At 48.0% G+C, this 71,138-nt stretch overlaps 3 protein-coding genes across 3 annotated transcripts; 1 reads left to right on the top strand and 2 right to left on the bottom strand.

Annotated features, from left to right (window-relative positions):
• The first annotated feature begins 29,321 nt into the window (after window positions 1-29,321).
• HOPX (HOP homeobox) lies at window positions 29,322-31,834 on the top strand. The gene is made up of 2 exons (XM_056848863.1): window positions 29,322-29,486; window positions 31,756-31,834. Exons 1-2 carry the CDS (start codon window positions 29,343-29,345, stop codon window positions 31,831-31,833), a joined length of 222 nt encoding a protein of 73 aa, XP_056704841.1. The 5' UTR covers window positions 29,322-29,342; the 3' UTR covers window position 31,834.
• Window positions 31,835-35,213: 3,379 nt separating this feature from the next.
• LOC130476753 (actin-like protein 7A) lies at window positions 35,214-36,437 on the bottom strand. Its single transcript, XM_056848735.1, has one exon. The coding sequence runs from the start codon at window positions 36,435-36,437 to the stop codon at window positions 35,214-35,216; it is 1,224 nt and encodes a 407-aa protein (XP_056704713.1).
• A 1,804-nt stretch (window positions 36,438-38,241) lies between these two features.
• On the bottom strand, window positions 38,242-68,503 carry SPMAP2L (sperm microtubule associated protein 2 like; the record flags this gene model as incomplete). The annotated part of the gene is made up of 8 exons (XM_056848736.1): window positions 38,242-38,356; window positions 42,218-42,393; window positions 43,607-43,738; window positions 47,047-47,167; window positions 55,205-55,342; window positions 63,747-63,875; window positions 64,285-64,341; window positions 68,481-68,503. Coding segments are annotated over 8 exons (891 nt in total), but the record flags the coding sequence as incomplete, so codon positions are not given.
• Window positions 68,504-71,138: the final 2,635 nt, after the last annotated feature.

Genomic DNA, 71,138 nt, shown 5'->3' with positions numbered 1-71,138 from the left:
GCATATAAAAAAACCCAACTCGTCCTCTTCTTCTTCAAAGAAAAAACAGACACCAATCTTACATCAGAAATTGCAGCATTCAAAAACCAGTGGGTGACTATTTCAGTCATCTAGGGCGTTCGGTTGTTCAGCTACACCTCTGTAACTTCCTAGTGAATCCTATCTCGATGTAGAATCTAATCACGGATGAACGTTAATGCTATTTTACCTATCTAACGACAGTGGGGAGAGGCTCTTCCCCCACCTTAAGTGATTAGATCTTGTTTTAAACCCGTCTCTCTTTGTAACATCTCCCTCTTCCCTGCCGCCGCCTCCCTGTTGTTATTATAAATGCCTCAGCCTAAGGGATGCACTCTCCACGCGTCTGATGAAGTGAGCTCTGGCTGACGAAAGCATCTGCTGGAATGCATTTTGTTACTCTTTAAGGAGCTGATGGACTCCTGCCTTACTCAGAGTGAAGCTGATGGGGGATTTTCCAATTTGGGGCAATAAGAGGTGCCAGTGTGAATCATCTGAATAGGGTACTGAGTACAGCGAATGAGCACACTGAAGGAAACCCCAGCCACTTAAAGAGACCCAGAGTGGTGTAGTGGTTAAGAGTGGTGATTTGGAGTGGTGGACTCTGATCTGGAGAACCGGGTTTGATTCCCCACTCCTCCGCATGAGCGGCAGAGGCTAATCTGGTGAACTGGGGTTGTTTCCCCACTCCTACACATGAAGCCAGCTGGGTGACCTTGGGCTAGTCACAGCTCTCTCTGCCCCACCTTCCTCATAGGGTGTCTGTTGAGGGAAGGGAAGGTGATTGTAAGCCATCAGGACACCTTTTACTTGATCAAAATGCAGTGAAGAAAAAATATCAACTGATGTATGCCATGGAAGGGACTGTTTCCAGGGTCAGATGTTGGCAAGAAGAAGAAGAAGAAGAAGAAGAAGAAGAAGAAGAAGAAGAAGAAGAAGAAGAAGAAGAAGAAGAAGAAGAAGAAGAAGAAGAAGAAGCGCTGTGGCTCAGTGGAGAGGGGCTGTGGCTCAGTTTGTAGAGCATCTGCCTGGCATGCAGAAGGTCCCAGGTTCAATCCCCGGCATCTCCAGTGAAAGGGACTAGGCAGGTAGGTGATGTGAAAGACCTCTGCCTGAGACCCTGGAGAGCCCCTGCCAGTATGAGTAGACAATACTGACTTTGATGGACCAAGGGTCTGGTTCAGTATAAGGCAGCTTCATGCATTCAAGAAGAAGAAGAGGAGGAGGAGGAGGTTATATGCCGATTTTCTCTATCTTTCAAGGAGAATCAAACTGGCTTACAATCGCCTTCCCTTCCTCTCCCCACAACAGACACCCTGTGAGGTAGGTGGGCCTGAGAGCGCACTAAGAGAGCTGTGACTAACCCAAGGTCACCCAGCTGGCTTCATGTGTAGGAGTGGGGGAACCAACCCGGTTCACCAGATTAAAGTCCTCCGCTCACTTGGAAGAGCAGGGAATCAAACCCGGTTCACCAGATTAGAGTCCACTGCTCTTAACCACTGCACCACGCTGGCAGAGCAATGAAAAGGGCAGGGGTAGCCATTGGGGAGGGCTGGCTCATGATGCCCTTTCAGAGGCTTTGCAGCCCACAGGCTGGGAAACCCTGTCATAGTGTCTGCCAGTTTCTCCAGAAGAACTGATGTAATGGTTAAGAGCAGCGGTTAAGAGCATGGCTAAGAGTGGCGGACTCTAATCTGGGGAACTGGGTTCGATTCCCCACTCCTCCACATGAAGCCTACTGGGTGACCTTGGGCTAGTCACTAGGGTTGCCAGCTCCGAGTTGGGAAATACCTGGAGATTTTGGGGCTGAAGCCTGAGGAGGGCGGGGTTTGGAAAGGGGAGGGACTTCAATGTCATAGAGTTCAATTGCCAAAGTGGCCATTTTCTCCAGGGGAACTGATCTCTGACGCCTGGAGATCAGTTGTGATAGTGGGAGATCTCCAGCCACCACCTGGATGTTGGCAACCCCTCTAGTCACAGTTCTCTCCGAACTCTCAGCCCCACATGGTGCCTGCTGTGGGGAAAGGAAGGCAATTGTAAGCCACTTTGAGACCCCTTAAAGGTAGAGAAAAGCAGGGTATAAAAACCAACTCCTCTTGTCTGGAGGTCAGTTGTAATTCTGGGAGAACTCCAGACCCCCCAGCTGGAGATTGATAACCCTATCATCACAGGAGATAAACTCTTTAAAAGGGGATTTGTAGGTCATACTGGGTGTTGGGGTGCTGTATGTCAATGAGGCCGTTGAGCCAGTCAGCTAGAAAAAGAGGAATAAACAACTCCTCCACAGAACGGGCTGTGGGTGGAAACATCCGAAATGATTTCATCCCTGGTATGTACTCTTGCACTCCTGATCAGGACTGATCTTGAAACCAGGGAGGCAACCCAAGAAGAAAATGTCGTAACGATGGGTGGTTGCAGCTACCCTCTTTGTTGACTGATCAACGGCAAGCTCATTTGGGTCACGAGAGAGCCAGCGTGGTGTATTGGTTAAGAGCGGTGGTTTGGAGCAGTGGACTCTAATCTGGAGATCCGGGTTTGATTCCCCACCCCTCCACATGAGCGGCGGAGGCTAATCTGGCGAACCAGGTTGGTTTCCCCACTCCTCCGCATGAAGGCAGCTGGGTGACCTTGGGCTAGTCACAGCTCTCTTAGAGCTCTCTCAGCCTCACCTACCTTACAGGGTGTCTGTTGTGGGGAGGGGAAGGGAAGGCGACTGTAAGCCAGTTTGAGCCTTCCTTAAGTGGTAGATAGAGTTGCCAACCTCCAGGTACTAGCTGGAGATCTGCTATTACAACTGATCTCCAACCGATAGAGATCAGTTCACCAGGAGACAATGGCCGCTTTGGCAATTGGACTCTATGGCATTGAAGTCACTCCCCTCCCTAAAGCCCGCCCTCCTCAGGCTCCACCTCAAAAACCTCCTGCCGGTGGTGAAGAGGGACCTGGCAACCCTAGTGGTAGAGAAAGTTGGCATATAAAAACCAACTCTTCTTCTTCGTGAGAAAGAAACAACATGTCTAAAGGCCGTTCATGACTGTTCTTTGGAACTAGGGTTGCCAGCTTTGGGTTGGGAAATACCTAGAGAATTGGGGGGGGTGGAGCCTGAGGAGGGTAGGGCTTGGAAAAGGGAGGGACTTCAGTGGGGTAGAATGCTCTAGGGTCCACCTTCCAAAGGGGCAATTTTCTCCAGGTGAACTGATCTCTGTCACCTGTGTCGCGAGAATTTTTAGTATTGAACATTAGTTCATGTTCAATGTATATAATTAATTTATATTAATGAGTTTGGGTTGGAAATGACCACCTGCATACCACACAAAAACCTGACTTTCAGAAAACAGCCCTTTTAGCTGACATCAGTTCTAATTAGGCTCTTGACCCTAAAGGGCACAGGAGCTAGTCACCCAAAGCACATTGCGTGCTCCAAATCAAGGCCGTTCAAGCAGGCGACAAATTGTCTGCCCACTCTAGGAGGAGATTGTTTTGGAACATTGATGGACAAGCACAATCAGATATCAAAACTGACATTGAAAGAATTATTATGGAACAAGATATTTCTAAACAATTAAGTCATGATTTGCAGAAAACCCATTTCCTAAGAATGTGACAGGGAGGGGTCATATGTGACCCCCTCTCCTCTCTATAAAGGAACAACCCAAAACCCCAGTTCTTTGTCCTTCCACGGAGAGACCACAGACCCTTTGAATGGTTGCCATCTCTGTCTCTCTCTCTGGAAGTGACCCAGGGGCCTCTGTATCTGTTGTCTGTCAATATGTTTACGTTTGTTAAGTACTGTCATATATGTTAAATATTGCTTTCTCCTTTGCTTCATATTCTTCTTGTAAGTTCAATAAAACTGAATGGTTTACTGCTCATATGGCTTGAATGATGTTTAAGAATGACTGTGTAAGAATGTTTCTCTGTATGCAAGGTCCTTTTATATCCAAATCTCTCTGGGTTGCTTTTTGGTAAGTGAAGCAGGCAGAGAGGGCCATGCACAACGAACTAGAAGGTGGGGGACACAACAGGTTCGCCCCACAACCTGGAGATCAGTTGTAATCCCAGGAGATCTCCAGCTACCACTTGGAGTAGGGTTGCCAGGTCCCTCTTCGCCACCGGCGGGAGGTTTTTGGGGTGGAGCTTGAGGAGGGCAGGGTTTGGGGAAGGGAGGGACTTCAATGCCATAGAGTCCAATTCCCAAAGCAGCCATTTTCTCCAGGTGAACTGATCTCTATTGGCTGGAGATCAGTTGTAATAGCAGGAGATCTCCAGTTAGTACCTGGAGGTTAATGGGAAATGACAGCACGAAGGGCTCCTATAAAAGAACACACTGTCCAATACTTTTTTCAATTGATACAAAAACTTATATTCTTAAATTCATCAGATAAACATAATACACCATATTAATTACTATATTGACATACAAACATCCACAAGGAGCATAATGATCCAATGCAATAAACTTAACCAAAGCCAAATCAGCTATTCCCTAATGAACATAACCAAAGCCAAACCGGCTATTCCCTAAAATTACAACGAAAAGAAGATGCACAATTTTACGAGCCAGATCAATTATCTGATAATATTCCATATAATTGTATCTGAAAGCCTTGTGTGCATGGAATAGATTATAATACTCATTTATGTTTATTTGTGTATATATAGAATTCAGCTATTGTCTAACCCATGATAATATGGGGCATGGATTGTCTTCCATGAGAAGAGTATCAGCTGATGAAGGATGATAACGAAACGTGCCGCTGGATCGACCCCACGTTCTGGTGTTCATTCTACTCTTTCAGTTCCACCTTGCTCGAGACCGCCCCCCCTTTTCCCCATCCTTTTTGGGTCTGCTTGGGGGTGCAGCCGTACTTCCATCGAGAACTGTTTCTAGTATGTTTGTGGACACTCTTTATTCAGTCTAACACTTTTGGTGCAGCTGTGTGCCTGTCAGTCAGAGGGGAGCTGGCTAGGCTCGCAAATTTGTGCATTTATTCGAGTTAAGATTGGAGCCGATCAGGCTTGTAAAACTGTGCATCTTCTTTTTATTGTAATTTTAGGGACTAGCCGGTTTGGCTTTGGTTAAGTTTATTGCATTGGATCATTATGTTCCTTGTGGGTGTTTGTATGTCAAAATAGTAATTAATATGGTGTATTATGTTTATTTGATGAATTTAAGAATATAAGTTTTTGCATCAATTGAAAAAAGTATGGGACAGTGTGTTCTTTTATAGGAGCCCTTCGTGCTGTCATTTTCCATTAGCCAATTCTATTACAGCATAGGTTTTTGTTTGCAGTACCTGGAGGTTGGCGACCCTAACTTGGAGGCACGCAGTTCCTAAGAATGCTTTCATGCACAAATTTTACCACTTTCTAAAATACTGGGGCCTCTTTAGTTTGGGGCGGGGGGGAGATAAATAATGTGGAAATATGACAAGGGTTAATAACATTATACACAGGGTGGAGAAAGTGGACAGACAGAACAACTTCTGCAATCAAATAACTCAATCAAATGAACAGGGTTAGAACATAAGAACACAAGAAAAGCCCTGCTGAATCAGACCGAGGCCCATCAAGTCTAGCAATCTGTTCACACAGGGGCCAACCAGGTGCCTCTAGGAAGCCCCCAAACAAGACGACTGCAGCAGCATTATCCTGCCTGTGTTCCACAGCACCCAATATAATAGGCATGCTCCTCTGATCCTGGAGAGAACATGTATGCATCATGACTAGTATTCATTTTTACTAGTAGCCATATTGAATACCCCTCTCCTCCATGAACATGTCCACTCCCCTCTGTCGCCTGGGTTCTGGGCATGACTTTTGGTCCGATCCATTCGGGATCTTCTTAGCTTCCAATGTCGCGATCCCCACAGCAAGCGATAAAATGTGGAGAGAGTTAAGAATAGTTAAAAATAGCCGTGGCTCTTTCAGGATATTTTTGCAGCAATGCCCTGATGTTCCTGCTGAGATATACTGCTCCAATTGTTCTGCAGCGAGTTCATCCAGCATCCTGCCGGAAAGCTGTTGTTTGCCTGCTGCTGCCCACTTTCATTTGTCTGTCGTACATTGTTACAAAACTTTCAGGTATTTCAGAGCATTATGGGATGACATGTTGGAAACTAGGGCAGAAGAAGAAGAAGAGTTGGTTTTTACATGCCAACTTTTTCTACCACTTAAGGAAGAATCAAACCAGCTTACAATCCCCTTCCCTTCCCCTCCCCACAACAGGCACCCCCTTAGGTAGGTGGGGCTGAGAGACCTCTAAGAGAACTGTGACTAGCCCAAGGTCGCCCAGATGGCTTCATGTGAAGGAGTGAGGAAACCGACCCGGTTCACCAGATTAGAGTCCGCCGCTCATGTGGAGGAGTGGGGAATCGAACCCGGTTCTCCAGATCAGAGTCCACCGCTCCAAACCACCGCTCTTAACCACTACACCACGCTGCTCCCACCAGCACTGACCTACCTGCACTGATATGGACAGCAATGTTCTTTCGTAAGGTACTTCCCTCAGCCCTCCTGTAGCTCCCTCAGACAGGTCTGGCAGAGGGAGGAGACCATGTTCCAGTCGCCTGGCACTGCTCCTAGACAGGACTTATGGGATTGGAATGTGGCTCCGGAGGGGCACCTCCCGTTCCTGATTCAAACATGGAAGCACATGTCCTGAGTTGCATGCCAGTGTGAGATAGGTAGGCTGGCACATTCCTGTTCTTTCTATATGGGCAAACACATTCATGGAGGATGGCTCTTAGCAACAGCTATTAGCCCTGTTGGCTAAATGGAACCTCCATTTATAGAGGCAGTATACACCCTAAACACCAGATGTCAGTAGGGTTGCCAACCTCCAGGTAGTGGAAGAGATCCAAACAGCACTCACAAGATAGTATAAAGAGGAAATAAATTTATGAAAGTGCAGGTAAGTGCAAAAAGTGAACATATATACATACAAAAATCAAAAAGATACACATCCACAATTTTTCGTGTGATTAGCAAAAATAGTCCAGCAAGGAATGCAATGCAGCGAAGGAAATAAATGTCCATTGAATCACATAACACCATATATTGTCTACAAAATACTTTCCTGTGCTTCTAAGTAGCTGGACGAAAGATGTCCGAGGCAAGGACCACAGCGAAGAGGTGCCAAGAAGAGATGCCAGGACGTGTCGTCTAGATCATGCACACGTTTCGCACATGGCTTCATCAGCTACATGTATCAAAGAAGTTCATAACAATCAGACCAATTTCAAAACGGGACCAAAAAGGATTTCTGTAAGGTCTCCAAAGCATATATGATTTATGGATGCGAAGAGGCCAGTCAAGATGATTTTCAGAGACCTGAGTGCACAACCGGGTCAGCTGCGACATACCTATAAAATGCGTGGCTTGGAAGGAAATACAGTACATTGTGGATAGTTGGGAGGGGGAAACTGAACCCCCATTAGGGTCACCAACCTCCAGGTAGTAGCTGGAGATCCCCTGCTATTACAACTGAACTCCAGCCGATAGAGTTTAGTTCCCCTGGAGAAAATGGCTGCTTTGGTCATTGGACTCTATGGCATTGAAGTCCCTCCCCTTCCCAAACCCTGCCCTCCTCAGGCTCCGCCCCAAAAATCTCCTGCCGGTTGCGAAGAGGGACCTGGCAACCCTAGATGTCAGGGACCCAATAACAACATTACCTTCACCTGTGAGAATGATCCAGAGAGCCAGCATGGTATAGTGGTTAAGAGTGGTGGTTTGGAGTGGTGGACTCTAATCTGGAGAACCGGGTTTGATTCCCCATTCCTCAACATGAAGCCAGCAGGGTGATCTTGGGCTAGTCCAGGGCTTCTTAAAGGTTTTCCACTCACGACTCCTTTTTGCCCGAGAAATTTTTACACTACCCCAGGTATATAGGTATATAAACTAGGTATACAAATCAACTGATATTTACTGATAATAAATGAATAAAAATTATTTTAATGCAATTCTTTGGTATACATGTTACCATTTATTAAAGATGAAAGCAAGTTTGCATACTAATTTGCCTACTGTCGCCAACTTTTTTGCGACCCCCACATTGAGTTACGTGACCCCATACGGGGTCGCGACCCACAGTTTAAGAAGCTTTGGGCTAGTCACAGCTCTCTTAGAGCTCTCTCAGCCCCACCTACCTCACAGGGTGTCTGTTGTGGGGAGGGGAAGGGAAGGTGATTGTAAGCCAGTTGGATTCTTCCTTAAGTGGTAGAGAAAGTTGGCATATAAAAACCAACCCTTCTTCTTCTAACTGCTAGGCTAGAAGACAGACCCCTAGTCTGATACAGCAAGGCATTTCTTACAGGGTTGCCAACCTCCAGGTGCGGCCTGGAGTTCTCCCAAAATTATAACAAATCTTCAGACTATAAAGATCGCTTCCCTGGGAACAGATAGCTGCTTGGGGGGTGGGGGGACTCTATGTCATTGTACCCCACTGAGGTTCCTCCCCTCCCAAACCCTGCCCTTCCCAGGCTCCACCCTCAAAATCTCCACGAACTTCACAGCCAGAGTTGGCAACCCTAGTTTGTAAGTGAGCCCAGAGAATGCATGCCTTCCCTAGGGAAACTGGTGCATGCACCACCTCCGTGTTTTAGTGTGAATATTCCCTTGTGACTGTGTATAAAGATTCAAAACAGATAAAAGGAAGTGTTTCTTTACACAACGCAAATGGTGGAACTCCCTGCCCCAGGATGGGGTGATGGCTGCCAACTTGGAGGGCTTGAAGAGGGGAGTGGACATGTTCATGGAGGAGAGGGCTATTCATGGCTACTAGTCAAAATGGATACTAGTCATGATGCATACCTATTATCTCCAGGATCAGAGGAGCAGGCCTATTATATTAGGAGCTGTGGAACACAGGCAGGACAATTCTGCTGCAGTTGTCTGGTTTGTGGGCTTCCTAGAGGCCCCTGGTTGGCCACTGTGTGAACGGACTGCTAGACTTGATGGGCCTTGGTCTGATCCAGCATGGCCTTCCTTATGTTCTTATGAGCATGCCTATGGTATTAGGTGCTGTGGAACACAGGCAGGGTAATGCTGCTGCAGTCGTCTTGTTTGGGGGCTTTCTAGAGGCACCTGATGGGTTACCGAACTTGTATTCCTAGCGATGTATTAAGAGTTTGAAAATGTTATAAAAAATACTGTTCGCACTTTCTATGTATTCCCACCGATGTATTAAGAGTTTGAAAACATTATAAAAAAATACCGTTCGCACTTTGTTTGGCCCCTTTAGCTGTGAAGACATCTTCCAACCATTATAAGCCGTGGTATCCAAAAACCCTGGGGGTTACCGCACTTTGTATTCCCAGCGATGTATTAAGAGTTTGAAAACGTTATAAAAAACATGCTTTAAATGCTATAAAAAAATGCTTTAAAAGGGTTTTTGGATACCACGGCTTATAAATGGTTGGAAGACGTCTTCACAGCTAAAGGGGCCAAACAAAGTGCGAACAGTATTTTTTATAACGTTTTCAAACTCTTAATACATCGCTGGGAATGCATAGAAAGTGCAAACAGTATTTTTTATAACATTTTCAAATTCTTAATACATCGCTGGAAATACAAAGTGCGGTAACCCCCCTGGTTGTCCACTGTGTGGACACTGCTGGACTTGATGGACCTTGGTCTGATCCAGGATGGCTTTTCTTATGTTCTTATGTTCTTCTCCATCTTGGCACCATGAGGGCAGGACGTGCCTCCCGCATCTCTCTCCATCTCAGCTAGTTAGACTAGATTAGAAACCTATTTCTACCCTATCCTGTCTAGAAATGGCATTCCTTACAATAAAGGAAACATATTAGTTTTACAAAGATACAAAGGCTGCGTGTGTAACTTAACTTGGTCTTATAACAGCACGCGAACTAAATGGTACGCCGCTGTGCGTGCCCTTGAGCACTCTGCTGATAGGGTGAAATCCCAACAAAAATAGCAGCTCCATTGGGGCTTGTGGACAACCTGGGGGTCCCACGGCCAGTCTGTTTTAGAGTCTTCTGAGAAAGGGGCTGAAAGAAAGGAAAGATCCTTCTAGAAGCGTTCCTAAAAACAAAGCCGTGGCCAGATTCCGTTTTTGCTTTCGCTACCAAGAAAGAACAAGCCGCCTCCAGGTCCCGTTAAATATTAGCACATGGAAATGCGATTAGAAACACTGCCCAGCGGTGACACAATGCTTTGGAGAGAGACAGGGCTGCGCGCGAAGAAGAGTACCGTAACAAAAAACAGACGTGAGTCCGGGCCTGGCTCTTAAATCAGTCTCCAGCTCCCTCTCGCCCCCAGCTCAGCTCTCGATCTGGAAGGGTTTGTGGAGAATGGAAACAGAAGAGTTTTGCGTTTCCCCGACATTGACTGCACGCTTTTCGCGTTGCTGCTCAAATGCCCTGGATCCGTTGGGCTGCTGCCGGTAGGATAAAATACCAGCTCCGTCGGCCCCAGCTCAGCTGACAGAGCAAATCCAAGCTAGTCCTTGAAGGAGATTTTCCTGCATGTGGCTTCTCACAGCCCTTCGACTCTGTGTACGAATTCCAGCTCTGTAATGAATGCATTGTTACGGAACCCCAATGCTGGACTGGGGAAGTCAGTTCTTTTCCCGGACAGCCAAACCGCTCCCCGTCTTGAGAGCAGCTTTATCAAACACTTCTCTAAAGCTTTTTAAGGTTTTTTCTGCACAGTTTGTTTCCCCTGGATCTGCTGTTCTCTGTCTGCACAGTATTTGCAGCCGATTTCTCAAAACACTGTAAGAGGATGCGTGTAAGGGGAGGGCGGCAAATCAGCCCTGCTCTGTTCCATCCTACCGAGAACTGAAACTGACCCACGCCCGCTGTGAAACTGACCAAATAAGCAGCCGCAGAGGTCATTGGTGATTATTTCAGCGTTCTCTCAACCGTTCGATCGAAACTGACCCACACTCGCTGTGAAACTGACCAAATAAGCAGCTGCAAAGGGCATTTGTGATTACTTCAGCATTCTCTCAACTGTTGGATCTAAACTGACCCACAGTCGCTGTGAAACTGACCAGCAGCCTCAGCATTATTCCCTTGCTAGTGCACTCGATAATGGCTTTGAGGGGAGGGATTGGAAGAGGGGGACTCTGTGCATCAGGAGTAATTGAGACACTAGATCACCTACTGTTATTCTGTGATCTATAGGCTATACCCAGGGCCACCTGGATTGCACCCATTTTATCAAGACGTCATCTTCCTGCTGACTCTTGGGTGGTCCCATTTCTGTTGGGTGATGTTGACCCAGAAATGACCCAATGTGTCACAAAATATCTGGTAACAGTAGTTTCCTTAAAGGCACAACAAGGTTAAACTACTGTTAACTAGCAATGTTATTATTATTGTAGTTACTGTTATGCTTGTAAAGTAACTCGATTTTTTTATTTTAATGTCTTTCAAGCATTTTAAGAATTTAAAGTCACTTCTGTTGTACATTTGTAATTATTTATAATGTTAAAAGTATTTTATCCCATGCTCATTGTGTTCAAGACCTCTGGTCAGATGAGCTTAACATAAAAGGAAAGGAAGAGGGGGACAGACACGTGGGAGGGAAAAGTGAGTATGGATGTGAGGAGAAAACCCCCGAAGTGACAATTAATCACAGGACCGGCTTTCATTTTGGGACTGAGGCAGACTTTAACCTTGGGGTAAAACAGCATCCGGAAAACACAGGGAAAATGCGAGGAGGGAGCGAGGCAACTTCTGACATTTGGAAAATACATGCATTGTTAAAACGAAGCCCCAAAGTAGTCGGGGGCAACCACGACGGGAGCAACCCGTGCATAAAAGGCCTAAGAAACAGATCCTACAAATTGCTTGTGCTGCTAACTCCTCTTCATTTGCAAGAACCTATTCACATAAAAGCACAGCCACTTCTGAGATATTTATTGGTGTGCCAAAAGCGGTGTCTGCGCACGGCTGTGATCATAAAAGCCTAATCTTGAAAGGGATTAGAGAGTATTCAAGGCTTACCTCAATCCATCCTTAACAAAGACGCAGCCACATGCGCGAATAGTGGCAGGAATCAATGTTTAAGTACATGGTGACGGCAGCAAGAGTGATACGTGTGGCTGAGTAGACCCTGATTTATAGCACCACAAGGACTCGATTCGCCAGCACTGCAGGGACCGTTCCACTGTGGCCATTTTCTCCAGAGGAACTGATCTCTATTGGCTGGAGATCAGTTGTAAGGGCAGGAGATGCCCAGCTAGTACCTGGAAGTTGGCAACCCTAGGCTCTCTCCCGGTATATCCCAGCCCTTCCTCCAGATGGGCCCTGGGGTTCTTCCAGAATGACAACCAATCTTCAGATTAATCGTTTCCTCTGGAGGAAATGGCAGCTTTGGAGGGGGGATTCCATTACATCATATTCCTGCTGAGCTCCCTCCCCACCCCAAACTGCCCTCTCCTTAGGCACCGCCCCCAAATTTCCAGGAATTTGCCAACCTGGAGTTGGCAACTGTAACGGACCTCTCTAGGGTTGTCAACCTCCAGGTGATCAAAAGAATAATTCACCAGTGCTGTATGTAGGCTATGCACCAAAAATAAACAAGCACTAGACTAAACCTAGTGAGCCCCGTGGCGCAGAGTGTTAAGCTGCAGTACTGCAGTCAAAAGCTCTGCTCACGACCTGAGTTCGATCCTGACGGAAGTCAATTTCAGGTAGCCGGCTCCAGGTCGACTCAGCCTTCCATCCTTCTGAGGTCGGTGAAATGAGTACCCAGCTTGCTGGGGGTAAAGGGAAGATGACTGGGGAAGGCACTGGCAAACCGCCCCGCAAACATAGTCTGCCTAGTAAACGTCAGGATGTGATGTCACCCCATGGGTCAGGAATGACCCGGTGCTTGCACAGGGGACCTTTACTTTTACCTTTAGACTAAACCTCTCAACATGTATTGTATATCTTCAATTACAGCGTGCAAACACAACATACAACCTATAAACATACTCTGCACATAAGAAAACCTACTCTTACAACAATACAAAACAAAAGAAATAAGTCCATACAGATCCTCTGTTTCAATAAACTTGAACAACTAGCATTTTATCAGGGTTGCAAAGGTAACTCATCAATTCTTTTGCTGACAACAAAATAGCAGTCCAACTCCCCGTGCCTCACCTGGAGATATACCCCCTATGGCATTTCCCCCCCCCCCGAGATTCCTGCCCTCCCCAGCCTCCATCTCCAAATTTCCTGGAGTTTCCCAACCAAGGCTGTTACCGCACTTTGTATTCCCAGCGATGTATTAAGAGTTTGAAAACGTTATAAAAAATACTGTTCGCACTTTGTTTGGCCCCTTCAGCTGTGAAGACGTCTTACACCCATTTATAAGCCGTGGTATCCAAAAACCCTTTTAAACCAATGTTTTTTATAATATTTTCAAACTCTTAATACATCGCTGGGAATACAAAGTGCGGTAACCCCCCCCCCCCAAGATCTGGCAATCCAACCCCCCATCCCCCGCCAGTACCCAGGGGGGACCTGGCAACCCTATCTCCAGGCCTCCCCTGGAGATGGACCACCTATGGCATTGTCCCCCCGCCCCGAGATTCTTACCCTCCCCAGCCCCCAGCCCCCAGCCCCAAATCTCCAGGGGTTTCCCAACCTAGATCTAGCAATCCTACCCCCCCATCTCCAGGCCTCACCTGGAGGTTACAACCAAAAAACAAACCAAAGGTGCTGTAATACAAGTAGTTAGGAAATAAACAGCACACAAGCTCAATATATCACAATACTCTTATAATTGTTTTACAAATTTCTTAATACAGTGTAAATTCTCACATAAGTATGCTTTATAAATATGTACACAAACAAACAATTTCTCAGGCTTTGATGATGCCAATAATGATGATGCCACGGTCTCCTTTTCTTTATTGGCATCATCAAAGCCTGAGAAATGGTTTGTTTGCATTCTTAATACACTGCATTAAGAAATTTATAAAAACAATTATAAGAGTATTGGGATATATTGAGCTTGTGTGCTGTTTATTTCCTAACTCACCTGGAGGTTGGCAACCCCGCACAGCCCCCCCCTCCCAGGCTTGGGTGCACGCCCAAAGCAGGTGCGTTTTTCTCCGCTCGCCACGTGAGCACCATGGGCAACCCCCCTTCCTAATGTGCTTTTTTTTCCAGGGTGTGGGCAGTGACCGCAGGATCTGTTTTTTTTTCTTTTTTCTGGCAGGGGTCAAGTTGCATCAGCCCCCCACCCCATGGCGTGTGTGGCAAGCCTGCCCGCCACCCCTGCAGGGAAACCAACCCCAGCTGGCACAGTGGGCGAGCGGCAGCGGGAGGCTGGCAAAGGGTCTGTCCCATCCTTTTTCCAGCAGCAAAAAGTCTCCAGAGCTGGCAGCCGTCTCCCCTCCCCTTCCCCGCCCCATCACTCCGCAGTCTTCCTGCCAGAGAAGCCAAGGAGCTGCTCCTCTTCTCCCTGGCTCCTGCCTCCTTCCCAGGGGCAGAGCCAAAGGGCTGGCGACCCAGGGAGGCCCTCCCTCCCTCCCTCCGGCCCTCCGCAGCAGGCTGGCTGCCAAACCGGCCCTGCCAGCCGGGAGAGTGGCAGAGCAGCCCCGCCAGCCGCTGCCCTGGGTTGCAGCCCGCCTGTGCTGCAGGTTTTTCAGGTCGCAGGCGCACCTGCCCAGCGCACCCTGGCTCAGATCAGCACACACACACACACCCCGCACAGGGACACAGGCATATAAGGGTGTCGCCGGAGGGAACCGCCTTCAGAAGCGCATAGGAGCCCAGAAGAGCCCCTCGCTTGTTGCCCAGGTAAGTGCAATATTGAACTGACTGCATTGATGCTTTCTGCATTGGGGAGGGGCCGTGGCTCAGGGGTAGAGCATCTGCTTGGCAGGCAGAAGGTCCCAGGTTCAATCCCCAGCATCTCCAGTTAGAGGGACCAGGCAAGTAGGTGATGTGAAAGACCCCTGCCTGAGACCCTGGAGAGCCGCTGCCGGTCTGAGTAGACAAAACTGACTTTGATGGACGGAGGGTTTGAGTCAGTAGAAGCCAGCTTCATGTGTTCATGTGTGTTCACCTCTGATGCCCAGAGAGAAGTTAATGGTCCTTCGGGGATGCGCCTTCTCTCATGGGGAGCCAGAGCCAGGAGCAGCAGCATCTTTTCGGGTGTTTCCAAATGTACAGTGACAGGGAGTTCCCCCACCCCTTAATTTCCGTTGCTTTTTGTTAGCTATCTGTAGCATTACGATATAAGCAGATGTTGTTTTACAGGGGGAAAACAGTGCAGTGTACTGGTTAGAGAGTTGGGCAAAAGTCTGAGAGACCCAGGTTCGAATCCCCACTCTGCTGTGGACGCTTGTTGGGAAAGAGTTGCAGTGTCTCAGTGTAACCTACCTCACAGGGTTGCTGTAAGGATCAAATGGAGAGGGGGATGTTGTGTAAGCTGTTTGGAGTTCCCATCGGGGAGAAAAGCAGAGGGTAAATAGAGGCAGGCTCCTGCCCCAAAGGGCAAGGGGAGGGGCCGTGGCTCAGTAGTAGAGCATCTGCTTGGCATGCAAAAGGTCCCAGGTTCAATCCCCGGCATCTCCAGTTAAAGGGACTAGGCAAGGAGGTGATGTGAAAGACCCCTGCCTGAGACCCTGGAGAGCCACTGCCAGTCTGAGTAGACAATACTGACTTCGATGGACCGAGGGTCTGATTCAGTAGAAGGCAGCTTCATGTGTTCATGTGAGTGCGCAGTCTACATTTTCTCAGTGAAGGAAACAACACACACACAGAGAGAGAGAGAGAAGAGGAAAATTTCTGTAGCTTTTTTTTTTGCAAAAGATACCAGTCTGAACATGCTATGCTGATGACAGAAGTTTCTCTACAACATTGGTAATTGACGTGCAAGTGGTATTTAATGCGACTCCTGACAGTTTATGAGAGTTCAGATTTAGTGGCTTCTGAAACTGTCCCCAGATGCCAACAATGCTAAAACACTAACATTTCCCGTTTTGAGATGCGATTCAAAATGCAAGCGCAGATATCTCGTTCAAAATTTTACATTTAACATTCAAATGATAAAGCGAGTGAGAGCCAGGGTGGTTAGGATCTCAGAGCCCCAGGTTCAAACCCTCACAGTGCCGTGGCAGTTCTCTGGGGCCGTTTATGCAGGGTCGATTTTGATGCTCTCTCAGAGCTCCTTTTTTAAATCCAACCTTTAAAATGACTATTCACGGTCCCATGCAAGAGGAGAAAGTCAAACAAATTCCACCCCCCCACTCACCTGCTCCTTCGTTCCTTCGTTTGAATAGCCATTAGCAATTGTCGTTTGCATAGCTAAGCCGTGACTGTGATTCTGCATGCTTCCTTGAGTGGATGCTTCGAGGCGGGGGCGGAGCAAATACAAAAGGTATTTTGTAGGGGCTCTTAAGGGGCTCTTAAGAAATGCAGAGCAGGCAGTGACATCTGGAATGAGGGTTCAGCGTGAAATGAAAAAAAAATGCCCGGCACTTCAGCCTGGAACGCGCTGCTAATTACCAAGCATAAACGGCCTGGGAGAATTTGAGTCATTCTCTTTTTGCCTTACCTACCTGACGGGGTGGTTGTTGTGAGGAGAAAATGGGAGAGGTGTGAACGGTGTCATAAAGCTGCTTTGGGTCCCCTTTGGAGAGAAAGACGAGATATAAATAGCTCGACGGTAACGTCTTCCTGTGGTCAAAGCATTGGGCATAAATGTTTACAGACATTCAAGCTGGTGAACGATGCACAGGCCCAGGGCCGGTGCTACCATTAGGTGAACTAGGCGGTCGCCTAGGGTGCAGACCTCAGAGGGGCGCAGATTTGGCCCGAGGGGCACCGTTTTAAACAGATTCGTTTCTTGGAGGGGGGGAAATGCAACTGAAAATTTATATTTCTTACTTTAGGTACCACAACAGTGCTATGGAACATAATTAATTATAACGTCTTATAAAAAGTGTTGTGCTTTTATTTTTTTTCTACAAGACATCTGGGTTAGCAATGGGGGGGGGGCCCACAAGTAGTCAGCCTTGCCTAGGGCGCAAAAAAGACTGGCGCCGGCCCTGCTCACGAGGTGCTCGTCATGTGTATTGAAAGAGAGCGCACGGAACGGCAGCTTTTGGAAGGGCTGAGTTCATTGATGGCTTGCCAAATCTTGGCACTGCAGCCCCGACGTAAAACGGACAACCCCCAGAGAGCACCCTTTGCGGACGTTGCGTGGCATCCAGAGTGAAGCTAGGGAAGGAGAAGTGAGCGGCTGTGTTTCTCGGGGGTCCTGATTCTCCCTTTCCCCACGGCTCGTGCCAGCCAACAGTTTTGCTGGGGTGTCTGTGGAAGGAGCAGAAAGCAAACAGAAGCTAAGAATAGCGACTCCTCCAGCGGCAGGGCAGCCTAGTCCTGCGATGACTGAACGGTGGCGGACTCCAGAAGCATGCATTATTCAAGCGCCTGCTTGTCAAAGGATGATGGAGAGCAAAAATAGAAGGCAAACACAATGGGAAAGGTTTCTCTTCCCAGTGACATAAGAACTGGCCTATTGTTTCCACAATGCAGCCAGCTGCTGAATACCTGCCCTTCAAAGGAACCATCGGATGGGTGGCGTTTGTATGATGCTTTTGGAGTAGCCACACCAAGGGGAGCAGCAAATGAAATCTGGGGAGACTGGCCGTCCACCAGGGATCAGGGTGGCCCTGCATGGGTAGCTGTGAGGGTCTAACCTGAGAGATCGGAGATTGCGCCTAGCGCTGCCAAACACAGAAGAAGAAGAAGAAGAAGAAGAAGAAGAAGAAGAAGAAGAAGAAGAAGAAGAAGAAGAAGAAGAAGAAGAGTTGTTTTTTATATGCCAACTTTCTCTACCACTTAAAGAATCAAACCGGCTTACAATCCCAAGGTCACCCAGCTGGCTTCATGTGTAGAAGTGGGGAAACAAATCCAATTTGACCAGATTAGAGTCTGCTGCCCACGTGGAGGAGCGGGGAATCAAACCTGGTTCTCCAGATCAGACTCCACCGCTCCAAACTACTGCTCTTAACCACTACACCACGCTAGCTCTCTAGAGAAAACCCTGGGACACCATTTCAGATTTCAGTGTGTGTGTGTGGGGAGGCAATATTCTCCACCAACTTTTGAAATACCCACTTTTGAATACTTAATTTATTTACTTTGTGCTTTTAGGAGATGGACAGGCTACTTTTTCTGGAGATCTGTTTGTGGAGGCAAACTAAGTAAAAGCAAAGAATAAAAGCAGGAAATATTAACATCATAAAAACCATAATAAACGTCAGCCATTACCCTCCCTCCCAGGGCATAAGCAGCATAAAAACAGCAACCCGTCCTTCCAGAAATTAAAACCACTAGACAAAAAGAGAGAGCAAGAGAATGCAGGAGAGAAAAATAACCAGTTAATGATTGTTCATTAAAGTGGTGTTAGGGCCTCAGTGCACCATACATGCAAAGATGTGTCGCTCAGCTAATGCTCTTTCTAGGGCAAAGCTGTTCACATAGCACGTAGTTAAACTGTGGAACTCCCTGCCCCAGGACGTGGTGATGCCTGCCAATTTGGAAGGCTTTAAGAGGGGAGTGGACATGTTCATGGAGGATAGGGTTGCCAGGTCCTCTTTGCCATTGGCCAGAGGTTTTTGGGGCAAAGCCTGAGGAGGGCGGGGTTTGGGGAAGGGAGGGACTTCAATGCCATAGAGTCCAATTGCCAAAGCGGCCATTTTCTCCAGGTGAGCTGATCTCTATTGGCTGGAGATCAGTTGTAATAGCAGGAGATCTCCAGCTAGTACTGGGAGGTTGGCAACCCTAATGGAGAATAGGGCTATCCATGGCTAATAGTAAAAATGTGTACTAGTCATGATGCATACCCATACTTTTCAGGATCAGAGGAGCATGCCTATCCTATTAGGTGCTATGGAACACAGGCAGGGCAATGCTGTCGCAGTCGCCTTGTTTTTGGGCTTCCTGTGTGAACAGACTACTGGACTTGATGGGCCTTGGTCTGATCCAGCGTGGCTTTTCTTATGTCCTTACGATACACTGCATATCTATTTCTGTGCTCCACATCATCCCCTCCCCAAAGCTGCTTCTGCTTAGAAACAGCCACCCCGGGTTAGGGTGTTTTTAAACATATTTTTGTGTTTTTTTAAAAAAATGTTGTTCTGCACTCAGTCTGTGTGGTGTTGATACTCTGTTTTTTTAACTTGCTAAGCAGATCTCTGGTTCTGCTCTGCTGGGAGGCGACGTTTGCGGTACTTGTCACGAAGCCACGTGGCTCTCTATGCAGGCAGCGTTTGGGGAATTAATATGCCGGGCTGGTCGTGGCCTGGTTGAAGTGCGGGGCGGGAAGCCTTGGTAGAAGCACAACAGCTTTCTCTCCTCGGGACACAGGGGCTGCCAAAGACCAGCGGAGAGAGAGCATCAGCGTTGACAGCCGCAGAGGGGAGTTAAGACGCGAGGCTGCCTTCCCTGGAAGAAAGGTAGAAGAAGAAGAAGAAGAAGAAGAAGAAGAAGAAGAAGAAGAAGAAGAAGAGTTGGTTTTTATATGTCGACCTTCTCTACCACTTAAGGGAGACTCAAACTGGCTTACAATCACCTTCCCTCCCCCTCCCCACAACAGACACCCTGTGAGGTAGGTGGGGCTGAGAGAGCTCTAAGAGGACTGTGACTAGCCCACAGTCACCCGGCTGGCTTTGTGTGTAGGAGTGGGGAAATTATGTTTCTTTCAAAACCAGGACGGGACATAGGGTTGCCAGGTCCCTCTTCGCCACTGGCGGGAGGTTTTTGGGGAGGAGCCTGAGGAGGGCGGGGTTTGGGGAGGGGAGGGACTTCAGTGCCATAGAGTCCAATTGCCAAAGCTGCCATTTTCTCCAGGGGAACTGATCTCTATCAGCTGGAGATCCGTTGTAATAGCGGGAGATCTCCAGCTAGTACCTGGAGGTTGTGAAAACAGCAGCACGAAGGCTCACAATAATATAAATTTTAGACAGATCATATATTTATAACCAATAAAGAAAAAAGCATTGCTACATGCATATTCAACACAAATTAAGTACACCCAAAGCAAAATACATGTATAATGGGCGAATTGCCCTCAAACATAAAGAAAAGTTCCACTAGCAAGTGGTAAAGAGTCTCTGTGGTGCACTTTGATGTTTTAAAGAAAGCCGAGGGAAGCCGAGACGATACCTCCGGTTTGGTATTCGTTTCGCATGTGCTTCTTCAGTCGAATGCTGTCTTCATACAATTATTCATAAATGTCTTAAGATTGACCCTGAGGGTTCCTGGACCACAGGTTCTCTTATCCTTCAACGAGGTAACAGATCAGTTATGAAGACAGCATTCGACTGAAGAAGCACATGCGAAACGAATACCAAACCGGAGGTATCGTCTCGGCTCCCCTCGGCTTTCTTTAAAACATCAAAGTGCACCACAGAGACTCTTTACCACTTGCTAGTGGAACTTTTCTTTATGTTTGAGGGCAATTCGCCCATTATACATGTATTTTGCTTTGGGTGTACTTAATTTGTGTTGAATATGCATGTAGCAATGCTTTTTTCTTTATTGGTTATAAATATTATATGAACTGTCTAAAATTTATATTATTGTGAGCCTTCGTGCTGCTGTTTTCACAACCACGTTATATTCAGCATAGGTACTGTGTTTATTAAGAGTACCTGGAGGTTGGCAACCCTTATGGGACAATCCCCTTAGCTGCTCTTGGTGAATGAGCCCAGCGTGTTCTGTACCATCCTCAGGTTTTTGCCCGCAGGTAGCGAGGGATCACAGGTTTAAATGCCATGGGGAGGAGGGTGGGTTGCCACCTCCGGATTGGGAAATACCTGGAGATTTTGAGGGCGGAGCCTGAGGAGGGCGGGGTTTGGGGAGGGGAGGGACTTGTGCCATAGAGTCCAATTGCCAAAGAGGCCATTTTCTCCAGGGGAGCGGATCTCCATTGGCTGGAGAGCAATTGAAAAAGCGGGAGATCTGCAGCTAGTACCTGGAGGTTGGCAACCCTAGGAGAAGGGCAGAAACAACGTCAATCTTCTAGAAAGGAAGACCCAAAAGGGAGGAGTAGGGGTCACTGGGTGTGTGTGTGGGGTAGGTAGTTGTGAATTTCCTGCATTGTGCAGGGGGTTGGACTAGATGACCCTGATGGTCCCTTCCAACTATGATTCTAGGAGGAAAGTCTAGGCAGAGAGTAAGCGGCCATCCACTGTTCTATTTCTAGGCTGTATTTTTCCGTCTTTACTGCTTTGCTCTTTTGCATTTGTTTTGTTACCCAAATCCACCCCGGTTCGTGCCTCAGAACATGGGCTGTGTCTAAGGCTTGCCATGGCGTTGGAGCGGTGTGCGTGCTGGTAGCTCGAAAGTCCCAGGTTCAAATCTCACCCTCCGTGCAAACTTCCGAAGGTGGGCCCCTCCTCACTCCGCCCCTCTAATAATGCATGGATGTAGGGGGACTGCTTAAGTTGAGGGTGAACCCAAACACTTTTGAGCATTGTTACTCTGGGGGGGCATGTTGTCCCTTAGGAAGAAGTGTGGATGCCTACGATTGACTTGGCTTCCAACTTCCAGGTACTAGCTGGAGATCTCCTGCTATTACAGCTGATCTCCAGCCGATAGAGGTCAGCTCCCCTGGAGAAAATGGCCGCTTTGGGAATTGGACTCTATGGCATTGAAGTCCCTCCCCTCCCCAAACCCCACCCTCCTCAGGCTCCACCCCAGAAATCTCCTGCTGGTGGTGAAGAGGGACCTGGCAATCCTAGCTGCCATCAACAAGGGAGCCTTTGAGGTTCAGGTCAGGATAGGGTTTGGGCACAGCGTGGAGCAGAGAGAGAGCCATGTGAAAGTGACTTGCATGCCTCGGTTTCCCTGGTGATTTCGGAAATCCATCGGTCTCTGCCTTGGTAGCATAAGGCCCCTGCTGAGCTGTACTGGCTTTGTGCCCCTGGCACTGTGGGGATAATCCAGATCTACCTTACAGGGCACTTCTAAAGAACACAACCTTTGCGCCAAGAGCTTCCAATCTGACAGTTGCAGGGAACGCAGGGGTCCCTTACTGGTAGGGTTGCCAGGTTCCTCTTCACCACCGGCGGGAGGTTTTGGGGGCGGAGTCTGAGGAGGGCAGGGTTTGGGGAGGGGAGGGACTTTGATACCATAGAGTCCAATGGCCAAAGAGGCCATTTTTTCCAGGGGAACTGATCTCTATCGGCTTGGTATGCAGATAGTCCCAGGTTCAATCCCCGGCCTCTCCAGTTCAAGGGACTAGGCAAGCAGGTGATGTGAAAGTCCTCTGCCTGAGACCCTGGGGAGCCACTGCCGGTCTGAGCAGACAATACTGACTTGGATGGACCAAGGGTCTGATTCAGTATAAGGCAGCTTCATGTGTTCATTTTCTCCAGGGGAATCATGTGTTCATTTTCTCCAGGGGAACTGATCTCTGTCACCTGAAATCAGTTGTAATAGTGGCAGATCTCCAGCCACCACCTGGAGGCTGGCAACCCTAACCTTGGGAGATGCAGCATCTTTGTCTCCGAATGTCTACAATATAACCCCTTGTATCGATTTCTGGGCCCTGACCTGGATGGGCCAGGCTAGCCTGATCTCATCAGATCTCAGAAGCTAAGCAGGGTCGGCCCTGGTTAGTATTTGGAGGGGAGACTACCAAGGAAGACCAGGGTTGCTGTGCAGAGGAAGGCACTGGCAAACCACCTGTTAGTCTCTTGCCATAGAAACCCCAAAAAGGGGTCGCTATAAGTTGGCTGCGACTTGATGGCACTATACACACACACACACACACACACATCGGAGATGATACTTGCTGCAGTGTCTTCGATATTGATTCTTGCAGGTTCTATAGATAGAATGCCTCTTAGTGCGGCTGGTGCAGCGATTTATGGATGCGAAGAGGCCAGTCAAGATGATTTTCAGAGACCCGAGTGCACAACCGGGTCAGCTGCGACATACCTATAAAATGCGTGGGTTGGAAGGAAATACAGTACATTGTGGATAGTTGGGAGGGGGAAACTGAACCCCCATTAGGGTCACCAACCTCCAGGTAGTAGCAGGAGATCTCCTGCTATTACAACGGATCTCCAGATGATAGAGATCAGTTCCCCTGGAGAAAACGGCCACTTTGGCAATTGGACTCTATGTCATTGAAGTCCCTTCCTTCCCCAAACCCCACCCTCCTCAGGCTCCGCCCCAAAAACCTTCCACTGGTGGCGAAGAGGGACCTGGCAACTCTACCCGCATACACTGCACTCACTTTTATACAGTCACCCTCCCCGCAATACCTAGGGTTGCCAGCTCCGAGTTGGGAAATACCTGGAGATTTGGGGAGTGGCGCCTGAGGAGGGCGGGGTTAGGGGAGGGGAGGGATTTCAGTGGGGTATGATCAGTGGGGTATGATGCCATAGAGCCCTCCATCCAAACCGACCATTTTCTCCAAGGGAACTGATCTCTGTCGCCTGGAGATCAGTTGTGATAGTGGGAAATCTGCCGTCAGCTGGAGGTTGGCAACCCTACCCCGCGCCCCCCAGGATGCAACCTCAGCATTTTAACTTCTACCACAACCTTGCTGCGATGTACATTGTCGGGGACACATTTTGGAAAGTCGCTTTTAAAGGGCACTTAAAGGATCTGTGGTTTTATTACTGATTCTTCAGTAACAAAGATTGCCACAGAACATCATATCCGTTGGTTTAGAAGGATCCGGGGACAGGATGACGGAAGCGATTTCTTCATGCGGTTCACTTCTTTGGCGTTCCCCTTGAGAAAGTTTCTTTGCTTCTTTGCACCTCGGTGTAGCTGTTTCTGAAACGCTGAGGCGGTAGTATCACTGTCGTGCTTATCTGCACTTTTATTTAAAAAACCACAACAACCCTTCAGGGGCTGCTGGCGAAAAACATGCTAAACAACGAAAGAAAACTCTGACACAGGACAGAGGAACAGAAAAGGAGTGGATGTGGAAGAAATCCCAGCTGCTGCTATATTTTAATAATCACCTATCTAATTTCCATGGATGGATCACTATGCCCCACCCTGTACAGATAAAAAAATCTGCAGTGTGGGTTTCCTCGGGCTCAAGGATAGGTTTCTGCAGATTTGGAATAACCTCCAGGTTTGCGCAAAAAAAAGAGAAAAGAAACCTTAAAAACAGGATTAAATAAAATTGAAAAGTTTTTAAAATGCGGACATTTTTGCAATTCCTCCTTGTGAGATCTCAGCTGCCTAGACCAGGGCTTCTTAAACTTTTTCCACTCGCGACCCCTTTTTGCCCAAGAAATTTTTAGGCTACCCCGGGTATATAGGCATATAAAATCAAATCAAACATTTACTGATAATAAATCATAAAGAAATTTATTTTAAAACAATTCTTTGTTGTACGTATAATTTTACCATTTATTAAAGACGAAAGCAAATTTGCATACTAATAAGATGGATGCCAAATTTTTTGCGACCCCCACATTCAGTTACGCGACCCCATATGGGGTTGTGACCCACAGTTTAAGAAGCTTTGGCCTAGACAATCAGAAAAGCCAACAAAGACCTTATTAGACTGGCGTTTGGCACCAAACCAGAGCTTCAAACTGGGGTTTTATAGCTGGTTTGTTAACCTGCGGAAAGTGAGTGGTTCCTTTTGAGTATCTGACCAGAAGAGTTCTGCTTTGCCACCAGGATGCCCCTGGATGCTGGCATTAGGTGCCCCCCAATGTGGCATCAGGGGGGCACTGCACTGACATATCTCCAGATATGCCAATGTATCTCTGCATTATCCCAGTGTGGGGCTTATTTATCATTCTAAGCCAGGGGTGGGGAACGTCAGGCCCGGGGATTGTTTAAGGCCCACAAAATCATTTGGTCTGGCCCTTCGAGGGTCCAGGCAGATCTCTAGCTCAGAAGGATCTAAGACTGGTGATCCGCCCTCTCCAGCGGACAGGCTCTATTCAAGGTGGATGTGAGTTTGTATTGCAGAGAAAAGGAATTTTTTCCCCCTTGCAGAAGAGTCGTTAAGCTATGGAGTTGCTAGGACCGCCCAAGAAACTGTGTTAACCCTTTCCCACCCGGGCCGTGGAAAAACGTATTCCCTCTGTACTACAAGAGGGCTGGGGGCGGAAGTGGCTACAATGGAGGGGTTAAAGGGGCCAGGGCCAGAATGCAGTGTGTGTGTGTGTTCTTAGCCAGTGTGTCCTCATTTCACCCTTGCAGGCGGAGGTAACAGGAGCCGGCTGTAGAATCCGGCCTCGACCATGCGGAGCAGGAGCAACTCTGGCATGTGGCTGGATGGCTATGCCCGGCTGGTGCAACAGACCATCCTGTGCCACCAGGTGGGCAAGTGCATCACCGGTTGGATGCCTGCCTGCTTGCCCGCACAAGGGGGTTGTCACCTGGGGCAGCTGTCTGCTTGGGGCTTGGTCGGCTAATTTTTAAGTTGATAATTTTGTATGGCCCACGAATGATGTTATAAATATCTAAATGGCCCTTGGCGGAAAAAAGGTTCCCCACCCCTGTTCTAAGCCCTTACAGGATGGCCTTAGGATCGCACAGTCAATGGTCGTTTATGCATGGGAGGTTTACCTGGGGCTCGATGCTCGCTCATCCCACATTTTTCTGTTGCAAATGCTAAAAATGCTATGCACCAGCACAATCTCCAGCTCAAGTCCAGAAGCGTGAGTCTCCGCCTCTTGGAAGCGCTGCTTACTAATTGGCTGTAGTGCTTACTGTGTGAAAAACGTCCAGTTCCCCTCTTCCACACACACACCCTGTGGAAACCCAAGTGCTGTGTTAAAAAGCATTTCACAAAAAGGAGCTCTTTTAAAGGAAAGGAATGGGGGCGGGACCCAAACGTCGTTTTAAAACCCATTTTTTGTGACAAACCTACTCAGAAAGAACTCCGGCTGGGAGACGAAAAATCAGGAAGCATTTGAGTCCCTGCCCCTTGAAACATTGCTCTGTAATTGACTCTAGTGCTTACTGTAAAAAAAGTACCCCCCCCCAGTTCCCCTGTCCCGCACTTTGGTTTATGCATGGAGAGAAGGACGATTTGACCTGGGCTGATCTCAGGAGAGATTGAAAAATCGGGATTTAACAGCAACGGGAAGACCAGGGATTTGTGTGGGAGGGGCTGTGGCTCAGTGGTAGAGCATCTGCTTGGCATGCAGAAGGTCCCAGGTTCAATCCCCGCATCTCCAGTTAAAGGGACTAGGCAAGTAGGTGATGTGAAAGACCTCTGCCTGAGACCCTGGAGAGCCGCTGCCGGTCTGAGCAGACAAAACTGAGTTGGATGGACCAAGGGTCTGATTTGGTATAAGGCAGCTTCATGTGTTCATGTGTTGTGTGGGCTGGGTGCAAGGTCAACTCTGGGGGGGGGGGCATAACTCCAAGGAACAACCGCGTCAGACCGGGGTACATGAGTCCAAGTACCCATGCATAAAGGACTAAAATCTTCCATCTGAAACAAATGGCAATTGTGCTGAACTTTGGCTGGACCATAACCTTTAATTTTTAAGAGCTTTGTAAGCCTCGTTGATTTTCCCAGGTAAGAAAGCATATGTTTCTCTGGCAGCTAGTTTGTTTGTTTTTTAGCCTGTTGAACAGATATATAGACATGCATCGGCATAGGCAGCTGTCACTTGATAGGAACGAAAAGTCTATGTGCTTTTGTGTACGATCTAAAAGTCTCTGTGTGGTTTTGAGTAGGAAATTACCAAGAGCTTTAGGTGCTTCTCAAAGGTTCCCATACAGCCTCAGAGGCTGCTCGAGGTTAGGAAACCTGCTGGCCTTGTTTTGACACATTCTGATAGCTGAGGCTCACTTTTTTTTTCTGAATTAAAATGAGAGGTGTGCTTCATTCCATCACACAAAAAAGGTTTACTTACACATATCCAAGATCAAGATTTACCCATCCGTAGCAGAACGCTCCCTCACCCCAGGGCCAGTCCCAGGTTTAGGAGGGCCCTGGGCAAAGAGTGGCCAGGGCCACTGTCTCCTCCTCCGAATGCCACCAGGGCCCCCACTCATGCCTTCTTTCAACCCACATTGCCCCCTGCCCGTGGGTCCTTCTCTCGGCCCATTTATCAGCCTTCCCACTGACTATGGTCGTTCATGCATGGGAGTTTTACGTGCGATTTGTTGCTGGCCACTGTGCGGACAGACTGCTGGACTTGATGGACCTTGGTCTGATCCAGCAGGGCTTTTCTTATGTTCGTAAGCATGTTCTTATGTTTTTGGCAGCCACCCCACCTCAGGGTATGCTGAAGCTGGCCATGCTCTGTGCCCCGCCCATGTGTCTGCATGAGCAACTGATCCAAATGTGCTTCCTGGCAGGAAGAAAGCTGGGCAGTAGGTTCCTCTTCACCACTGGCGGGAGGTTTTTGGGGTGGAGACTGAGGAGGGTGGGGTTTGGGGAGGGGAGGGACTTCAATGCCATAGAGTCCAATTGCCAAAGCAGCTATTTTCTCCAGGGGAGCTGATCTCTATTGGCTGTAGATCAGTTGTAATAGCAGGAGATCTCCAGCTAGTACCTGGAGGTTGGCAACCCTACAGGGCAGCAACTCCAAGAGAGATGAAACGGGCAGTTTCTTTTGAGAGCAGGAAATTCCACTACTTCCTGAGTGACTGAATGATCCATCCCCTCCTGATAAAGCGATATGGCAGTTTTACAGATCCCCTGCAGAGGAAAGGTTAACAGAGGAAAGGGAAGTCCTGGGATTTGTAACCATGCGTTCTAGTATTATGAGGGAGGGAGGAAAGCTTCTCCCTGTCCACTCCATACCATGCATAATTTTCCAAACCTCTACCATGCCTCCCCTTAACTGCCTTCTTTCCAGGCTAAACAGCCCTAAGCGTTTTAACCGCTCCTCATAGGGCAGTAGCTCTAGCCCCCTGAACATTTTGGCTGCTCTTCTCTGTATCTCTGGGAAAGGGATGATTGTCAATCCAGGTTACGTCCCTCTGCCTCAAAGGTAACAATGACCAACGGATTAATCTTGGTCTTCCTCATTTGATCAACTTGAGAATAATTCCTTGACGTTCAGAAATCAAAATTTCAATGGACCCGCCAGTTTCCATGTTTAAAGAATTATACCTGTAACCATGTACCACCTTCTAGAATGATTTAGGATGCTGCATTCCTTCTCCTCTGGAAGTGAAAGTAATTTGCTCCCAAAAAAATCTCTGCAATGTGAATATTGATCCAGGTTATTCAACTGGGAGCCTGAATATCTGCTGAATATATATTTGTGTTTGCAATCCAGTCAAATTTTATTTCAATACTAGATATTGTATTCAGTCATTTAATTCCAGCATTTACAATTTGGCATTTGATATACAACAGCATTTTATGGTTGCTATGTAATGGGATTTTGCATCCAAGAGCAGTTTATAGTGACATGCAGTGGTATTTAGTTTTCGATGGGACTTGGTGGCATGCAATGGCTATTTTTTGATATTTGGAAGCCGGCAGACTGTGGTGCTTAGCAGTTTGCCAGTGATATTTTGTGCGATTTCATATCTGACAACTGCCAAAATCAAAACAACTAAGGGACGTCCGTAAGTCTGAAGAATTCTGATTATTTAATTTGGGTGGAGGGGAGGGGAGGAACTGTCACACTCAATTTGAACTTCATATTTAAAAGGTGAATGGTGGAATTAAAAAAAAAAACTATGCCACATATCCAACACATGGGAAAATTGGCTTGGCTCCATCGGCACGTTTCCACTGATGGAAGGATTTCTGCCAGCAGAGCGTGACATTTTCTCTCTCCGTTCCCGATGCAGCCTGGGATGGAAATGAGAAAGTCATGCACTGTAGGTGAAAATTAGGGTTGCCAGGTCCCTCTTCGCCACCGGCGGGAGGTTTTTGGGGCGGGGCCTGGGGAGGGTGGGGTTTGGGGAGGCCATAGAGTCCAATTGCCAAAGCAGCCATTTTTCTCCAGGTGAACTGATCTCTGTCGGCTAGAGATCAGTTGAAATAGCAGGAGATCTGCTGCCACTACCTGGAGGTTATTCAACCCTATGCAGTCACTATGGGTTGAATTCAACCTGCATAGGGTTGAATAACTAATTGTGCTTGCCATAGTGACTGCATAGGGTTGAATAACTAATTGTGCTTGCCATAGTGACTGCATAGGGTTGAATAACTAATTGTATGTGGTCCAAGTTCATTTATTTTCTAGACTACCTGGAGGTTGGCAACCCTAGTGAAAATGCTTCCATCAAAAGAAACGCTCAGGCGGGATCTGAGCCATTTGTTTAAGTTCTGCACAGTCGGAAGTCCGTCTTCTCGCTGGATCTAACCCTGCTATCCCTCTGCCTTTCCCTACAGCTCGCTAATTCCATCAAGCCGACACAAACCGAAAAATGTCCTCTGAAACGGTCGCCAGTCCCACCGAGGAACAGAGGGAGATCCTGGAGTTCAACTTTAACAGAGTGAACAAACACCCTGACCCCGCCACGCTTTGCCTCATTGCTGCCGAGGCGGGGCTATCCGAGGAAGAAACCCTGGTGAGTGACATGGGCCCGTCGTCCACCCCCAGCAACCAGGGCATAGGGTTGCCAACCTCCAGGTAGGGGCTGGAGTTCTCCCGGGATTACAGCTGACCTCCAGAGCACAAAACTCAGTTCCCCTGGAGGTCGGGTTGCCAGCTGTGGGTTGGGAAATACTTGGAGATTTTTGGGGCGGAGCCTGAGGAGGGCGGGGTTTGGGGAGGGGAGGGACTTCAATGCCATAGAGTCCAGTTGCCAAAGCGGCCATTTTCTCCAAGTGAACTGATCTCTATCGGCTGGAGATAAGTTGTATTAGCGGGAGACCTCTAGATAGTACCTGGACGTTGGCAACCTGATCGGCTCATGTGACCCACGTGCCGCGCCAACGTCTTCCGGGTTTACCCAGAAGCGATGCGTACGCTCTAGCAATCGTCTCCAAAATGAGAGTTTCAACAGAGAGTTGCTTCCGGGTAACCCAAAAGTGACGTCGGCGCATGGCACATGCCACAGTCGAGGCCGCCAGTCACGCCCCTGCCAAGCTCCTGCCGGTGGTGAGGAGCGACCTGGCAATCCTAGCTGCATTCCTCCCCCGACACACACCTTCCCTCCAGGGATCTTGGGGTGGCATGCGTCGTCCTCCGCCTTCTCCCCAAGGCAGCTTTGTTTTATGACGTCCAAGAGAGTCACTGTCACGGGTGAACTCAAAGCATGATTATCCGGTGACTCATCCCTTCACCTGCCCTATCCTTACCTTTCCTTCACCGTGGGTAGAAGGGAATGTTTTGCTCACTGCCACAAATCTCCCAAACATTGAACAAGCAAGCGATGGCCCATTTTCCAGGTTGAGGGGTGTGGAGCCGGAGCAGGCTGTGACAAATTTCAGGATCCGGGAGGAACGGGGTTATAAACCAGCTGTTAGGGATTTGGGTAAGGTTGCCAACCTGTAGGTATTAACTGGAGATCTCCTGCTATTATAGGGCTGCCAACCTCCAGGTACTAGCTTGAGATCGCCTGCTATTACAACTGCTCTCCAGCCGATAGAGATCCGTTCACCTGGAGAAAATGGCCACTTTGGCAATTGGACTCTATGGCATTGAAGTCCCTCCCCTCCCCAAACCCTCCCCTCCTCAGGCTCTGCCCCCCAAAAACCCTGCTGGTGGCGAAAGGGCACTTGGCAACCCTAGGAAAAGTATGGATGGGGGAGTGGGCTGAAGGAAGACGGGCTGAATGGAGCCTGGCAGAGCTGAGATTTGTTATCTCCCCGGACAAGAAGAGTGGAGACTATTCTAAATCCAGCCACCTTCCTGAGGCCAGGGTTTGCTAGCTGGTCTTAAAAGGTAACCAGGGTCCTGTCTTTAGTGCGTACACATGCACAACTATTTTTGTATGACACTGCTCACGTTAGGGTTGCCAGCTCTGGGTTGGGAAATACTTGGAGATTTTTGGGGCGGAGCCTGAGGAGGGCGGCGTTTGGGGAGGGGAGGGACTTCAATGCCATAGAGTCCAGTTGCCAAGGCGGCCACTTTCTCCAGGTGAAATGATCTCTATCAGCTGGAGATCAGTTGTAATAGCAGACCTCCACCTGCCACCTGACAGTTGGCAACCCTATTGAGGGCTGAGGAGCCTTCTGGAGAGAAAGGATGCACGTTTACGCTCCTCCTCGCCAGCTGCACCGTGCCCAGCTTGGCAGGGCGAAGACAGACTCTGCCGAGCTCGTCTTCACCAGCCCCACCAAGGGGGCAGGAAAGAAGAAGAGTTGGTTTTTATATGCCGTCTTTCTCTACCACTTAAGGGAAACTCAAACCGGCTTACAATCACCTTCCCTTCCCCTCCCCACAACAGACACCCTGTGAAGTAGGTGGGGCTGAGAGAGCTGTGACTAGCCCAAGTTCATCCAGCTGGCTTCATGTGCAGGAGTGGGGAAACCAACCCGGTTCGCCAGATCAGACCCCACCACTCCAAACCACCACTGTTTACCACTACACCACGCTTGCCCCGCTGACAGCTCTCCGTTGCTACAAAGTAGATAAAGCGTGTGTGAATAGAAATTTGAGTGTGGTTGGATGATTTCTTTTAGGATGCCCATGTCCTGAGGATTAAGGATACAAAAAGGCCCTGGATACAAAAGTGTGAATAGAAATTTGAGTGTGGTTGGATGATTTCTTTTAGGATGCCCATGTCCTGAGGATTAAGGATACAAAAAGGGATGCATCATGTCCTGAGGTTGTCCACCAGCACAGTTACTTTGTATTCATTCTGCCCCTTTCCTTTCCTTTCCTTCCCCCAGAAATGGTTCAAGAAGCGCCTGGCGGAGTGGAGGCGATCGGAAGGACTCCCTTCAGAGAGCGGATCTGTCAGAGACTGATTCGAATCACCCCTCAGGAGTCAAGCCCTGGAAAAACTGAAGGCCACCTGAATTCAGCGATGGCTTTTGCTGTGGGAAGTGTGACTATCGACACTAACGTGTTCTGTTATTTAACCTGCCGCCTTATTTAAAATGTACATAACCTAATTGGGGGGGGGAGAATAATAGGGCTGCCAGATACCAGGCAATTGCCCACCAACTAAGGGGGCTGCCCGCCGCCCCTCAGCTGGCCAGCGAGTGGAAGCAGGCCAGCTGAAGGGGGGGGGGCAATTAATGTCACTTCCAGGTTTACCCATAGAGTAAACCATACAGTTTTTGGAAACCATAAGAGTTTTTGAATGAATGTGCTAAAAACATCCCCATTGCGCCGATCCCCCCCCCTTCCAGCCCCACCACAATGAAGCTCCCGCAGGTGGTGAAAAGGGGAACCTGGCAACCCTAGAGAATAATTTTATAAAACATTTTGTCTTAGCTAGGGTTGTATGAAACTTAGAAAAGAGTCACTGCAAATCTCATTGGCTGCTGTGTTCCTTTTATATTGGCATGGAGTGTTTGTGGTTAATATTTCCTTCAGCTGCTGGCAAAACCTAATACCAAACCTAATATTTCCTTCAGCTGCTGGCAAAACCTTGAAAGGAAATATCTTTATTCACTCCCATAAAATAACCTCAGGGCCTGGGATGCTACTAGAGCTCGCCAGAGCAACATCCAGAAAACCACTTCATTAACAACCTAGGAACGCAGTCCTCCACGATCTGGCCGCTGTATTTCTTCCACCCAGGTTCCTGTTCCTAGTCGGGCCGGCTCAGCCTCTTAACCTTGCCGTGCCTTTTCCAGTTCGGTCAGCTTGGCATGAAGAGGGCGGCAGGCAAGTCCGCACTCATGCTATTAGCCCCTTGTGGGAGGGATGGGTCGTGCCCTTCGTACGTTGGCCAGCACGGCTGAAGGAGGATTTGCAAATGCATACACAATGGACACATTTCCTGAATTCTTCCAAAATTTTGCTAAACAAAAAGGATTTTCTCCCAGATATGTTAATAATAAAGAATGTTTTACTTAAATTGTGCATGTGCATTTTTATTGATGTAATCTATCTATCTATCTATCTATCTGTCTGTCTGTCTGTCTGTCTGTCTGTCTGTCTAGCTATCTATCTATCTATCTATCTATCTATCTATCTATCTATCTATCTATCTATCTATCTATCTATCTATCTATCTATCTATCTGATTCCTGTCTCTTTCTCTAGCCCAGTGTTGGCGAACCTATGGCACGCATGCCAGAGGCGGCATGCAGAGCCCTCTCTGTGGGCATGCGTGCCGTCGCCCCAGCACATCTACAGAATTGCAAATCCAAGGCAAAACCTTCTGTGCGTTTTGGCCATTTTGTCCCTCCCCTCGCCCGCCGGCCACACTAAAACCCTTCGGGATCCGCCAGGGCCTGCCTCCCGCCTTCCTTTCCCCCCTGCTTCCCGGAGCCTCCTGATGGGCCTCCGAGCGGCTCCGGAGCAGCAGCAGCAGGCGGCGGCGGGGCGGGCATGGAGCGGCAAAGCTGGGGGCTGATGCGCCACTGCTGCTGGCCACCCTGGCCGGCACGCAGTACGAGAAGTACAGCTTCTGCGGCTTCCCGGCGGCCGAGCTGCTGCTGCTGCAGCAATCCTACGAGCTGGAGCAGTACAAGGGTGAGGGCTGGAAGGAGAGCGTCCCCACCCTGCACCTCCACTGCCTGCTGTGCGACAGCAAGGTGCACTGCCGCCAGCAGTGGCGAGGTGCCAGGGGAGCCCTGGCTCGGGGAGCCAGCCTTTGGAGAGCCGGGCCCCGGCGCCGTGCCGGATGAGGGGCTGGCTGAGCTGGAGCTCTTTGGCCGAGTCCTGCACAACTTCCAGCTACGCACCCCTTACCTGTACCTGCACTACACGCTCTATAAGGTGAGAGTTGCGCCCCCCAGAGACCGTCCGGCCGCGCGATCCTGGGCAGAGCGACTCCACCATCATTGGATGAAGCGGGGATGTTAATGTATGAGTTTTTTCTAAATGAAAACCTCAGTATTCAGGTTAAATTGCTGCGTTGGCACTTGGCGATAAATAAGTGGGTTTTGGGTTGCAGTTTGGGCACTCGGTCTCTAAAAGGTTCGCCATCACTGCTCTAGCCCGACTTAAACGTAGGGTTGCCAGATTCCTCTTTGCTACCGGTGGGAGGTTTTGGGGGTGAAATCTGAGGCGGGCAGGGTTTGGGGAGGGACTTCAATGCCATAGAGTCCAATTGCCAAAGCGGTCATTTCCTCCAGCCCTCCCCAACAGGGCAAACTGCACTACCCCAGGGCTGAATAGGTTGTTGACACTACCCCTGTCCCCTCAAAAACGCCACCCAGAAGCTGGGGTCAGGCACGGCAGAGCTGTTTGGTTGGAAAAGGAGGGCAGCTGTGCTTTCCTCACCCTCGGGGCCTTGAGGGCATGTTCCATGGCGGGGAAGAGCAGGGCCAGGTGTGGAAAAGCAGGGCAAGCCTCGCCCACTGATCCGCCTGAAGCAATGATTTTAATAACAGGGGAAAGCAGCAAAGCTGGGATGGGGAAAAACCAGGTACACCCCATTCCTCCTCCACTTGTTATTTTCAGGGGAGCTGACAATAAGCAATAGGGTCAAATTTGAGGGCGGGGGGAAGCAGGGAGAAATGACAAAGAACCCATAGAAAGACAACTAATGGGAAATAATTAGGGTTGCCAAGGCCCCTCTTTGCCACTGATGGGAGGTTTTTGGGGCAGAGCCTGAGGAGGGCGGGGTTTGGGGAGGGACTTCAACGCCATAGAGTCCAATTGCCAAAGCGGCCGTTTTCACCAAGTGAACTGATCTCTGGTGGTTGGAGATCGGTTGTCATAGCAGGAGATCTCCAGCTAGTACCTGGAGGCTGGCAACCCTAAAAACAATGTTGTAAGGAGCCTTGGAGGAAAACCACTGAGGTTCGGCACCCAAACCTAGGGTTGAATAACCTCCAGGTACTAGCTGGAAATCTCCGGCTATTACAACCGATCTCCAGCCGATAGAGATCAGTTCACCTGGAGAAAAATGGCCCCTTCGGCAATTGGACTCTGTGGCATTGAAGTCCCTCCCCAAACCACTTCCTTCTCAGACTCCGCACCAAAAACCTCCCGCTGGTGGCGAAGAGGGACTTGGCAACCCTAATACTGCTTGTGTCAAGGATTAGAAAACCACCTTTTTTTTGTAACTGCAGAGTGCTAACTAAGCCTTTAATATATAGAGAATTGAAGGTTAAACCCCCAGTTCTTACAGAGCAATCAATGTTCTGGCTGTTAAAAGAACACAGGAGATTTCTTCAACAAGCGTCCTGCTCCAGGGAGAGAGAGTCATCTGTTCGTTGTGCGCTCAGAAACATTTCCTGTAGATGTAAAAAGGACCCCGTTCTTCATATTCTTTCCGGTGAACCCAGAGCTGCTGAAAGGCCTTGAGGGACGCTAGGATGGAGCCTCCCGTCCATACCGACGTTTTCCTTTCGGGGGAGGCTATCAAAACGGGTTTATCGTTGGTGCAAATCTTAGTGAGCTCTTTCTGAAAGCGGTCGGCAAAGCCTTTCATGGTGGTACAGCCCCCGCACAGCAAGATGTTGCCCATCAGGTTCTTCTTGAGGGTGGCGTCGCACTTGTTGAGGCTCGTCATGGTCAGGAGAGGAAGCCCCAACTGCTGCGAGTTGATCAAGGATGGCTTGAAGAGCATTTCAGAGCACATGAACCTCTCCCTGCCGATACGGACCACCTGCCCGTCAGGGAGCCCGTATTCGATCTCGTGTTTCCCCAGAGGCGCGGCGAAGTCCTGTTGAAAATCCAGCGAAGTGAAGCAATAGTTCTCCTTGATGTCTTCCAGGGTCTTCCAGTCTTTCTCGGTGAACAGCTTCACGGACTCGTTTAATAATGTCATGAGGTACTGGGTGACGTCCGACCCCGCATAGTCGACCCGTTCGGTAATGCTTGGCAAAGTGTAGCCTTCGTAGATGGGGACAACGTAAGAAACGCCGTGGCCGCTCTCCACCACAAGACCTGACGTCTTCCCGTAGGAATACATCGACAGTCTAGATTGATAGGCAATGTGCATGGCAGGGGTGCAGAACGTCTCAAAGAGCATCTCGGCATATTTCTCTCGGTTGGTGGTGGGGCTCAGGGGAGGATCTGACACCAGGACGGCATGTTCCTCAGGCCGGATCTTCATCTCCTTGTGGAAGATATACTCCCATATGTCCTGAACGGTGTCCCAGTCCACTATTATTCCATGTCTCAAAGGGTTGATAAGTTTCAGGGGTATTCCGGCGTCCTGAAGTTCTTTGCCGACAAAAGTTTCTTTCCTGTTGTCTCCTGTTTTCGCTGTCTCCTGGAAATGCTTGCCCACGTTGGATGAGACCACATGGGCTGGTTTCTGCTCTCCGGCGAACCCACACTTGCAGGACCCCGTTCCGATATCTATGACAACAGCTCTGGTCTCTTTCACTATCATCTTTCGCGGTGTCTCTCCCTCTTCTTTGGGCTTGGTGCTGGGTTTACCTACTGGCCCTTTCTTTACCGCCCCAAAGCTAGAACTTGCGCTCCCTCTGCTCGACATTTTCTTTCCCAGTTCTCATGGATTCCCGTTCTCTGTCTGGTTGCCATGTCACATGGTGAGAAGGCACACAGGGGTTTTAAAACCTTGATGATGCGCGGCGTTGCGCATTATGACATCACCAACATGCTTGCTTGTAAAGTGGAGGAGGAAAAAGCCATAAATGATGTCTTTATAGAAAGAGTGGTTGGGGTTAGCCAAGGGGATATAGTTGTTACCTGTATTCAAGTCACTTGAGAGCCAGTGTGGTGCAGTGGTTAAGGGCGGTGGTTTGGAGAGGTGGACTCTGATCTGGAGAACCGGGTTTGATTCCCCACTCCTCCACATGAGCGGCAGAGGCTAATCTGGTGAACTGGATTTGTTTCCCCACTCCTACACATGAAACCTGCTGGGTAACGCCTACCTCACAGGGTGTCTGTTTTTGGGAGAGGAAGGGAAGGTGATTGTAAGCCGGTTTGAGTCTTCCTTAAGTGGTAGAGAAAGTTGGCATATAAGAACCAACTCTTCTTCTATAGTTTCTATATTCTGTATTTTTTTGTATTAATGGTTTTGTATTGGCCGTGTTTTTTCTGTATCTTTCCAGTACCATTTTTATTGATTATCCTATTATCCTCCACATGAAGACTGCTGGGTGACCTTGGGCTAGTCATAGTTCTCCCAGAACTCTCTCAGCCCCACCTACCTCACAAGGTGTCTGTTGTGGGAGTTGTACAACTGTACAATTCCCTTCTTTGAGAAGCTTGTTGAAGCCTGAGCTTGTGTGTTGTTTGCCTTTCTTACAGTAGGGAGGGACTGAGCAGGCATGAAGAAGTTTAATGATTGAACTACTGGGTCTCCTGTAAATGCATTTTGTTTAAACTGTTGTTAACAGCCATAGCCCTTAAGAAGAAGCAGTTAAAAAGAACACCCTAAGTAAATAAATACATCCACACAGAATTAACATTAACTATGGCTGCTTCCGCATGAATGTTGCTTCCAAACGGAACAATAGGGTTGCCAACCTCCAGGTGCTAGCTAAAGATCTCCCGCTATTACAACTGATCTCCAGCCATGGCCACTTTGGCAATTGGACTCTATGGCATTGAAGTCCCTCCCCTCCCCAAACCCCGCCCTCCTCAGGCTCCACCCCTAAAACCTCCTGCCGGTGGCAAAGAGGGACCTGGCAACCCTATGGAACAATTATTTTTCAGCATCCACAAGACACCCTACAATTGTCCGCTTTCCAAGTTTTCCCCAGCGTTACTACAATTGAAAGAAAGGGGCACATTGGCCATTTAATTTACCTGGGCGGGAGAGGCAATCTCAGTGAGTTTCTGCCATGGAAGGCCCCCAGGCCAGAGCCCTTCCCTGCCCCCCTCGTGGGGCTGGTGAAGAGGAGCATCAACGTACATCCTTTCTCTCCAGAAGGCTCCTCAGCCCTCCACAGGGTTGCCAACGGTCAGGTGGTGGGTGGAGGTCCACTATTACAACTGATCTCCGGCCAATAGAGATCAGTTCCCCTGGAGAAAACGGCCGCTTTGGCAATTGGACTCTATGGCATTGAAATCCCTCCCCTCCCCAAACCCCGCCCTTCTCAGGCTCCGCCCCCAAAAATCTCCAGGTAATTCCCAACCCGGAGCTGGTAAACCTAGCCCTCCATTGGCAGCCCTAGCACAAGCCCAGGCCCAGCCGATGTTGAAATACTGCCGAGCATTTTGAGGGGTGGGAGTGTGTGTGAAGGAACAAAGTCAAAGAAGAACCTATACCCTTCTGATTTAATGATGGGTAGAGACAGCAGAGATAAGTTAGACAGCTCCAGTAAAAGGGGTCAGCGCATAATTGGTTCGGCTAGCTTTTTGAGCCGATCTGTACAGTACGCCTTCTTAGCAGCGTCCTTCACCACAAAGGCTTCCGGGTTGAATTGTACAAAGTTGGTGGAGGCCCTGCAAAAGCAAAGGGGAAAAAGTAGAAGGCTATCAGACTATATAGCATCCCTCTTTTTACCAAGGGAACCTGCAGTATTAGCAAAGAAATTTGATTGGGGGGGGGGTCATACCCACCAGGTGCGATTAGGATCGCTATTTATTTTATCTAGGGGACCCCGCCTTTTTCCTGGTAAGGACCCAAGGTGTGTTGTATGTGTGTAAAGTGCCATCAAGTCACAGGTCTTTTATGCATGGCTGTTTCCCTCGCCGTCACCCCTCCGACGACTTCGGGTGTGTTGACTATGCATGCCATTTCCCACCATCAGAGGTCACCTCGCTCTCCCCCAGCAATTCCCCGCGTTTTGCCCGCGTTTTCAAATTCGAGCTAAAACATATCTCTGAAAAAGCGGGTAAAACGCGGGGAATCGCAGGGGGAGATCGAGGCGACCTCTGGCGGTCGGGAACGGCATGCGCAAGACCCGAAGTCGTCAGAGGGGTGACGGCAGGGGAAAGGGCCACGTATAAAAAACTACAGCCGACTTATGGCGACCCAGTAGGGTTTTCAAGGCAAGAGACTAACAGAGGTGGTTTGCCATTGCCTTGGTCTGCATAGCAACCCTGGTAAATGACGGCAAATACGATACCCAAAAAAAGAAGAAGAGATAATCTCTTAAAACCATTAAAACATATTAAAGCAGGTAAGCCACCGCCTGCCCTGAACTGGATGGCCCAGGCTAGCCTGATCTCGTCAGATATTAGAAGCTAAGCAGGGTCAGCCCTGGTTAGTATCTGGATGGGAGACCACCAAGGAAGTCCAAGGATGCTGTGCAGAGGAAGGCACTGGCAAACCCCCTCTGTTAGTCTCTTGCCATGAAAACCCCAAAAGGGGTCGCCATAGGTCGGCTGCGACTTGACGGCACTTTACACACACACACACACAAGCCATTGCCCCAAGGGTAGGCATTTCCCTTATCCCTCCCAGCAGGCTCTTTTACAAGAGTGGGGAAGAGACAGAAAAGGCCCAGGCTGTAAAAGATAGTACTCTCAAGAGCCAGGGGACCGCTAGGAGACTGTGGTCATTTATGCATAGGAATTTTACCTGAGGTTCGTTGTTTGCTGGACCCACACTTCCCTGTTGGGAATCTATGCACCAGCACTCTCCGAGCTCAAATCAAGTCCCCACCCCTCGAAATGCTGCTTTGTAATTGGCGTCCTTGTAGTGTTGTGAGAGAAAATCCCCCCAAACCCAATTACTGCATAAAAAAGCATTTTAAGAACAAAAAATAAAAAATTGAGGAATCTTAAAGGATGGGGGATGGGAGAAATCCAAGTCTTGGTTTTAAAACCCTTTTCTTCTGCTCAGAAAGAGCTCTGAGGAAGCAGGAAGTATTTGAATCCTCGCCTCTAGGAATGCTTTGTAACTGGCTGTGAGCGAAACCAAGCTTGCGTGTCCTGCACTTTGCCTTCTGCATGGGGATTTCACCTGGGTTTTGCTCAGGGAAGATCAAAAAGTAGGGTTACCAGAGGAATGGGAAGACCTGGACACTGCGAGTGCTGGCAGCAAGGTCATCTCTAATGGACAGAAAACTCATGCGTAACTCCAAGAAACAACTGAGCCTGACTGGGGGTGAATGTGAGTTAAAGTACCCATGCATAAACAACCATACTTACTTTCCCGACTGCCGCTGAAAATTCTCTGCTTCCCAAGCCCCAGTTTGTCTTTGGTCATTTATGCATGGATACTTCAACTCACTTTCACCCGCGTCTGAATCAGTTGTTCCTTGGAGTTCTGCATGAGTTTTCCATCCACTGGAGATGACCTCGTGCCCAGCCCTCTCAATGTCCGGGTCTTCTCAATACTCTGTTAACCTTTCCCTCTCCCCTGAGCTCAGCCCGGCTGAAATCTCTGTGCAGAAGGTAAAGCACGGGACACAGAAGCTGGGCTTCTCTCACAGCCAATCACAAAGCAGCATGTAAAGAGGCGGGGATTCAAATGCTTCCTGCTTCCTTGGAGCTCTTTCTGAGCAAAAGAAAGGCTTTTTAAAACCGAGACTTGGATTTCTCCTCCGTCCCCTTTCTTTCAGATTGCTCTGTTTTTTGTTCTTAAAATGCTTTCTTATGTGGCAATTGGGGTTTTTGGGGAGGGATTTTCTCTCCCAGTGAGCACTGTGAAGTAAGCCAATTACAACGCAGCATTTAAAGGGGCGGGACTTGATTTGAGCTTGGAGACTGCTGGTGTAGAGATTCCCAACTGGAAAGTGTGGGTCCAGCCAGCAACAAACCTCAGATCAAACTCCCATACATAAACAACCTTTGAAAATAGGACTAACCACACAGGCAAAGAATGGCGTTTGGTGGACATTCTCCCTTCATAAAGTTGACCCAGCTTCTGATTGGGGGAGGTATCCAGTCATCCAGGCACCCCGGCATCCAGGAACATATTTAGCCTTACAAAATGCAAGCTGTATTTGCTTCTGTGTCTGCCTGTCTGTCTGCTGAGACACGTATGGTTAAGAGGAACCGGAACGAAAGAGCCAGAAGGGTTTCCATGAGACACCACTATGCAAATCAGTCGCCATCTCAGTATTACTCAGTAATACTTCACACAACGCATAGTTAAATTGTGGAACTTCCTGCCCCAGGATGTGGGGATGGCTGCCAACTTAGAAGGCTTTAAGAGGGGAGAGGACAAGTTCATGGTGGATAGAGCTATCTATGGCCACTAGACAAAATGAATACTAGTCATGATGCATACCTGTCCTCTCTAGTATCAGAGGAGCATGCCTATTATTTTGGGTGCAGTGGAACACAGGCAGGATGGTGCTGCTGCAGTTGTCTTGTTTGTGGGCTTCCTAGAGGCACCTGGTTGGCCGCTGTGTGAACAGACTTGATGGACCTTGGTCTGAGCCAGCAGGGTCTTTCTTTTGTTCTTATTACCTGCATAGGCTCTGCGTGCAAAGAACTGGGATACGGCACATGCGAGAACTCAGGGCAAAGAGTGTCAGGTGACTTTTAAGTAAGTGAGCCAAACCATACAAGGGGGAAAACATATGTAGCTGCCTTATACTGAATCAGACCATTGGTTCATCCAGGTCAGTAGTGTCTGTTCAGACTGGCAGCAGCTCTCTAGGGTTTCAGGTAAAGGCCTTTCATATCACCGACTACCTGGTGCTTGGAAAGAAGGTGGTTAAGGGGAGACATGATAGAGGTCTGTAAAATTATGCACGGTACGGAGAGAGTGGACAGGGAGAAGCTTTTCTCCCTCTCTCATAATACCAGAATTTCTTCACACAAGGCGTAGTTCAATTGTGGAACTCCCTGCCCCAGGATGTGGTGATGGCTGCCAACTTGGAAGGTTTTAAGAGAGGAGTGGACATGTTCATGGAGGAGAGGGATATTCATGGCTACTAGTCAAAATGGATACTAGTCATGATGCCATACATATTCTCTCCAGTACCAGAGGAGCATGCCTATTATATGAGGTGCTGTGGAACACAAGCAGGATGCTGCTGCTGCAGTCGTCTTGTTTGTGGGCTTCCTAGAGGCACCTGGTTGGCCACTGTGTGAAAAGACTGCTGGACTTGACGGACCTTGGTCTGATCCAGCATGGCCTTTCTTATGCTATGTTCTTATGACTGGCAGCAGGTCTCTAGGGTTTCAGATAAAGGTCTTTCACATCACCGACTACCTGGTCCTTTTAACTGGAGATGCCGGGGATTGAACCTGGGACATTCGGCGGGCAAAGAAAAGGCTCTTCCCTTGAGCCAAGAGGGAAGGCAAATCTATCACGCTCCTTCTTTCCTCACTCCCAGTTGAGAGCAGGCGTGCAGAATGAGTACAAGCGGAAGCCCAACCATTGAGCAATCCCACGAAGCCCACCTTCCGGGACGATAAGCAAGTGCTCCGATTCTTGGCGAAGCCACTGCTTTCAACGCTGCCCGGGAAACGGGCCACTGTGCACTGCGGTCAGGGGCACTCGCGGAGGGCAGCGCTTTCGGTCTCGCCAGTTCCGTTACTCTTATAGTTGCGAGTGCTTGAAGGGCAGCAGGGTTCACCTGCGGAAGGGAGCGTTTGTTATTGAAAAGCCCGCCTGCCGGATCAGTCCGATTTGCATTTGATAAACCTAATTCAACGTAGGGACTCAATCCAGTACATCTGCAGCAAAACTAGGAGATTATTATACACCTTCATCGCTAGGCCGTTGTTGCCCCTCCCGCCCCCACCCTGGGGGGGGGGGAAACCCGAAACCCAGGCCTTGTCTATGGTTAGGGTTGCCAACGTCCATGTATTGACTGGAGAACAACCAGCAAAAAGCTCAAAATCAAATGACTATTTGAACTACAAATTTAAACAACAGTCTTATGTATCTATCCACAAAAAACACCAAGTGTAACAATTGCAAGCACGAAATACAAAGTGAGTATACAATATAACACAAATAAACATGAAAAAAGGTACAAGGATATATACAATATGAAACAAACCGGCAGCTAGAAGTCCAAAAATAAAGCTGACTGTGAATCCAATAGTTTGGTAATCAGCAATTTCTGTCGCCTGGGGGAGGGCTGCGTTGAATTGTGTCTTCTTCCCCAACAAGGCAACCAACCAGGGTCGGTTGGCACAAGGAGTCAGGGCAAAAATGCAAGGAAGCAGGGAACGTTTTCGCCACTAGGGCTTAATCAGCCTGAAATTGAAGGGGGGAAATCCCAGCTTTTGTGAGACATTTCAATTTCAGGCTGATCAAGCCCTAGTGGCGAAAATGTTCCCTGCTTCCTTGCATTTTTGCCCTGACTCGTTGTGCCAACCGAGTTTTCTAACCTTAGGTAATGGGACAGAGGTGTTGATTTTTGATTGCTAACCTCCAGGTACTATCTGGAGATCTCCTGCTATTACAACTGATCTCCAGCCGACAGAGATCAGTTCACCTGGAGAAAATGGCCACTTTGGCAATTGGACTCTATGGCATTAAAGTCCCTCCCCTCCCCAAACCCCGCCCTCCTCAAGCTCAGACCCAAAAACCTCCTGTCGGTGGTGAAGAGGGACCTGGCAACCCTACCCATCCTGGAACCCTGAAACCTTACTGACTGGGGCTGGCCCACTATGGTATCACTTCAGGAGATTAGTACGAACATTCCATGACATCACAGTAGCCCAACCAATGTCTAGGGGGCGAGCCAAACAAGAAACAAGTGTAATCGTATAGATGAAAATTCACCCCTGCGTAATCCAGCCAGTAAAAGAGCTTCTTCACTGAAGTAATGGCATTACTTTTCGGATTGGAGCCTCCATGTATCGGTTTTCGTAGCAGGGGTTGCTCTTCTTGATTATGGGCTGGGCCAGATGATGCGTCCTTGGGGATGCTGTGGCGATCAGGGCAGCCTGGGAAACTGGTCTTTTGTACTATGCAGAGCAAATCAGCTGGTCAATAAGATGCTTTTTACACTTTAAAAAACCCATCAGCCCCAAAGCAGGCCCCTCAAACTCATTACAAATTCTGTAATAACTGTAAAGTAAGTAAAGCCCCCCTGTGCAAGCATCAGGTCATTCCTGATCCATAGGGTGACATCACATCCCAACGTTTACTAGGCAGACTTTGTTTACGGGGTGGTTTGCCAGTGCCTTCCCCAGTCATGTTCCCTTTACCCCCTTTACCCCATTTTACCGACCTCGGAAGGATGGAAGGCTGAGTCAACCTTGAACCGGCTATATGAAACCGATTTCCGTCGGCATCGAACTCAGGTTGTGAGCAGAGCTTTTGACTGCAGTACTGCAGCTTACCGCTCTGCGCCACGGGGCTCTTGTAATAACTGTACAAATCTCTTAATGGCAGAAATTCAGTTTAACTACCACCAAATTCTGCTTCCACCAAATTCTTGGAATTTAGTTCAAGCAATCAAATTTTATTTCGATACAGTATCAGCTCTGAATAAAAAATTAGGTTAAAATAATAAAAGTGGATGGATCTGGGAGGGGTGATTTGAAGAAGAGGAGGAAAGATCTTCTATGGGGAAAGGTTTTCAATCAGCCGTTTAAGAATCCCACTAGACCAGAGGCAAAATTTGGCTACTTGAGTGGTTATCTCCCGAGAGGAGTCTACTAAGAGAAGGGAAACTTTAGCTTCTTCCACTCTCTCAGGAAAGGGTGACAATATGGGGAGAATGTACTGTGATCTTATGTCGTTGTAGAAGGGACGTTGCAGCAGAACGTGTTCTATTGTTTCCACTTTCTCTGTTTTGCATGGGCATAATCGTTGATGAAAGGGAGTTGCAACCAGCCAATAGAAATCGGTTCCCCTTGAGAAAATAGCAGCTTTGGCAATTGGACTCTATGGCATTGCAGTCCCTCCCCTCTCCAAACCGCAACCTCAGGCTCCACCTCCAAAAATTGAATAGTCCAAGACAGATAAAATAACATCCATATAATAATTCAGACTTCCAGTATCCAGTAGCTTTTGAGAAAAGAAACATTTTAAAATTTTAAATTCCCAGAATTATACAATATCTTTATAAGAATTATAGCAAAAAAGGCCCTATATATGGCTTACCCAAGTTTTCCTAGTCTTATAGGCTCTCCATCCAAATTTGGCAAATTTGAAAGTGATCTTTCGATCCTTATCTGCTAGCGTAACTGGGAGAAGAGTCCTTCTATTTTTGCCAGGATGGCAGGAAATTATGGGAGTCATCAGTGTTGCCCTAACATGACGATAGATCTCACAATCAAATCTACCTGTTGTATGCGTAGTGGTAATACCAGGACGCCTCTCATACGCAGTCTTCACAAAATCTCCCATATCTGTTCTTTGACTCACTACGCAACCATCGTTTTCCTGCTTCCTTTGTTACTTGAAAGCACGCCCGCTGAGTCCAACTAAAACGGGTGTCCAGCATCCTGACTCTTGGACGGTTATGAAAGATTTGTTACTCTAAAAGGTAAAGGTCCCCTGTACAAGCACCGGGTCATTCCTGACCCATGGGGTGACGTCACATCCTGACGTTTCCTAGGCAGACTGTGTTTACGGGGTGGTTTGCCAGTGCCTTTCCCAGTCGTCTACACTTGACCCCCAGCAAGCTGGGTACTCATTTTACTGACCTCGGAAGAATGGAAGGCTGAATCGACCTTGAGCCGGCTACCTGAAACCAACTTCCGTCGGGATCAAACTCAGGTCGTGAACAGAGCTTTTGACTGCAGTACTGCAGCTTACACTCTGCCCCACAGGGCTTTTTGTTACTCTAGGCAGAGATTATTCAGCCAGATAGGGATCCTTTTTTAAAGCAACACCCATGAGTGGGCAAAATTATGAAAACACTGCAGGAATGGACTGCCAAAGCTCTCTCCTTATGAAGAGACATGGTTCTATGGCATCACGACTGGTCTTAAGCGAAAGACCCACGAGGGTCAAGAGTAGATTTACAAGAAGGAGACAGCCTGGGCTTTTAACAAGAGGCAGGCGCTTATTTTATTTTACTAGACATGTTTATCTTGCGTTCTCTCGGCCAGGGACTGGTTCATGAAGCAGCTTAGAAATCCAGGAAGGTTCCCAATTAAAAAAACAACAACAATCAGGGACTAATAAAAACCATTTCAAACAGCAGCAAATGATACAAAAGGACAAAAAAACGAGGAGATTGCATATCAAACGGCATTGAGTTCAAAAGGACATCTCTTAAAATTTGGTTTCCCAGTGGCGAAAGCAAGATGGCATGGAAAAGTGACGTCCCATCACTAGAGTTGCCAGCTCCAGTTTGGGAAATACCTGGAGATTTTGGGGGTGGAGCCTGAGGAGGGCGGGTTTTGGAGAGGGGAGGGACTTCAATGCCCTAGAGACCAATTGCCAAAACGGCCATTTTCTTCAGGGGAACTGATCTCTGTTGCCTGGCGATCAGCTGTAATAGCAGGAGATTTCCAGCCACCACCTGGAGGTTGGCAGCCCTACCCATCTGGCTTCTACTGCTGTATGGAAAGTGCTCACTGGGCTAACCCGATATCTGCACATTATTGAACACATGAAGACATGAAACTGCTTTATACTGAATAAGACCCTTGGTCCATCAAAGTCAGTATTGTATGCTCGGACTGGCAGAGGCTCTCCAGGGTCTCAGGCAGCGGCCTTTCACATCACCTCCTTGCCTAGTCCCTTTAACTGGAGATGCTGGGGACTGAACCTGGGACCTTCTGCAGGAGCAGAAGCCCAGAAGCAGTCGGCGGGGGCGACCGCGGGGAAACGCCCCTGCATAAAACACCACAGTGTCTTCTGGATGCTTAAGGCTTCCTGCTGTCCATTTGGCGGGAAATCCCCGTATCAGATGCTGACTCACCCAATAGCCACGTTCTCATTTTCGCATTATCTAACAGCTGGGAATAGAATGCTAATGAATTATCTCGTTCTATTTTCCTGGCCCTCTTTATCACATGGCATGTAGCCAAAAACAGTAGGGTTTTTTTTCTATTTTAAGCTGGTTATTTTTAACTGATCTCCAAGTACTCTTACATACCCAGAGGAAAGGCGGCTGCCAGACTCAACAACACTTATTTCAGGGCTCAGCTATTTTTAAAACAGGCAAGCAGCTTGGTCTGTCCTGGGGCCCCCGTCGCAGTCGTTCCAGAAAGCCGAGAGGAAGCAAAAATGCTTCACGGCTTCAAAATGGAGCTCGGCGCGGAAACCCTCGGACGGACGGCCGAGATGAGCTCTGATAAAACAACAGTGTTACCTCTTTCGGAAGAAGGCAGGACGGACTTAGGGATCTCGGCTGCGACAGGTCCAAAAGCCGCTGGGAAGCTTTACAAGACAACGCCGACGGGCTGACGGTCCACAACGGAGAGCTTCTTGGCCTGCAAGGAAACACAAGGAGGGAGACCGCTAGCAAGCGCAAGACCACCTTTCCCACAAGCAGGGAGCTTCTGTTCCTCTAGAGGGGAGTTTCATAGCTACCTGGACACCAGTCGCCATTTACAGTTGTTAGTGGCAAAACAGTCGACACAGGGCTGCTGAGAAACCACCACGGGAACCCAGACAAAGATTTCCAGTGGGTCCCCCTGCCCGTGGCTCAGTGGTAGAGCATCTGCTTGGCATGCAGAAGGTTCCAGGTTCAATCCCCGGCATCCCCAGTTAAAGGGACTAGGAAAGTAGGTGATGTAAAAGACCCCTGCCTGAGACCCTGGAGAGCCGCTGCCGGTCTGAGTAGACAATACTGACTTTGATGGACCGAGGGTCAGATTCAGTATAAGGCAGCTTGATGTGTTGACTCAACATATTATCGTCTAAACCAGGGGTGTCAAATTCAATTGTTACGAGGGCCAGATATGTAGGGCTACTAACCTCCAGGTAATAGCTAGAGATCTCCTGCCATTGCAGCTGGTCTCCAGCTGATAGAGATCACTTCCCCTGGAGAAAATGGTCACCTGGGCAATTGGACTCTAGGGCATTGAAGCCCCTCCCCTCTCCAGACCCCGCCCTCCTCAGGTTCCGCCTCCAAAATCTCCAGGTACTTTTTCAACCCAGAGCTGGCAACCCTACAGATATGATGTAAATTTCACTTGGTAGGGCCAGGCCATGCCTCGCCAGCCCAGATGGAGAGTGGGCGGTGGTGGGGGACTGCCTTGGCTGGCTCGCGGGCCGGATAACAGCTCTCAAGTGGCTATATCTGGCCCACAAGCCTTATGTTCGACACCCCTGGTCTAAACCTTAAGAATAAGAGAGGCACCCTCCTGAATCAGATCGGCAGACCATCCAGTCCAGCATCCTATTTTTCACAGCTCTGAAAGTACCACCCAGTTGCCTCCAAGTACCATCAGTAGGGTTTCCAACCTCCAGGTAGTAGCTGGAGATCTCCCACTATTACAACTGATCTCCAGCCGATAGAGATCAGTTCACCTGGAGAAAATGGCCGCTTTGGCCATTGGACTCTATGGCACTGAAATCCCTCCACTTTCCAAACCCCGCCCTCCCCGGGTTCCACCCCCAAAATCTCCAGGTATTTTCCAGTTCAGAGCTGGCAACCCTAGGCATAAATTAGGCTGCGACTGGACTAAGGTCCTTTCCCTTTTACCCTCAAAGGGGCCACCAAATTCACAGCTGCATACCAACAGATCCTTCCCCAACCCCCAGGTCCTAAGGGTGACCAAGAACCCTGGAATTTTGCACCCCTTGTCCCACCTTCTCAGCATCTCTGTATCAATCGGTCCACTCTGAGCAGGACCTAGTCTGCAAGGGTAAAAGTCCCCTGTGCAAGCACCGGGTCATTCCTGACCCTCGGGGTGACGTCACATCGGGACAGGTTTGCCAGGTCCCCCCTCCCAATCAGCGGGAGATTTTAGGGGGCGGAGCTGAAACGGCCGCATGTACACACGGGCGCAGGGACAGCACATCCAGATTTACTTCCAGAAGCAAATTTTGGGGGGTTGAGTGCAAAAGCAGCCATGGCGATGCGGCCCTTCCGGAAGCAAAACTGGAAATGCCTTCATCGCGTGCCTGCACACGCACACAGCTGCAGCCCTGGAGCGGCTGGGTGGATTGGCAGGCGATTGCCCGCCAATACCACCCAACTGTCAACCCTACATCTGAAAGAGCGGCCCAAAAGCCCAATAAATAAATAAGTAGTATAGTCTGCACAGAGTGGGCATGAAGTCAGAAACTCTGAAAGAATTTCCTGGGATTTGTTTTCCGGCTGTAATCACTGTACCTGATCCAGGCTGGGTCCACGTTGCAAGAGGGAAGGGTCTTTCCACCCTATCCCTCATGCCTGTCCCCCAACTGTTGGGGAAGGGGCCGTGGCTCAGTGGTAGAGCACCTGCTTGGCATGCAGGTGGTCCCAGGTTCAATCCCCGTCGTCTCCAGTTAAAGGGACTAGGCAAGTAGGTAATGTGAAAGACCTCTGCTGAGACCCTGGAGAGCTGCTGCCGGTCTGAGAAGACAATACTGACTTTGATGGACCAAGGGCCTGATTCAGTATAAGGCAGCTTCATGTGTTCAACCTCAACTCACCCACCCCCCAAACCCAGTAGCTATTATTTGTTCTTTGTGGGAGAACATACAGTTGTGGTTGACACTGGAAAAACCTGCAAAGGAGCTGTTTACTGGTCTCCCGATGCCGAGGCTATCAAGCCACTTACAGACTTTCCTGCTTTCTGCTTCCTGTGTAATCTACCATGGCTCAGTGGTGGAGCTGTGAAGGTCCCAGGTTCAATCCCCGGCATCTCCAGTTAAAGGGACTAGAAAAGTAGGTGATGTGAAGGACCCCTGCCTGAGACCCTGGAGAGCTGCTGCCGGTCAGAGTAGACAATACAGACTTTGATGGACCAAGGGTCTGATTCAGTATAAGGCAGCTTCATGTGTTCATGTGAGAAGGAGGGGGGGAATAGCAGAAATTGCTCTCCCCTTTTTCGAAAGACTTTAATTGCTGTTAAGTCTCTGGAATGGCACAACTGGATACAGGAGGAGGTCACGGTTCATTTTGATCCTTTTTTCTCTGCTTTGTTTGATCCTCCTGGGCCTGGGCTGGAAAGCTTAGGGAACAGCCTGTTTTATACCTCTATATAACATAAAATAGCTGGGGGGCAGAACTGTTCTCCATGTCCTTTAATTTTCCCCACATAAGAAGGTTTTTGTGGGGGGGGAGCACTGACTCATGTATGCCTCCACCTGCCGTCTGAAATTGCCTCCTCGTCTGCTGGTGAGAAGAGAAGCTCCGGCCCAGGAGAATCGGCACGCCTTCGCAGAAAAGGCCGCCGAAGAGCGTTTTGCGTGTTATTTCTCGCTCTTTCCTGGTCGACGGTTCCTTCGCCGCTTCTGCAAAGGGCCGCTCCTTTTCTTCTGCTTTGGCCTTAAGTTTTGTAGCCGGTGGGGAAGGGGGAGGGAGCAGGCGAAAGGACCGCTGCCAGCAAAGCAGGGAAAAGACGTCCCGGCCAAGCCGCTGTACGTGATTCATAGGCAAGCGTTTTTACAGTTTTTATAGCAGCAATTCTGCTGCTGCAAAAAAAAGAAAGTTCTCTAGAGGGGAACGCTGGCCAAATATGAGAGCATTCTAGAGCTTCGGCCAAAAACAAAACAGACGGAGCAAAGAAGCCCGGATTTGGGACTGGCTGAAATCAACGACCCTGGGGCACCACAGGCCACTCACTGCCTTTAAGGAGGCTCTGCTGCTTACCTGCTCCTTAATGCTCCGTTTGTGTATGTTGTCACATGAACACCTGAAGCTGCCTTATACTGAACCAGACCCTTGGTCCATCAAGGTCAGTATTGTCTTCTCAGACCAACAGTGGCTCTCCAGGGTCTCAGGTAGAGAGGTCTTTCACATCACCTACTTGCCTAGTCCCTGTAACTGGAGATGCCGGGGATTGAACCTGGGACCTTCTGCGAAGCAGAGGCTCTCCCCCCACACTCCCAGTGACCCCTTCTCCATGCCCAGAAGTTGGCCAAGATGCCCTCCCTCTCAGGATCCACCTAAGGTCATAGAATCAGCATTGCTGACAAATGGCCATCTAGCCTCTACTTAAAACCCTCCAGGGAAGGAGAGCTTACCACCTCCCGAGGAAGCCTGTTCCACTGAGGAAATGCTCTAACCGTTAGAAAATTCTTCCTAATGTCTAGATGGAAACTCTTTTAATTTAATTTCAACCCATTGGTTCTGGTCCGACCTCCTGGGGCAACAGAAAACAACTTGGCACCATCTTCTCTATGACAGCCCTTCAAGTACTTGATGGTTATCATATCCCCTCTCAGTCTTCTCCTCTCCAGGGTAAACATACCCAGCTCCTTCAACCTTTCCTCACAGGACTTGGTCCAATGAACATGATTCACTCCTATGCAGCCAATGAAGACTAACCTGGCCCGATCCAGTGGGGGCAAAACTCGCCTGCCATCTTTGATGTGAAATGGCCCAATCACCACCACCAGCCAAGACCTCCGCACACACCCCTCCCTCAGGTTTTTGCAATATACGGGTCCTCCAGCAGATCTCTTGCTGGGGTTGCCAGGTTTCTCTTCGCCACTGGCGAGAGGTTTTTTAGGCGGAGCCTGAGAAGGGCGGGGTTTGGGGAGGGGAAGGATTTCAATGCCATAGAGTCCAATTGCCAAAGCGGCCATTTTCTCCAGGTGAACTGATCTCTATTGGCTGGAGATCAGCTGTAATAGCATTAGATCTCCAGCTAGTACCTGGAGGTTGGCAACCCTATATATTGTTTCCCCACCCTCTAATCACGACAGGCATTTTGCTAGTTTGCAAATGAAAGGGAACAGTTGTGCATTTCATTTTTGCTGAGATAGGACTTTGCAAAGGGTTCCGCACCCGCTGGGACCTGGTTCTTGGAGCAGGGAGGGGCGAGCTGTTGTTTCCCAGTAATAGCTTTTCATATTTCCATCCTCTTAAGACCAACCATTCTTTCCCCATGACATCAGCTCTTTTTTCCCTCCCCCCCACCGCCCCCGGCTGTTTTTAGTTGCAATAGTGGGAAAGTTACAAAATTGGAGGAGAGAATCAAGGGTCTTCGATCTGAGTCATACTTCTGAAGATGGGTCGTAGCGACTTTTCCTGAAGAACAGACTGCTTCCCTGGGAAGGGTTCGATCTAACCTGTGAAGCCATGTTCTGTCAGGTAACCAACAGGAAGGTCTGAAAAAACCAACAGAGGTCCAGATTCTGCCAAAGTGTACCTGTAGCATCCCAATTCCACCCATCTCACCTAGGCATCCACTCTTCTGGAAATAAACTATTAGCAACTTTCTCCCTTTTTGGGGCTCCCTTGTTCCTAGGGTTGCGAGGTCCCTCTTTGCCACCGGCGGGAGGTTTTTGGGGCAGAGCCTGAGGAAGGCGGGGTTTGGGGAGGGGAGGGACTTCGATGCCATAGAGTCCAATTGCGGGGTTTGGGAAGGGGAGGGACTTCGATGCCATAGAGTCCAATTGCCGAAGCAGCCATTTTCTCCACGTGAACTGATCTCTGTTGGCTGGGGAGCAGTTGAAACAGCAGATCTCCAGCTAGTACCTGGAGGTTGGCAACCCTGCTTGTTCCCGAGAATGTAACTGGCCCACACAGCCCATTGTCTCAGAGGATCTGACTATAATTAGTCTAGGATTCTCCACTACTGGTTCTAATCCCTGCTTCAAATCCAGACAAATCCAGACAAGGACGGAAGCTCCGCAATGCCAACTCCGGACTCCCATGCAGCGCTCACACCTCCACTAGAGTCTGATTTCTCCTCCACCTGTTGTGCAGAGCTTTTACATCTGAGGAACCACCTCTTCATATTCCAAAGGACAGAAGCCTGACAGCGAAGCAGATGGATTGCTTAAGCACTTAGATGTTTTTCTCGTGGGAGGCAAAACCTGCCTGTCGGTCGCTCTAGCACTATTTATGCAAGCGTTTGATCCGCGAGAGTTGACCAAACAAGACACTCTTCAGCATTCCTTGTTTAGCTGTGACTTGCTCGACAAGGCTAGAGACAGATGGATAAAGCCTTTTATTTGGAATCTGTCTCTGAACTGGATAATCTGAGGGTTCTTTAAGAAGGGGTGGATTTTAATACTACATTGGCGGCTGCCAAATTTCTTTCCCAGTCAATTAAGATTAAAAAATACGCATTTCCTTAAGGGCTATTCGTAGGGTCGCCAACCTCCAGCCGGTGCCTGATGGAAACACATGGAATTAGCAAATAAACCTCCCTTGGACCTGTTTTACAGGCCGAAGAAGCCAATACTGGTGAAAGCGTCTATTACCTGGATGACGTTTCCATTGTTTATGCCAGCTTGGTCCGCATCTGACAATTTCCCAGCAACTGTGCTTGCGTCGTTGTGGAGTCTGGTCATTGACACTGACCCTAAAGGAAGATTTTCCTTTCCTGTACTTCTTACAGACAGGCTCTTACAAGGATTGTTGAATCTTGTCACGGAAAGTCTCAAGGACTCATAGGGAATTTTTGATATAGATTTTGTATATAATTTGGGTATAAATGTTTGTTTAGTGTTTATTGTTCCCACTCTGTTGTCTAAGCTCTTTCACTTGTAGATATTGTTGCACTGTTTTTGCTCTAAGTTGTTTCTCCATTGAATATATGTTTTGCAATAGAGCCGAGTGTAGATAATTTTTATTTCAACCTCCAGGTACTAGCTGGAGATCTCCTGCTATTATAACTGATCTCCAGCCGATAGAGATCAGTTCACCTTGAGAAAATGGCTGCTTTGGCTATTGGACTCTATGGCATTGAAGTCCCTCCCCTCCCCAAACCCCACCCTCCTCAGGCTTTGCCCCAAAAACCTCCCGCCGATGGCGAAGAGGGACCTGGCAACCCTAGCTATTCAGATAGTTCCTTTTTTCTTCCTTTTTATTTTGATCTCGGTGTGACATCGTTTAGGGCCGAATTGGCCATATGAACAATATCATTAAAGTAAGTAAAGTTTTTTTGATCGGCATGAGCTGAAAATGGAGGACGGGCGTTTGTCATGCAAGGGCATTCCAACCAGTACAGGTTTTACACTTACAAGACAAAAAGGATTGTTCCGCCAGTAGTTAAGGGACACTCAAAGGCTTTTTGTGCATGGCTGTCTCCCTCTTGGTTGCCCCTCCCACGACTTTGGGTCGATTACTTGATTATGGGTTCTGATTATGCATGCCGTTTCCAACCTTTGCTTCGCTCTCCCCCTGCGTCTCCCTGCGTTTTGCCTGGGTTTTCAGGGATCTGTTTTATTTCGAATTTGAAAAAAACGGGCAAAATGTGGAGAAACACAGGGGGACAGCGAGGAGAACCTTGATGGTGGGAAACGGCATGTATAATCAAAACAAAGAACTGAAGTTGTCAGAGGGGTGACGGCGGGGGAAATAGCCATGCATAAAAGACCAAAAACAAGAAGTACTATTGGTTCTTGTAGGTTATCCGGGCTGTGTGACCGTGGTCTTGGTATTTTCTTTCCTAACATTTCGCCAGCAGCTGTGGCAGGCATCTTCAGAGGAGTAACACTGAAGGACAGTGTCTCTCGACACTCTCGACAGAGACACTGTCCTTCAGTGTTACTCCTCTGAAGATGCCTGCCACAGCTGCTGGCGAAACGTTAGGAAAGAAAATACCAAGACCACGGTCACACAGCCCGGATAATCTACAAGAACCAATGAACTCTGACCGTGAAAGCCTTCGACAATAAGAAGTACTATATTTCTGATGCAATCCTAACAGTCATGCCCTTCTAAGTAAGTGTGTGTGTGTGTGTGTGTTAAGTGCCGTCAAGTCGCTTCCAACTCAGGCGACCCTATCAATCAAAGTCCTATCTTTGACAGCCTTGCTCAGATCTTGCAAATTGATGACTGTGGCTTCCTTTATTGTGTCAATCCATCTCTTGTTGGGTCTTCCTTTTTTCCTGCTGCCCTCAACTTTTCCTAGCATGACGGGTCTTTTCCAGTGACTCTTGTCATCTCATGACGTGACCAAAATACAATAGCCTCATTTTGGTCATTTTAGCTTCTAGCAGGGTCAGCCCTGGTTAGTATTTGGATGGGAGACCACCAAGGAATACCAGGGTTGCTGTGCAGAGGAAGGCACTGGCAAACCACCTCTGTTAGTCTCTTGCCATGAAAACCCCCCAAAAAGGGGTCGCCATAAGTCGGCTGCGACTTGACGGCACTTTACACACACACACACACAGCTTTTAGGATCAGTTCAGGCTTGATTTGATCTATACCTCACTGATTTGTTTTTTTGGCAGACCAGGGTATCCGTAACACTCTCCTCCCACACTACATTTCTAAGTAGAGGGGTACACTTTAAAAAAAAAAAAAAAAAAAGGCCATCATCTTTTTCTGAAGAAATTACGGCTTATGAATTCTGGGGTGAAAATCCATCTTGATCAACACAGCTTGTGCTGTTGGGTGTGTGGGTTTATCTCACCTCTGTTCCAGGTAGATCGATGAGTACTGCTTAGGTTCTGCTAAATGTAGTATCCGTTCAGACGGCATGCGATCGTAAATGTTTGAAGGGCGCGCCCAGACCTGGGATCCTTGACTACAGCCAAATGGACAGAGGGGCCTGGAGCGATATCAGTGCAGACAGAGGTGGAAGATCAATGTGAGTTTACGACAATGAACATAAGCAACCGTACGGTTTAACGTGGATGAAATCTCCATGAGGGGATGTAGCCTAGACACGCTAGTTTTCTAGCTGCAGGGAATTTCTCTTTTTACGGTGAAGCAGTCAGGCACATGAGTCCTGACAGCTATCTGGTCTGCTATTTGTGAGAAAAAGGCCTCTATCTCAGATTACTTCGGCCTGTTGGGTTGAATTCTCCATGAGGGGATGTAGTCTAGACCGGCTAGTTTTCTAGCTGCAGGGAATTTTTTTAATATATGGTGAAGCATTCAGGCACAAGAGTCCTGACTGTCTAGACACAGCTATCTGATCTGCCATTTGTGTGAACAAGGCCTCTATCTCAGATTACTTCAGCCTGTTGGGTTGAATTCTCCAAGAGGGGATGCAGCCTAGACTGGCTAGTTTTCTAGCTGCAGGGAATTTCTCTTTATACGATGAAGCATTCAGGCACATGAGTCCTAACAGTCTAGACACAGCTATCTGGTCTGCCATTTGTGAGAACAAGGCCTCTATCTCAGATTACTTTGGACTTTTACGAATGGCTGTTTCCCTTGCGGTAACCCCTCCCCCCTCCCACTATGTCGGACTTTGTTTTGACTATTCATGCGTTTTCCAACCTTCAGAGGTTGGATCGCTCTCCCCGCACATTTCCCCCATGTTTTCTGGATGCTGTTTAGCCAGCATCCAGAAAACGCCTGGAAAACGTGTGGAAATGCACGGGGAGAGCGAGGCGACCTTTCATGGCTGGAACATTGCATGCATCATCAAAGCAAAGCCCCGATGCAGCTCAAATTTCACCCAACTAAAGCCTGCATTGGTATATTGTTTGAATGCATTGTATTGTGTATGTATTGTGTTGTGTTTCTGTTTTGTCGTGTGATACATGGTGTGTTTATTTGCATTTTAGTGGTTAGAAAATAAAAATTTATAAAATATCCCCCCACCCCAAAAAAGCCTCAAAGTAAGAACATAAGTACATAAGAAAAGCCCTGCTGGATCAGACCCAGGCCCATCAAGTCCAGCAGTCTGTTCACACAGTGGCCAACCAGGGGCCTCTAAGGAAGCCCACAAACAAGTAATGGGGAGGGGAGCATGACAGCGAGGGAAACTGCCATGCATAAAAGGCCTTTGTGTATTTAATGAGAGGTGCGTCCTCTCCCTCAGCAAGAATTAGCCCAGAGCATCCTGATTTCCTGACATGAAATTATCTTTATTGAACAAGAAGGGGATCATTATTTGCTCATTGACACACATGACTTTATCTACGATCTTGACTTCCATATCCGAAAGGGCAGCAGGCAATATTCTCCTCAATGGCCATGTTTTTCAACTGCTTACCCGGCTCTATCAGGCTGAATTCCGACTGAGGTGGGAAATATGCATTTGGACCACATCAATTCAGACTGCAGGGAGGAGCTCACATGAATCCTTTTTCCGATGCTTAACTATCCTAGTGAATCTGAAGAAGTGAGCGGTGACTCACGAAACCTCATCCCCTGCCAGAAATTTTGTAAGTCTTTAAGGTGCTACTGGACTCTTTTCTATCCTACTGAAATTAATGGTTTAACGGAGTGTTCCTCTGCAGTGGTTATGCATGGATACTTTCACTCACATCGTCGTCCCCGTCTGTCTCGGTTGTTCCTTGGAGTTATGCATGAGTTTTCTGTCCATTAGAGATGACCTTGCTGCCAGCCCTCACAAATCCCGGGACTTCCTGTCCCTCTGTTAACCCGATTCTTCCCTCTCCCCTGTGCTCAGCCCACTTGAAATCCCCATGCATAAGGCAAAGTGCAGGACAGGCAAGCTTGGTTTCTCTCACAGCCAATCACAAAGCAGCATGTAAAGAGGCGGGGATTCAAATGCTTCCTGCTTCCTTGGAGCTCTTTCTGAGCAGAAGAAAGGCTTTTTAAAACCGAGGCTTGGATTTCTCCCCCCCCCCCTTTCAGATTGCTGCTTTTTTTCTTCTTAAAATGCTTTTTTATGAGGCGACTGGGTTTTGGGGAGAAGGAATTTTCTCTCACAGTAAACTCTACAAAGTAAGTCAGTTACAAAACAGCATTTCAAGGGGCAGGGACTTGATTTGAGCTCGGAGACTGCTGGTGCATTGATTCCCAACAGGAAAGTGTGGGTCCAACAAGCAACGAAACTCAGGTAAAACTCCCATGCATAAACAACCCAACTAAATTTAGGGCCAGATGCTACCAAATTTAATCATTTTCGAGAGATAAGGAGGTGCTTCCATCTCTGGTTCGATCCTGATCTTGGTCAGCCAGTGGAAACTGGATGGGTCTGCAGAGAGCATGCAACCATTGTGGCCTTCCCAAAAGAACCTTCCTGAGGAAAACAGACCTTTGTCCTTGCAAGGGACAGATGAAATTTACTTCCCTGGTCTCTTTTTGCATCCATATATTTCCAGCAACTCTTGTTCTAATATTCTTCGTAAGCTTAGGAAGTTCTAACAAAGTTTGGGAGACATATTTTCACCCAAACTATATACGAACTTTGCCCTGACCTTAGGGTTACCAGGTCCCCCCTCCTGATCGGTGGGAGGTTTTAAGGGGCAAGGATGGGGTAGCTGTGGGTGTGCACACGTGATGATGTCACTTCCGGTTTTACTTCCGGAAGCGCCGCATCACCACGGCTGATTTAACACTCAAAACTCAGGGGCTTTGAGTGTTAAATCAGCCGCAGAGATGTGGCACTTCCGGAAGTAAAACCGGAAGTGACGTCATTGGGTGCACGCCTGTATGCACACGTGGCCGCTGCTCTGGAGCAGCTGGGTGGATTGGCAGGCAATCGCCCGCCAAAACCACCCACCTGGCAACCCTACCTGATCTGGATGGCCCAGGCTAGCCTGATCTTGTCAGATCTTGGAAGCTAAGCAGGGTCAGCCCTGGTTAGTACCTGGATGGGAGACTACCAAGAAAGTCCAGGGTTGCTACGCAGAGGCAAGCAATGGCTGAACCATCTCTATACGTCTCTTGACTTGACAACCCTACAGGGTCACCACAAGTCAGCTACGACTTGACAGCACTTTCCGCCACCATATAAGCCTCTCACATATAGAGCCATCCATTTATAGACACTTTATACAAGAATACCTTGGAGATACTGCAGATTTGGTTCCAGACCACCTCAATAAAGTGAATACTGCAATAAAGCAAGTCACGTTTGGGTTTTCTGGTGCATATAAATGTTTACACTATACTGTAGTCTATTAAAGTGTGCAATAGTGTTATGTCTAAAAAATATACTGTAATAATAATGGGAAAATCTGAAATATTGCTAGAATTACCAAAATGTGACAGAGACACAACGTGAACACATGCTCTTGGAAAAATAGAGCCAATAGACTTGCTGCAAAATGCAATATCTGCAATGCGCAATAAAGCGAAGTGCAATGAAATGAGGTATGTATGCCTGTACTGGTGTTCTAATGAACTGAACATTTTAAAAGGCTTGTTTGATTTATGCCTCTTGTAATGTAAGTTTAGGAGCCCCGTGGCACAGAGTGGTAAGCTGCAGTACTGTAGTCCAAGCTCTGCTCACGACCTGAGTTTGATCCCGATGGAAGTCGGTTTCAGGTAGCTGGCTCAAGGTTGACTCAGCCTTTCATACTTCTGAGGTCGGTAAAATGAGTACCCAGCTTGCTGGGGGTAAAGGGAAGATGACTGGGGAAGGCACTGGCAAACCACCCCGTAAACAAAGCCTGCCTAGTAAAGACCTTTACATTTTTTATGTAAGTTTATCAACTAATGTCCCCTGCTGTAGACTGTAAGGTAAAAGGTAAAAGTCCCCTGTGCAAGCACCAGGTCATTCCTGACCCATGGGGTGACATCACATCCCGACGTTTACTAGGCAGACTTTGTTTTCGGGGTTGTTTGCCAGTGCCTTCCCCAGTCATCTTCCCTGGGTACTCATTTTACCAACCTCAGAAGGATGGAAGGCTGAATCAACCTTGAGCCAGCTACCTGAAACCAACTTCCGTCGGGATTGAACTCAGGTCTTGAGCAGAGCTTGGACTGCAGTACTGCAGCTTACCACTCTGCGCCACGGGGCTCTGATGTAGACTGTACTGTTGATTCATGAAGAAGCTGGTCTCTGTAGATATTGTAATATAATTCCCTCTGCATGTGTATCTTGTCCTGCTCAATAAAACCAAATAACCCTGGCCTGTCTGGATGGTTGTGCGCATGGGCACACAATGGATGCCTTGTCGCTGCGCTCCGACAATGTGATTGTGTGTTGTGACCCCATTGCTTGAGCTTACTATTCAAGAGGAGGTCCTGCTGATTCTGTGACTGTTCTGCTATCAATTTCCCACTATTAAGACACGCGGTGCAGTTTTGTGTGTTATATCGGCACACTCAAAATTGCCGGTAGATTATACTCTAAGGAAAAAATGCATCTATATTCTCCCATCATATGGCTTCAAAACTGAATGCAAGGATATAATAAATGAATGCACATGCACAAATGCTTGCAAATACGAGTAAATAATAAATGGATGCTGCAGGATATTATAGGTGGTGAGTTACAAGGGCATTGTAATATTGTACATGGATGCATTTTAATTTTTATGTGAAATGGATATATGTTATCATTTTATGAATCTACAGCTACAGCCATAAACGCAACATGAAGGCTACAAAGCGGCGAGGAGAAAAAGGAAACAGATGAAGTACATAAGTACGAAAAGACTTGAGTGCCTCTGGAGGAAATTGTCTGTTTTTCCACTGGAATAATTATGCTGGACATTATGTGCATATTGAAACGGTCTCTGTCTTCGGCTACAGCCATATGGGGACTTCATTTCGGTCATTACATTGTGGCACAATTTTTGGGTTTTCCATTGTTACCATCTACACAGTGATGCTTAGGCTTGTTGCCATACTCATTTATATGTGTGTGTGTGTGTGTGTGTAAAGTGCTGTCAAGTCGCAGCCGACTTATGGCGACCCTTTTTGGGGTTTTCATGGCAAGAGACTAACAGAGGTGGTTTGCCAGTGCCTTCCTCTGCATAGCAACCCTGGTATTCCTTGGCGGTCTCCCATCCAAATACTAACCAGGGCTAACCCTGCTTAGCTTCTGAGATCTGACTAGATCAGGCTAGCCTGGGCCATCCAGGTCAGGGCACTCATTTATATACTGGTCTGTTATTGGTTGTGTGTCTAGTGTTGTATGTATATATATAGGACCTTTACATTTGCACATGTAGGATGTTGGTGTAAGGCTGGTTGATTGGTATGCATGTAGAATATATATTTTGATATGAACGAAGGTTTGTATTGTGGCCATTCTATGTGATTTTTGCTATAAAATATGCAAAATGCATAAATTACAAAATGCATAAATCAACTGATTTTGTGAACTGAATTCATACAAAATATGCATTATAATGCATGCATTTGGCACAATGATGGGGGAAGGGAAATGCAATTTATCCCATCCTGTGCCTAATCACAGCAGGATGAAATGGTCGAGCGGATGCTGAATTGCAAACTTGGAGAGCATCTAGGGTTGCCAACCGCAGCAAGTATCCTCAACACCTGTCATTTCCCTTGAGTGGCAGGCTTTTCCCAAGGAAAGCTCCTTTTGAAATCAACAAATTATTCTCAGGGAGTGGCTTCAGGGAGGTCCCACATCACACTTGCAAGTCCTGCGATTCTTGTGCAACCAACTCCTGCTTAACTCAGAACTAGGGTTGCCAACCTCCATGTGGCGGCTGGAGATCTCCTGCTATTACAGCTGATCTCCAGGCAACAGAGATCAGTCCCCCTGGAGAAAAAAAGCCACTCTGACAATTGGACTCTATGGCATTGAAGTCCTCCCCCTCTCCAAACCCCGCCCTCACTCCCAGAATCTCCAGGTATTTCCCAACCTGGAGCCGGCAACCCTACTCAAAACACAGATTTGGCCTGTGGTTAAGCAGCTGGGTTGGGAAAGAGTTCAGCAGTCTTGCTCCCTTCTGTTTCTCCCTCCTCTTCAAAGCACCCCATCCTACATTTTGGGAGGGGAAAGGAGCAGTCCAAGGGGTGTGGCTAGTGCCAAGGTGTTTTTCAACCACAGGTGAGCAAAGCTGTGGGACCAGAAGCTCTTGGGCTCCCTCTGGAGGGCATGTGAGGAAATGATTTCAGCAAAATTCCATCGGTCTGTCTCTGGTTGTTATGGGGAAAGTGAAAACTGGCAGAGACAAGCTACATGGCGCAATTTCTAAAACCTCAACACCTGCAAAAATATACCGAGAGATTTACTTGGGAAATAGGATGTTGCCCCATATTAAGGTTCCTCTGAGGGTACCCCCCACACCATGAGAGTAGAAGAAGAAGAGTTGGTTTTTATATGCCGTCTTTCTCTACCACTTAAGGAAGAATCAAACTGCCGGTGAGGGGAAGCTCACCCCCTCCCTAGGTAGCTGATTCGAACAACTCTTACTGTAAAAAACTCTTTCCTGATATCCAGACGGTACCTTTCCTCCTGCAATTGAAACCCGTTATTGCGAGTCCTAACCTCTGCTGCCAACAGGAACAGCTCCCTGCCCTCCTCTAAGTGACAGCCCTTCAAATATTTCAAGAGAGCAATCATGTCCCCCCTCGACCTCCTCTTTTCCAGGCTAAACATCCCCAAGTTTCCTCGTAGGGCTTCGTCTCCAGGCCCCTGATCATCCTCGTTGCTCTCCTCTGCCCCCGCTCCATTCTGTCCACACCCTTTTTGAAGTGAGGCCCTTAGAACTGCACACAATACTCCAGGTGCGGCCTGACCAATGCAGCAGTGAGGAACAGCTCCCAAGATTCTTTGAGGGAAGCCATGTGACCGTTAAATTTATAAATCGTGTGTGTGTGTGTGTGTGTGTGCCGTCAAGTCACAGCTGACTTAGAGTGACCCCGTAGGGTTTTCAAGGCAAGAGACGTTCAGAGGTGGTTTGCCTTTGCCTGCCTCCGCGAGGGCTGAGAGAGTTCGGAGAGAACTGTGACTAGACCAAGGTCACCCGGCAGGCTTCATGTGGAGGAGTGGGGGATCAAACCCCTCAAGTCAGGGGTGACTTGACGGCACTTTCCACCACCACCCAAAACCGGGAACCGAAGCATAAGTATTACCACGGCATATTAATCAATGCAGAAAGTACATAATAGGACAATATGTACAGCAACAAAAAATAAGCAAAGTTATTGCTTTCAACTTCTGATAAAAATAATAGTTAAAAAAAGGTTTGCCTCCTTGCAAACCAGATACTTTCCATGGGCAGAGGGAGATACGGCAGGCAAGGCTCTTTCCTGTTCTCTGCCCCACCTCCCCTCCCTGCTGTGTAGCTCGCCTGAAAACCTGTTCCCCAGAATGGGTGTGGTGGGGAGGGGTGGTGGACACAATCGGGGAGGGAAGCCAGAGACAGGTGGCAGAAGCTGAAACCACTCTGATGATTTGGACTGCAGCCACCCAGCTTCTGGGAGGCTTCCCTGGGGTTCTAAACAGGAGACTGCTATTCGGCACATGGGAATCCGAAGTACCTGCTGCGCATGATTTTTCAGATCGCGCCCAACCTCGTTCTGTTCCTTCATATGCTTTGAAACATAATTCCACGCTGGCCTCAATTAGATGAGGAATAGAGAATAAAACTGCTGCTGTCACACTGCCCTTATACAAATCTATGGTAAGACCACACTTGGAATACTGTGCACAGTTCTGGTCACCACACCACAAAAAAATATTGCAGAGCTTGAGAAGGTGCAGAAAAGAGCAACCAAAATGATCAGGGGGCTAAAGCAACTGCCCTATGGGGAGCAGTTAAAGCGCTTAGGGCTGTTTAGCTTGGAAAGAAGGTGGCTAAGGGGAGACATGATAGAGATCTATAAAAGTATGCACGTTATGGAGAGAGTGGACAGGGAGAAGCTTTCCTCCCTCTCTCATAATACTAGAATGCGGGGTCATCTGCTGAAGCTGGAGGGTGAGAGATTCAAAACAGATAAAAGGAAGTATTTCTTCACACAACGCATAGCTGAATTGTGGAACTCCCTTCCCCAGGACGTGGTGATGGCTGCCAACTTGAAAGGGTTTAAGAGGGGAGTGGACATGTTAATGGAGGAGAGGGCTATTCATGGCTACTAGTAAAAATGGATACTACTCATGATGCATGCCTATTCTCTCCAGGATCAGAGGAGCATGCCTATTATATTAGGTGCTGTGGAACACAGGCAGGATAATGCTGCTGCAGTGATCTTGTTTGTGGGCTTCCTAGAGGCCCCTGGTTGGCCACTGTGAGAATGGACTGCTGGACTTGATGAACCTTGGTCTGAACCAGCATGGCCTTTCTTATATTCTAAAGGGAGGGAGGGGGGAAAAGACACACCTGTGCTGGAGTTTCCTCTGAAAGCTCTTCTTGGGTTTCGCTAGGTCCAGGATTCGCACGTTTGGCTGACACGTCAAGGTCTTTGGGGAGAGGATCCAGATGGTTTCTTGGTTTCCCCAGACCAACCTCCTGACGTAAAGAAAGAACACACAGACGCCACACAAAGCATGGTCATGCCCTATCTGCCCTGTGCTTTGCCACTGTATTATAAACATGTCCAAAGGGGAACCCACAAGGACTTACGGGAAAAGGAAATACCTTTTCCCTCTCTTCCCATTGCCTGCTCTGCTGCCCCTTTCTCTCACCGTTCCTCCTCGCCTCCTTCTCCGCAGGATTGCTTTCAAAATTGTCCACCCCTGTCTACTTACATGCCCTCCAGCCCCCCCAACCCCATCTGCAACATGGGTAATAAGAGTGACCTCACAGCTAGGATGTGTCTGGGATGCTGAGACAATAGAGGTCATACAAATGATACGACCCATGTCCAAAGTACTATATACATTCTAAGTGTTGTTATTACAATTCACACAAATCTTACCTAGAATAGTTCCAAGCATCTTTTATTTCCTTTGGTTCGGCAAGCTGTTGGATCCTGGAAAGTTCACATTTTTGTATAAGTTGCGATATAAATATACACAGAGATTCAGCCATAAAACACACTCAGAGAGGTAAAACCCTGGTACTTAGAGTATATGGCCATTTTTGCATGGTCAATTTTGATGCTTGCTCAAAGCTCTTTTTTAAAATGCGACTTTAAAAATGCCTATTCACGGTCCCGACGCAAAAGGAGAAGTTCCACTCCCCCCACTCGCCTGCCCCTTTGTTCCTGTTTGCATAGCCATAGCATGTGCATTGTTCCTTGAGGGGGATTCTTTGCGGCAAACACCAAAGGCCGCATTAAAGGGGCTCGTTAGTAATGCAAAGCAGGTCTGAGCTGGCTTCGCAGTCACTTCCGGAATGACGGTTCAGCGTGCAAAATGCAAAAAAATATGCGGGGCAATCCAGCCTGGAACGTGCTGATAAATACCATGCAAAAATGGCCTATGTTTCCATCTACTACATGATTCTAATGGGGGGTAGGGGAATCCTTCCGTTCGCTGCAGAAGAAGTCAAGAGCGTGGGAGGTATTGGGATATTAGATTAGCAAAGTGCTCCAGGACACATACACCCAGCAGAGTACTATCTGGCTTGTATAAGAATATAAGAAAGGCCATGCTAGATCAGACCAAGGCCCAGCAAGTCCAGCAGTCTGTTCACACAGTGGCCAACCAGGTGCCTCTAGGAAGCCACAAACAAGACGACTGCAGCAGCACCATCCTGCCTGTGTTCCACGGCACCTAATATAATAGGTACGCTCATCTGATCCTGCAGAGAATATGGACTATGTGCTGCTAAGATACAAAGTTACACACAGAGCTTCTTTATCTTTGCAAAACTAATATGAGTTTGTTATTGTAAGGAACTCCATTCTGGACAGGATAGAGTAGCGACAGGATTCGAATCTAACTAACTAGGAGGGAGAGAGTTGCAGGATACATGTCACAACTACCTCCCCCCAACACCCCCAGTGACCCCTACTTCATGCCCAGAAGATGGCCAAGATGCCCTCCCTCTCATGAACTGCTTAAGGCCATAGAATCAGCATTGCTGACAGTTGGCCATCTAACCTCTCCTTAAAAACCTCCAGGGAAGGAGAGCTCACCACCTCCTGAGGAAGCCTGTTCCACTGAGGAACTGCTGTTAGAAAATTCTTCCTAATGTCTAGATAGAAACTCTTTTGATTTAATTTCAACCTGTTGGTTCTGGTCCGACCTTCTGGGGCAACAGAAAACAATTCCGCACCATCCTCTAGATGACAGTCCCTCAATTACTTTTGAAGATGTTTATCATATCACCTCTCAGTCTTCTCCTCTCCAGGCTAAACATACCCAGCTCTTTCAACCTTTCCTCATAGGACTCGGTCTCCAGACCCCTCACCATCTTGGTTGCCCTTCTCTGGACACGTTCCAACTTGTCTACATCTTTCTTAAATTGCGGTGCCCAAAACTGAACACAGCACTCTAGGTGAGGTCTAACCAGAGCAGAGTAAAGCGATACCATCACTTTGCGTGATCTGGACACTATACATCTGTTGATACAGCCCAAGATCACATTTGCCTTTTTAGCTTGTATCCTACCATCTCATGGGAGGAAGGCTTCTTGGGCTGAAGGAAGACTTTAAATGTGGCTAAGCAGTGTGGTAGGATACAAGCCCAGGTTCAGAACATTGTGACCCTAGACTCGGGTTGTTATCCAAGGAGTAACCTGAACTACAAGAGAATTTTGACTTTCCCTTTTTTGGTCCCAGTAACCCTATCTGGAATCATGGCGGTCCTGGAAGTATTGTCTTACCTCACACTCACGCGAAAATGTTGTGGAGAAACTGAAAGAGAAGGAGGGAAAGAGATGGCTTTAAACAGCTGCAAACCTGCACTTTCCATATTGATCAATACTGCTGTTTGCAACAACCCACAGAGTTTTAATACAATCTTAAATGAAATAACCATGTGCATAAACAACGCGACACATAATGGTTTAAAATATTTGAATTTTTGTTTTATCCTGAATAGTTGTGATTTTACTATAAATTATGTAACATCTTTTATTTGATGGTCCATGACCATAATAAATTATACTTGCTTGCTTTAGCCCCCTTCTGGGTGTGGAGCACGGGTTATTGGGGGTGGGTGGGAGATAGTTGTGAATTTCCTGCATTTTATCTGTTTTATCTGGCATATTAGCTGCAAATAAAATTTATTTATCCTGCATTGTGCGAGGGGTTGGACTAGACGACCCTGGTGGTCCCTTCCAACTCTATAATTCTATGATTCCAAGTGTAAGCTTACTCCTAGGAAAAGACTTTTTAGGATCACAGCCTAAGCTTCCATTAACAATCATGATTTTGTGTTAATACCGTTTTCTGATATTTGTTTCTGGTTTGTAAATTCACTTTGGAGCAGATTTTTTTTTCCTCCCTGGAGAAGATATGGGGGGTGGGGGCGGAACCTAACTTTTTGCAGGAATGATTTTAGGCAGGTCCTCTTAGACCTGTATTGTGTAGGTGGTTGGACTAGATGACCTTGGTAGTCCCTTCCAACTCTATAATTCTATGATTCCAAGTGTAAGCTTACTCCTAGGAAAAGACTTTTTAGAATCACAGCCTAAGTTTCCATTAACAATCACGATTTTGTGTTAATTTTATGATATATGTTTCTGGTTTGTAAATGCACTTTGGAGCAGATCTTTTTTTTCCTCCCTGGAGAAGATAGGGGGGGGGGCGAAACCTAACCTTTTGCAGGAATGATCCTAGGCAAGTCCTCTTAGACCTGCATTGTGCAGGGGGTTGGACTAGATGGCCCTGGTGGTCCCTTCCAACTCTTTGATACTAAGTAAGCTTGTGTGTGTTAGGTGCCGTCGAGTCGCTTCCGACTCATGGTGACCCTATGAATCAAAGTCCTCCAAAACATCCTATCTTCGTCAGCCTTGCTCAGATGTTGCAAATTGAGGGCCGTGGCTTCCTTTATTGAGTCAATCCACCTCATGTTGGATCTTCCTCTTTTCCTGCTGCCCTCAACTTTTCCTAGCATGATTGTCTTTTCCGGTGAAAAAGTAAGCTTACACCTAGGAAAATATTTTTTAGGCTCACGGCCTGTTTCCATTAACAATAATGATTTTGTGTTAATACCGTTTTCTGATATTTGTTTCTGGTTTGTAAATGCACTTTGGAGCAGATCTTTTTTTTCCTCCCTGGAGAAGATATTGGGGGGGCGGGCGGAACCTAACTTTTTGCAGGAATGATTTTAGGCAGGTCCTCTTAGACCTGCATTGTGTAGTTGGCTGGACTAGAAGACCTTGGTGGTCCCTTCCAACTCTATGATTCTAAATAAACTTACACCTAGGAAAATATTTTTTAGGCTCACAGCCTGAGTTTCTATTAACAATCATGATTTTGTTGATACTATTTTCTGATATTTGTTTCTGGTTTGTAAATGCACTTTGGATCGGATCTATTTTTCCCCCTCCCTGGAGAAGATATGGGGCGGGGGGGACCTTTTTGCAGGAATGATCCTAGGCAAGTCCTTAGACCTGCATTGTGCAGGTGGTTGGACTAGATGACCCTGGTGGTCCCTTTCAACTTGTTTCTGGTGTGTGAATGCACTTTGGAGCAGATTTTTTTCCTCTCCCTGGAGAAGATATGTGGGGGGAACCTAACTTTCTGCAGGAATGATCCTAGGCAGGTCCTCTTAGATTCAGTAGAAGGCAGCTTCATGTGTTCTAATAGGACCCTGCAGATACTTTAGGGGAGGGGCTGCGGTTCAGTGGTAGAGCCATCTGCTTGGCATGCAGAAGGTCCCAGGTTCAATCCCCGGCATCTCCAGTTAAAGGGCCCAGGCAAGTAGGTGGTGTGAAAGACCTGTACCAAAGACCCGGTCTGAGCAGACAATACTGACTTTGATGGACCAAGGGTCTGATTCAGTATAAAGCTGCTTCATGTGTTCATCTCCAAACATATAGGTGGCTGGAGTATTATATATGAATCCATCTGTCTTTACAGTACCTCTCCTAAGAGGAGGCTGAAGTTGGTTCCCTATTCCCAGTTTGTTTCCTATTCCCGGTTCCTTATTCACACTTCCTGGTTTCTCTGGAGTGTCGGGATGTCATTTGGGGTGGTCCAAAGATTATTTTGGGGTGCAGTGTCTGTGTGTGTATTGATGGGGGGGGGCACCCCACTTGGGAACCGCTGGCACAAGAACCGGACTTTGGACCAACCCAGTATGCCCCATCTCGAACGGCACAGTCCCCTGAATGTGGGGGTGTATATGTGGTGGTTCAATCCATATTTTGGGGTGCACAGCTTTTGAATTGTCCTCAAAATCAGTCAGGAACCAGGAAATGTGAATAAGGAACTGGGAATAGGAAACAAACTGGGAATAGGGAACCAACTTCAGCCTCCTCTATGTGCAGGTGGGTTGGACTAGATGACCCTGGTGGTCCCTTCCAACTTGTTTCTGGTGTGTGAATGCACTTTGGAGCAGATATATTTTCCCACTCCCTGGAGAAGATAACAGGAATTGAAGAAAAAAAGGAGGGGAATAAAACCCAACCTAAAAACAAAAGCTGGGTACCCAAAATATCTATAAATCTATGTATAAATGCTGAAAGTATAATTTATTAGAAGCGCTATGTAAAATTTAAAATGATTTAAAAGGATTAAAATAGCAGTTATCAACCTCAGAATAGGCCATTGTGCTATTTGAATGCTTTTAAATTTTGCATAGCGCTTCTAATAAATTATACTTTCAGTATTTATACATAGGCTTATAGATATTTTGGGTACCCAGCTTTTGTTTTTAGGTTGGGTTTTATTCCCCTCCTTTTTTGCTTCCATTCCTGTTATCTTCTCCAGGGAGGGGGGGGGAAATAGATCTGCCCCCAAGTGCATTCGCACACCAGAAACAAGTTGGAAGGTTTTCACCCAACCTTGGGTACCCAGCAGAAGATAACAGGAAGACATAAATGAAACTTATCAGTAGAGAGCTAATGCACTTTGGAAGGCATTGCAGAGAGAGGACTGCTGGGTTGGGGGGAGGGGCTGTGCGGGGCCTCTCCGTCACGCACCTGCGGCCATTGCGGGAGCCAAAGCGTCGAGAAGGAGACCCCCACCCTAGGCCTGCGGGGCCTCTGCACCGCGGCACGCAACGCGCTTGCGCCGTCCGTGGGGCGGCGGGGAGGTTTCCGGTCGCCCGGGCAACCAAACCGCTCTCGCCGGGGGGGTGCGTGGGTGGGGGCGCTCCTCCCTCGCCCCGCCCATTTCCCCGGGGCTTCTGCGCGAGGCGCGACCGCCGCCGCGAGCTTGTGCGCACGCGCGAGGAGGAGAGGTTTCCCTCGCCCCGCCCATTTCCCCGGGGCTTCTGCGCGAGGCGATCGCCGCCGCGAGCTTGTGCGCACGCGCGAGGTTTCCCTCGCCCCACCCATTTCCCCGGGGCTTCTGCGCGAGCGCCGCCGCGAGCTTGTGCGCACGCGCAAGGAGGAGAGGTTGTTCTGGGCGCCCTGCGGGGTTTTACTTGCAAGGTGATGCGGCTTTGCAGGGAAGGTAGCCTCCCCGCGCACGCACGTTACAGTAAACACGCGTGCAAGGCGTGTACGGTTTTTCTTTTCTTTTTTAAAAAAACCTTTAAAAAAAATTGTATGTACTCTTGCATTTTGTATTTTTGTTATTTTTATTTTTGTATTTTTTCTATTGTTTCTTTTGTTTTATATTATAAAAATTAATTAAAAAAAATTAAAAAACCTTTTAATTTTTGTGTTATAGGGTACAGAAAGAAGAGGGGAGGGGACAATAAAAAGGAAAAACAAGATGTGTAATATCGAGGGTTGCCAGGTCCCTCTTTGCCACCGGCAGGAGGTTTTTGGGGCGGAGCCTGAGGAGGGTGGGGTTTGGGGAGGGGAGGGACTTCAATGCCATAGAGTCCAATGGCCAAAGTGGCCATTTTCTCCAGGTGAACTGATCTCTATCGGTTGGAGATCGGTTGTTACAGCAGATTTCCAGCTAGTACCTGGAGGTTGGCAACCCTAGCAATATCCGAGCTTTTGAATGGTTTACATTCTCATCACTTCGTCATAAATCTAAGCAATAAAAACATCAGAACGATTCTTAAACTTTCCTAGATAGTTTCTATTTTAGCAATCTTATTAATCCTCTAAATATTTCAAGCAGGTGAGTAATCATATACAGGTTGCCATTTTATGTTAAATTCTTCCATTGAGTGGCGTGTACGATTTTTCTGTGAAGGGCCCTGCAGTAACTCTTAAGACACGTTTTAACGTGTGTGCTGCTGAAAGTAGGGTTTGAACTCACTTATTCAGATCATAACATAAGAAAGGCTGTGCTGGATCAGACCAAGGTCCATCGAGTCCAGCAGTCTGTTCACATGGTGGCCAACCAGGTGCCTCTAGGAAGCCCGCAAACAAGACAACAGCAGCAGCACCATCCTGCCTGTGTTCCACAGCACCCAATATAATATTATATAATATAATTATAATAAGTACATAAGAAAAGCCCTGCTGGATCAGACCAAGGCCCATCAAGTCCAGCAGTCAGTTCACACAGTGGCCAACCAGGTGCCTCTAGGAAGCCCACAAACAAGACGACGGCAGCAGCACCGTCCTGCCTGTGTTCCACAGCACCTAATAGAATAGGCATGCTCCTCTGATCCTAGAAACCCCTCCCCCCAGCACCCTCATTTTCTTTTTAAAGAACATGTTGAATATTCATTATAAACTAGGGTTGCAAGGTCTCTCTTCGCCCCTGGCGGGAGGTTTCTGGGGTGGAGCCTGAGGGCAGGATGGGGA

The sequence above is a fragment of the Euleptes europaea genome, chromosome 4 (genome assembly GCF_029931775.1).
Source record: "Euleptes europaea isolate rEulEur1 chromosome 4, rEulEur1.hap1, whole genome shotgun sequence".
NCBI classification, from domain to species: Eukaryota; Metazoa; Chordata; class Lepidosauria; order Squamata; family Sphaerodactylidae; genus Euleptes; species Euleptes europaea.
This window is presented reverse-complemented; position numbering and strand designations above follow the sequence as displayed.

Excerpts from the sequence above, each read along its gene's own strand:
- LOC130476753 (XM_056848735.1), bottom strand. The coding sequence starts at position 36,437 with ATGTCGAGCAGAGGGAGCGCAAGTTCTAGCTTTGGGGCGGTAAAGAAA.
- HOPX (XM_056848863.1), top strand. The coding sequence starts at position 29,343 with ATGTCCTCTGAAACGGTCGCCAGTCCCACCGAGGAACAGAGGGAGATC. Across the intron at positions 29,487-31,755 it reads TATCCGAGGAAGAAACCCTG|AAATGGTTCAAGAAGCGCCT; the intron begins GTGAGTGACATG and ends TCCTTCCCCCAG.